General features: G+C 43.8%; 3 protein-coding genes and 1 long non-coding RNA gene across 10 annotated transcripts; 1 reads left to right on the top strand and 3 right to left on the bottom strand.

Moving 5' to 3' along the window:
* Positions 1–540: 540 nt before the first annotated feature.
* On the bottom strand, positions 541–22,064 carry ccdc142 (coiled-coil domain containing 142). Of its 6 annotated transcripts, none has more exons than XM_079498446.1 (22): positions 21,763–22,064; positions 20,809–20,946; positions 20,259–20,299; positions 20,105–20,150; positions 19,099–19,364; positions 18,447–18,665; positions 17,641–17,736; positions 15,585–16,568; positions 14,781–14,976; positions 14,232–14,439; positions 12,792–13,084; positions 10,593–10,679; positions 10,191–10,415; positions 9,294–9,451; positions 8,187–8,333; positions 6,718–6,832; positions 5,732–5,909; positions 4,791–4,901; positions 4,310–4,410; positions 3,590–3,676; positions 2,793–2,931; positions 541–906 (listed from the first exon to the last, which is right to left on the bottom strand). In XM_079498446.1, exons 2-22 carry the CDS (start codon positions 20,906–20,908, stop codon positions 798–800), a joined length of 3,906 nt encoding a protein of 1,301 aa, XP_079354572.1. In that variant the 5' UTR covers positions 20,909–20,946; positions 21,763–22,064; the 3' UTR covers positions 541–797. The 6 variants fall into 6 exon arrangements, 4 of the variants coding, with proteins under 4 accessions (XP_079354572.1, XP_079354570.1, XP_079354571.1 ...); XM_079498444.1 differs by having other exon boundaries at positions 6,715–6,832; positions 21,763–22,063; XM_079498445.1 differs by having other exon boundaries at positions 6,715–6,832; positions 18,447–18,662; positions 21,763–22,062.
* Positions 22,065–25,607: 3,543 nt separating this feature from the next.
* Positions 25,608–34,241, bottom strand: slbp (stem-loop histone mRNA binding protein). Of its 2 annotated transcripts, XM_079507461.1 has the most exons (9): positions 33,992–34,241; positions 31,521–31,691; positions 31,017–31,067; positions 30,571–30,759; positions 30,192–30,254; positions 29,941–30,078; positions 28,846–29,010; positions 26,757–26,847; positions 25,608–26,050 (listed from the first exon to the last, which is right to left on the bottom strand). In XM_079507461.1, exons 1-9 carry the CDS (start codon positions 34,057–34,059, stop codon positions 25,991–25,993), a joined length of 996 nt encoding a protein of 331 aa, XP_079363587.1. In that variant the 5' UTR covers positions 34,060–34,241; the 3' UTR covers positions 25,608–25,990. The 2 variants fall into 2 exon arrangements, with proteins under 2 accessions (XP_079363587.1, XP_079363588.1); XM_079507462.1 differs by lacking the exon at positions 31,017–31,067 and having other exon boundaries at positions 33,992–34,240.
* Positions 34,242–35,624: 1,383 nt separating this feature from the next.
* Positions 35,625–36,215, top strand: LOC306941963. The gene is made up of 2 exons (XR_013792220.1): positions 35,625–35,892; positions 36,024–36,215. It is a non-coding gene; the product is annotated as an uncharacterized lncRNA (long non-coding RNA).
* A 2-nt stretch (positions 36,216–36,217) lies between these two features.
* LOC306915616 (uncharacterized protein) lies at positions 36,218–57,026 on the bottom strand (the record flags this gene model as incomplete). Its single annotated transcript, XM_079493061.1, has 19 exons — positions 36,218–37,297; positions 37,753–37,888; positions 38,270–38,445; positions 38,927–39,055; positions 40,142–40,365; positions 40,578–40,695; positions 42,476–42,569; positions 43,596–43,626; positions 44,207–44,349; positions 45,274–45,435; positions 45,574–46,095; positions 48,133–48,523; positions 53,226–53,518; positions 53,859–54,088; positions 54,884–55,019; positions 55,323–55,498; positions 55,986–56,114; positions 56,711–56,880; positions 57,022–57,026. The coding sequence occupies 19 exons, from the start codon at positions 57,024–57,026 to the stop codon at positions 37,065–37,067; spliced, it is 3,498 nt and encodes a 1,165-aa protein (XP_079349187.1). The 3' UTR covers positions 36,218–37,064.
* Positions 57,027–60,948: the final 3,922 nt, after the last annotated feature.

The raw sequence follows: 60,948 nt of genomic DNA, 5'->3' as shown, positions 1-60,948 counted from the left end.
CCACCCTTCCTCTAGCCACCACCACCACCCACAAGACACTGAACCATGTGGCTCCACCCTTCCTCTAGCCACCACCACCCACAAGGCACTGAACCATGTGGCTCCACCCTTCCTCTAGCCACCACCACCCACAAGGCACTGAACCATGTGGCTCCACCCTTCCTCTAGCCACCACCACCCACAAGGCACTGGACCATGTGGCTCCACCCTTCCTCTAGCCACCACCACCCACACCACTGAACCCTGTGGCTCCACCCTTCCTCTAGCCACCACCACCCACACCACTGAACCATGTGGCTCCACCCTTCCTCTAGCCACCACCACCCACACCACTGAACCATGTGGCTCCACCCTTCCTCTAGCCACCACCACCCACACCACTGAACCATGTGGCTCCACCCTTCCTCTGGGACCCGTCATGTCCCCTTCCTCCTTCCCGCTCCCTCAGGTCCGGCGGTCTCGCCAGCCTCCTGGTGGTCCCTGTGGCACCCATTCTTTTGTTATTTTCTTTTTCAATGCAAGAAAAGAGTATACATTGGATTCGTTTGAAAAACAATTACCGTATCTTTTATTGCTTACTTCTGATAGAACCTTCTTTCATTGTCTACTACATCTTCCTGGCTAAAAAAATAAAAGTAATATATATACATATATATATATATTTGGTATTTAGTTCAGAGTTCCAACATGTCCATTTAAAGGTGCAACTTGTAGTTCCAACATGTCCATTTAAAGGTGCAATTTGTAGTTCCAACATGTCCATTTAAAGGTGCAACTTGTAGTTCCAACATGTCCATTTAAGGTTCAGACTTCGACAGACACTGCAGTCCCGGTAACCTCCAGCGCGGGGCGCTGCTGTGTATTCGGAGGTCTAACCACTCCTGCTGCGCTGCACCCAGGGCTGAGCTGCAAAACACAATATCAGGGAGGAAATGCATAAAACACACAATGTTTAATGCAAATTATAATTAGTACTTCACAGTAGAATATATAAAAAATCCTTTGAAAAATCCTTTTCCAATTTGAAAGGTACAGGGGTAGAGGAATTCAGTATTTAAGTCCGACGTCATTTTGTAGTGCTACGTTATGTCCGGGTCCAAGTGGCACCAGCTCCCGTCCGCATCTCATTGTAAAAAATAGAATGCGTGAATCTTTTTTATCTTTTTCAGAAAGGAAGCCATTGAGGGTTAAAATGGGTCTTAATGCTTCCAACTAGAGTAGAATTATTAATGTTTTGTACAAGTTTCCATGACAAAAATAAATATCATGTGGAGACAATAAAGACTATTATTATCATTAGTATTGAAGGTGGTAACAGTCCATTTGCTCAGTAAAATATTTCGGGGGCATATTTAGAATGTTTGCAGGCTTGAGTATGTTGAATCTAGTTTGCATTAATGAGGATTTAGTTGACACAATGAAATAAAATGGCGATAGTATTCCGTGTGGGGCAGACGGCCTGTCACAGCCATATTTGGGAGAGCAGCGCAGCTTTGTTGTTGCGAGGAAAGCGGTAAAATGTGACTTTCGTGGTTGTTTTCGTCTCAGATTTAGTCCGACGGAGCGTCACAGTATAACTCTATGGGACACAAAAGCGACACAAAAGTAGGACCCGGAAGTATCTCAGGAGGGGGCGCTCACGTCACAGCTAAAATACTGAATAGTGTAGTAGTAGGGCAGGTCTATGTTGTTAAAAACAAAAAAAAAAGGTTTTTAAAAGTGCGGCTAACTCCCAAATGGTGTGGACTGCAGACTTGCAAAGAAAAGAAATCCAAGGCACTCCGTCTTTGATAAAAAAAACATTTGAAGATTTATCTTAAAAACTGCCAGGGGGTGGACACCAGTTTTGGTCCTGGGTTCCACTGTTCCCATTATAAATAAAATAAAGAAAATGTAATTCTATTGTGCATGTCATGTGCATGTCATCACCTGCACACCAGATGAGGAATTTTCTAAATATGGATTAAAAAAAAAGAAAAAAGAAATCTCGTATTCTCGTCGGTGGCAATCAGTGCATGATTAGATTCATCTCGTCATCTCGTCCATGGCACTTTCCTGAAAAGTAACAGTTTGACATAATGAGGTCCAGCCATTCCAACCTGCTTGCACTCGTAAAACGTGCTATAGACAAATCCATGGAGCGGTGCCCTGTTAGGCCAGATGTAGGCAATCAATGCTGAGGTGTCAAGCTGTGCTTAATGGTACCCGTACACCTCAGCTATGGCTGCGCCCAGGGCAACCCTCCGATGTGGATTTGTCTATAAAGTGCACAGTAGAAAATGTATTAGCCTGACATCGAAATTTAAAAAATGTCTTGTCTAAATCCTCCAGTTTTCTGAAGTACCCATGTTTCTATATCAGTGGTGCTCAATATTTCATATCAAGGACCCCAAAACTATATGTATTTGGACTCCGACCTCCATCTGAAAATATGTTGTTCCAGGGACCCGCCCCAGAAGCAAAGATTTGAGTTAAAAACGTTCGCTCTGAAAAAATATATATTCCAAAATTTGCGCCACATTTTCACGATTTTTCAAAAATATCAGACCTACAAGCTCGTAGCTCGCCACTCGGTGGCGCGCTATGAGCTTGTATGATCTGCTATTTTTCAATAGCTAAATTATAACAATGTTTAAAACACCAAAAGGGTTTCCCGCCCAAAATGGGTTAAAGCTGAAGAAAAAGTTAAAAAAAAATTACAACAAAAATGGACCAGTGATGATGGATGGTGACCACCGTTGAACGTTTGAACTAGAACTAAAAATATGAAGTTTTGGATTGCTATTGGATACCTTGGAGCGAGGTAGGGCGCTCCCGGGGGCGTGGCCACAGGGACGGACTGGGTGAGACCCTCCCCCTCCATGCTCTCCAGGTTGGTGATACTGCCCCCTACTGCTGCCTCCATGCTGCTGCTGCTGCTGGTACCAGGGCCTGCACACACACAAACACGCAAACACATTTCTCAAATTTGAAAGCACTATATTTCTAAAACTATGAAACATTTCAAAGATTCCTTTTCAGGCAAACATGTCCACCGTAAGATGAACCTAAATAGGTTTGAATGGGGTTTCTAGGTGTAAGTATGTAGGAATAGTAGCATGGCAAAGTTTGTGCTATTGCCATTGAGAATGCATTGGGCGTAGTTAAATACGGGGGGGGGGGGGGGGGGGGAGACATATTTTTACAGCAGAAACTGCCTGTCATAATTTCTCCCTATTCCAAAGCCCCCCCCCCCCAGGTACATTATATATTTAAACTATTTTCAGCAATGGTACACTTATTTTGAGCTGGTCATTTTGAAAGTATATCTCACGTCATAAATGTGTGGGAACCCCTGGTTTAAAGGATAGACATCTGGTTTAAAGGATAGACATGGAAATGTTCTAATAAGCCAAGTGTGTTGAGAAGATGGAAGGAGTACTTTGAGGGGCTTATGAATGAAGAGAGAGAGAGAGAGAGAGAGAGAGAGAGTGGGTGCTGACTGATGAGGGGGTAGTGAACCATAAAGTGAGGAGGATTGTGAAGGAGTTAAAGAGGGCAGCTATGAAGAGAACCAAGAATGGGAAGGCAGACCCATATTACGACATACCGGTGGATGTGTGGAAATGTTTAGGAGAGACAGCGGTGGAGTTCCTCACGAGGCTGTTAAACATGATCTTGGAAGGCGAGAAGGTGCCTGAACAACAGTGGAGAGATAGTATACTGGTACCGATTCCCAAGAACTGTTATGTACAGAGTACAGACAGAGTTGTAGTAACTACAGAGGCATAAAGATGATGAGCCACAGCATGAAGCTATGGGAAAGAGTAGCGGAAGCTATAGGCTAAGAGGAGAGGTGACAGTTAGCGAGCAGCAGTATGGCTTTATGTCAAGGAAGAGCACCGCAGAAGCACTGTTCGCCCTGAGAGTGTTGACGGAGAAGTATGGAGAAGGCCAGAAGGAGCTACATACTGTACATACAGTGGAGGGCAGTAATACGCCTCGCGGGGTCCGCAGCGCTGGGAATTAAAAAGAGGCAGGAACTACACACACACACTGCGTCTTTGCGGACCTAGAAAAAGCATAATTGTTGGGGCGCCAGGAGAGGAAGTGTGGCAGGACAGCGTGGCAGTTGTGAGGAGTGCAGGTTCAAGGTGGGGGTTGGAGTACAACAAGGATCGGCACTGAGCCCTTTGTCATTTGCATTAGTTATGGCCAGGTTGACGGATGAAGTCAGGTAACAGACACCGTGCGATGTTTGAGGAGAACATTGTGGTATGATAAATATCAACATAATCTATGTGATTTGTGTGTGTGTACATATACTCACAGCAACGTCTCAGAGCGCCCCAGCCTCGGGACGGCGCATACGGTTTGGACTGAGGCTGCTGGAGCAAACACACTACTACTGAGTCCACCTGCTGAAACACCCTGACACACACACACACACACACACACACACACACACACACACACACACACACACACACACACACACACACACACACACACACACACACACACACACACACACACACACACACACACACACACACACACACACACACACACACACACACACACACACACACACACACACACACACACACACACACACACACACACACACACACAATATACTGGTGAGCACATTTTAGGACAGCACTGTAATAGCTGAAAATCACCAAGAAACAGCCAGCAGGGAAAGCTCTAAACCTGAGCCCTAAATGTCTGATTCTAACCCTTACCTGCATCCTTTCCTCTCAACGTCCATTCATCACATTCTGCAATACTTTTTTGGGGACAGATACCTGAGGTTGAGCAGCCGCTGGTGGAGGTCCGAGGACAGCCTGTACTGGTCTGACAGGAGCAGCTCTCTGATGGAGTCAAAGTCCTGCTTCAGCTGGAGAGCTCCCTGGATGCTGAGGAGACATGATGGAACAATTTAAAACATCTGGAGAGCTCTCTGGATGCTGAGGAGACATGATGGAACAATTTAAAACATCTGGAGAGCTCTCTGGATGCTGAGGAGACATGATGGAACAATTTAAAACATCTGGAGAGCTCTCTGGATGCTGAGGAGACATGATGGAACAATTTAAAACATCTGGAGAGCTCCCTGGATGCTGAGGAGACATGATGGAACAATTTAAAACATCTGGAGAGCTCCCTGGATGCTGAGGAGACATGATGGAACAATTTAAAACATCTGGAGAGCTCCCTGGATGCTGAGGAGACATGATGGAACAATTTAAAACATCTGGAGAGCTCCCTGGATGCTGAGGAGAGCTCCAGATGTTATTTCTCTGTGTTCCATGATGTCTCTGTGTTCCCTGGATGCTGAGACACATCATGCTTCCGTGGAAGACATGCTGGCTTTTATGGAATCCAAATGCACGCACGCACACACATACACACTCTTAAATCTGATCTTGTGTGAGTATGTGCTCCATCCAGGCCTCCATGAATGTCCTACCCATAGACATATAAACGTAGACGCCTCTTCCGGCTCTGGGGCATCTGTATCTCAACGGAAGGCAACGATGGCGATGCGTGATTGGATTGCAGAAGCAAAACAGAAGAACGGAAGGTGATGCTCAGTAGGCCATTCAGAGGCGTGACTCCCTCTTTCCCAGCAGCACTTGCCTTCCGAGATTCCGCTTGACTTCCTCCTCCCGTTGGAGACAGGTCTCTCCAACGAACTGCAGCGGCCAATGAGGCATCTATATATTTGTAATATCTATGGTCCTACCTGAACCTGATCTTGTGTGCGAGTATGTGCTCCATCCAGGCCTCCATGAATGCGGTGGTGGTGACGCTCAGGGCCAGGCTGCGGGCGTCGTCCGGGAACGGCGCCACAGCCTCCACCACTTGACCAATCACGCTCTCCGCAGCCGCGGACGCGTAATCACTGGGACTGCCGCCAACGTCTAGGATACAGGGGTGGAAAGTAATTAAGTCATTCATGCGTTTTTAACTTTTTACTTAACCCATTTAGGCCTGACGTCGAAATAAGAAAAACGTTCGCTCTGAAAGAATATATATATCCAAAGATTTGTGCCGCATTTTTACGGTTTTTCAAAAATAGCAGACCTACAAGCTTGTAGATCTGCTATTTTTAAATAGCTAAAGTATAACATAATGCTTAGATAAAACACTAAAAGGGGTTCCCGTACAGAATGGGTTAACTTTGTACATTTTTGAGGGGCCCAGCTTTGTGTGTTTGTGTGAATTGTAGCGATGATTTGATTGGCTGAGCACGGAATTGAAATTATTTGATTGGCTGAGCACGGAATTGAGATGATTTGATTGGCTGAGCAAAGTGCGTATTGAGGATAAAAAGTTAGGGCAGAAAACTGAAGACGGAAAAGTGAGGATGCAAATTGTGATTGCATGGCCAGAATGAGATGATATAATTAATGATGATGTATGATGATAAGAGCGCCCCTCACTTCACATGGGTGTGATTTTTACTCCACTACAATTAATTGAAAACTATTTTGAAACGGATATTTCACTTTCAAGCATGTTTTGGGGTCATTTTAACGTCTACTCTGGCCTTTGTGAGCACCCCAGACAGTTCCATTTTGGAAAAACCAAGCCCTGAAAAATGCCCAAATTAGGCCTTATCAAATTATTCTTGTTAATTTCATCCTACAAAGACAATTGCGATTATCTCAAATAATTGTGATTTTACAGACGGATAATGGACTGTTCGTTTTGAGTTAATAATACCACTGTTGTAGTTGAGCACCCTCCAGTGTCTGCCGGAGGGCATGGTCTGTTCAAAGATCTCCTCAGACATCTTCTTGCAGTCGCTGGAGAAGATCTTCAGAGCCAGGGCGGAGAAAGCCTGGGAGACAGAGACACAGAAATTATTACACAATGGAACTAGAGAAAGCCTGGGGGACAGAGACACAGATATTAGTTATTACACAATGGAACTAGAGAAAGCCTGGGAGACAGAGACACTGAAATGATTACACAATGGAACTAGAGAAAGCCTGGGGACAGAGACACAGAAATGATTACACAATGGAACTAGAGAAAGCCTGGGAGACAGAGACACTGAAATGATTACACAATGGAACTAGAGAAAGCCTGGGGACAGAGACACAGAAATGATTACACAATGGAACTAGAGAAAGCCTGGGAGACAGAGACACAGAAATTATTACACAATGGAACTAGAGAAAGCCTGGGAGACAGAGACACAGAAATGATTACACAATGGAACTAGAGAAAGCCTGGGAGACAGAGACACAGATATTAGTTATTACACAGTGGAACTAGAGAAAGCCTGGGAGACAGAGACACAGATATTAGTTATTACACAATGGAACTAGAGAAAGCCTGGGAGACAGAGACACAGAAATGATTACACAATGGAACTAGAGAAAGCCTGGGGGACAGAGACACAGATATTAGTTATTACACAATGCAACTAGAGAAAGCCTGGGGGACAGAGACACAGATAACTGGGGTTGGGAACTGGAGGGATCGGAATCAACATCGACAAACGGGAATCGGTCCCGCCCCACGATTTTGAGCGTAAAATGAAACCAAACGTACCTGTACGGGTTTTCATTTTACACTCTCAAGGGTTAAATTATTGTTAAACATCGGCATTACTTAATTTACAAGAAGTCTACAAGTTAAACTTATTTAAAGAATGTAGAAGAATTGTTGTTTTGATCAACGTTCGCCTGTTATCTCTACTACTGGTACCACATCAATGCAGCATGGAATTGTGGACAAAATCGTATCCAACGACAACAAGATATTCATTAGGTTTGGGTCCTAGAGGCTACGTGTCTCATCAAATGGTGGTCCGTGGCTCAAATGCCCAATAAATGATGGACCTGAGGACGATTCTACAAATGCCTTCTTAATCTTGACAGTTTTCTGAAAAACCCATGTTTCTATGCCAGCCGTTTTCATGTCAAGGACCCCCAAAAATATATGTATTATAATTTGGCCGCCGACCCCCATCTGAAAATATGTTGTTCCAGGGACCCCCCAGAAGCAAAGATTTGAGTTCGGAAAGAATATATATTCCAAATTTGCGCCACATTTTCAAGATTTTTCAGAAATAGCATATCTACAAGCTCGTAGCCACGCTATGAGCTTGTAGATCTGCTATTTTTCAATAGCTAAAGTATTAAAACACCAAAAGGGGTTCCCGTCCAGAATGGGTTAATGCTCACCTGCAACTCAGACACTGCCCTGCCGAGCGCTTCAATCTGCTGCCTCAACAACACCTGATGATGATGATGGTGATGAAAGGAATCGTCTCCGCTCGACGCCAGGGCTTCCGTCTGCTGCAGGAACTTCTCTAGACACGCCGTGAGCGCCTGTCCAACACACACACACACACACACACACACACACGTTATGACACGCACACACACACACACACACGATATGACACGCACACACTGCAGATTAATGCATGGCCAAAACGAAACCATAATTAATTATTATTACACGTTACAATGAAGGAATTACTATTTTCGCTGAATGTTTGCCCCAGAATAGGGAAACTGGGGTTCATGTGGTTAAACCAAAACCCCCAGACAATGGCGATCTGTATCATATTGTAAAGATGGAGTGCTGTGATTTTTGTACTTTTGCTGTTTTGTATGCGTCTATGGAGTTGACATTACTCTAATAGACCCCAAGGTGTGGTTATAATATTCAAATATGTCTTCCCTGTGTATTTTTGGTTTCTTCCTGAAAGCCTTTGAGTCAAATGGCACAATTGAAATACCACCACTTTAGTAGCCTCGGAAACCCAGACGTTTTTATTTCCAGGGAGAAAATAAAGTCTGGGTCCGAGTCCACTTCAATTCGACATAGAGTAGCGCAAACGTCGATCACTCTCTGCTGATTTCTGATCGTCTGCACCTTTGTTAAATTGACGCACACACGCACACCCATACACACACACACTCCTCTCTCTCTCTGTCGCTCTAATTAATTAGTCTCATGTCCAGCAGCTGCGCACAGTTTCTGCCGGCGGATCCTGCCGGGAGCTGCCTATGCCATAGAAAGCATAGGTGAGCTCCAGGCTACCACTTTAGTGACATCATAACATCATCCTCTCCCCTAACCCCTCCCCCTTTATCATACAACAACAGCTGTGGGCGAGGCTTAAGTTCAGGTGGGTGGTGCCAAGGTGAAAAGCAGGTATACTTAATGAACTGGTGGGTGTGGCCACAAAAAATAATCTTCCTCCTAGTATAATCATATTACCTGATGATCATGTTTTAGGGGGGGGGGGGGGGTTATGTATGTACATTTAACTCCCTGACCTTGAGGTCTCCGTGTGAGATGAGGAGGAACTTGTTGACGCTCCAAGCAGAGAGGAACTGGTAGGACTTGGACATCACCCACACACTGGACGACTGCACTGAGGCTAGCGCTCTGCTAACTGTAGCGCTGTGGACAATGGACCTGGAGGGACAGACACCTGACAGACAGACAGACAGACAGACAGACAGACAGACAGACAGACAGACAGACAGACAGAGTGAGAGACAGAAGCCACTTTCGAACATTTGAACATTGGCAAAATGTCCAGGGAATCAGATAGGGACATTGTCCTTTCACACAAGTAGCATGCATGATGCAACTAGCCTGGGATCAATACCATTTTCGGGTATCTGGTCCAATCGGGAGCGGAAATAACTTTATGTCATGTTGTAGTCACTGGTTTGTAGTCATCAGGCGACCGGAACCAATGGTCGGAAGGAACCAAACCAAGGGTGACGGAATCACCCTAAATACCTCCCCGTGAACAAGGGCATCAACTTTTTAGGGCCTACCCAATGGAACCCTTGACGCAGCGTAGTTTAGCTTATAGGAATACTTGGTTTGGTATCTTTTATTTCAACTGGGCTACCTGTCTCCGTGCTCTGTGAGGAGGTGAGACAGCTACCTGTCTCCATGCTCTGTGAGGAGGAGGCGAGACAGCTACCTGTCTCCATGCTCTGTGAGGAGGAGGCGAGACAGCTACCTGTCTCCGTGCTGTGAGGAGGAGGCGAGACAGCTACCTGTCTCCATGCTCTGTGAGGAGGAGGTGAGACAGCTACCTGTCTCCGTGCTCTGTGAGGAGGCGGCGAGACAGCTACCTGTCTCCATGCTCTGTGAGGAGGAGGTGAGACAGCTACCTGTCTCAGTGCTCTGTGAGGAGGAGGTGAGACAGCTACCTGTCTCCGTGCTCTGTGAGGAGGAGGTGAGACAGCTCAGTAGCGGAGGGAAGAGACACAGGAAGTGCCCCATTGTCGTCGTCATCACCGTGCTGCCGTCTCGCCCAGATGATGTCACTGCAGCGCTGCCGTCTCGCCCTGATGATGTCACTACAGCACTGCCGTCTCGAGGCGACCGCGGGAGACACTTGTCTTTCAGACCCGAACCCAAAGCTCTGCAACACCCTGGACGTAGAGAGAGAGAGAGAGAGAGAGAGAGAGAGAGAGAGAGAGAGAGAGAAAATGACAATGAAAAATAATTCAAGAGAGAAATATAATTTTACAAAACATTCCTGATTCGTTTTTAAGTTAAGTTTGAGGAAGCTTTGTGTGTGTGTGTGTGTGTGTGTGTGTGTTACTAACCATGGTCCCAGTGTGTGTGTGCTGTGTCGACCAACAGGTGTAGAAACAGGTCGTCCAGCATAGCCCTGCATTCCTTTGGAAACACTTCTACAACACAGACACCAGGAGGCGCCAAATGTCACAATACAGCAAGACTTGCAGAGAAAACTGATAAAAACATGATCCAACTAAAAACTAAATATGGCCTGATCAGGGTTATTATAGTTGACTAAAACTAAATGTAGTGTGTGTGTGTGTGTGTGTGTGTGTGTGTGTGTGTGTGTGTGTGTGTGTGTGTGTGTGTCAACATCCATTGTTATTCAAAAAAAGTAGTGAAAATACCCAATCTACAAGCTCACAATGCAGTCGCAATGCAATACATTGTGAGCTTGTAGATCGGACATTTTCACATTTTGTTCTGTGGTATTTGACCCTCTTCCCTGACTATCCCCTAAAACTAAAACTATAACAAGAACTAAACGAGAACTTAAGCCCAAACCGCACCAATGCAACTAGTCGCAACTCCTTGGAACAAAACCGTTTGAAGGCCAACCTCACCAATGCAACTCCTTGCAACTGCCATTGGGGATAATGGTTGCATGGCGAATCATTGGGGATAATGGTTGCATGGCGAATCATTGGGGATAATGGTTGCATGGCGAATCATTGGGGATAATGGTTGCATGGCGAATCATTGGGGATAATGGTTGCATGGCGAATCATTGGGGATAATGGTTGCATGGCGAATCATTGGGGATAATGGTTGCATGGCGAATCATTGGGGATAATGGTTGCATGGCGAATCATTGGGGATAATGGTTGCATGGCGAATCATTGGGGATAATGGTTGCATGGCGAATCATTGGGGATAATGGTTGCATGGCGAATCATTGGGGATAATGGTTGCATGGCGAATCATTGGCACGGTTTGGGCTTTCAAAGGACCCCTGGCTAATTAGACAGAGATGCCTTTAACCCATTCAGGCCTGACGTCGAAATAAAAAATGTTCGCTCTGAAAGAATATATATTCAAAGATTTGTGCCGCATTTTTACGATTTTCCAAAAATAGCAGACCTACAAGTTCATAGCGCGCCACTCGGTGGCGCGCTATGAGCTTGTAGATCTGCTATTTTTCAATAGCTAAAGTATAACATAATGCTTAGTTAAAACACCAAAAGGGGTTCCCGTCCAGAATGGGTTTAAAGCTATAATATGACACACATGCGTCCTCAGGTCTAAATGGGTTAAACATTATACTTGCCCTTTACAACTAAAATTAAAAAAATAAAAAACACCTTAAATATTTTATTTCTTTCATAAATAGAGAATTTTTCACTCAATAAGGACTGCTCCCATCGCAAGTTGATGATGTCATAATGCCCATATGTGGAATGTATGGAATGCATATGCAAATAAAAAACAACTCAATACTTCCTACCACATATGGGCATATGACATCAACTTGCAACGGCAGTAGTTCCTATTGAGTGAAAGATTCTCCATTTAAGAAAGAATTACAAATATTTAAGGCGTTTTTCATTAAATTTTTTAGTTGTGGAGGGCAAGTATAATGTTTTAAGGAATATTTGTCTTATTAGCCAAGGATCCTTTTAAAAGGATAGACATATGACATAGACATAATGACATCATCAACTTGTGACAGGAGCAGTTCCTATTGAGTGAAAGATTCTCTATTTATTTGGGTTATAAGTGTTTTTAATTTTAGTTAGAGGGCAAGTATAATGTTTTAAGGCATATTTGTCATATTAGCCAGGGTTCCTTTTAACAAAATAAAATGGTAAATGGTAAATGGTGCATTTATATAGCGCCTTTATCCAAGGCGCTTTACATAGATTGTGCATTACATTCACCCATTCATACACCGATTGCGGCGGAAGCCATGCAAGGTACCAACCAGCACATCGGGAGCAATTTGGGGTTCAGTGTCTTGCCCAAGGACATTTCGACATGTAGACAGGAGGAGCCGGGATTCGAATTTCGAACCGCCGACCCATGGATCATTGGACGACCTGCTCTACCTCCTGAGCCACAGTTTCAGTTTCAGTTTCAAATAAAAATTGAAACTGTAGTTTAGTTTAATTTTGTAGGTTTGAAAACGTGCTTTAAAAAACGAATCAAAACCAAACTGTAATTGAAAACAAATAGCCAAATAAAAGGGAAAAAAAACCTAAAGATGAATTCACAACTATGAGAATAACCTTGCTTTGAGGCCTGACAGAGTTCGCGCAGCAGTCGGAACCTTGTGCGGTCACTCCACAGGTTGACGCTGCCTACGACGGCGCCCGCTGGCGGGTGGTGGAAGTGCAGCCGCAGGGCGCGGCCGCAGTGGCCCCACAGCATGGCCCGGTACTGTCGGAAGAGGCGGCCGCACGCGTCCGAGCGGCCCAGGTCACGCCACTGCACCGAGCGGGGCCGAGAGAACGAGTCCTCCCGTCGCTCCTCCTCCTCCCGAGGAGAACCCTCGGGCTCTCCTTCGCTCACACCTGAACGGCTGCAGGAGAGGAAGACGAGCGTGTTTACACGGATTTAAGGAGAATTCCAGATTAGCCGTTTTCTTACCTTAGCCGAAATCCAGTTTTCTGAAAATCCTATGTTTCTATGTCAGTCGTGCTCAACATTTATCTTGTCAAGGACCCCCAGAATTATCTGTATTTGGCCGCGGACCCCCCCCCCCCCCCCCCATCTGAAAATAAGTTTATCCAGGGACCTCCCAGAAGCAAATATTTGAGTTAAAAACGTTCGCTCTGAATGAATATATATATATATATTCACATTTCCACGATTTTTCAAAAATAGCAGATCTACAAGCATGTAGCGCTGCACTCGGTGCTTGTAGATCTGCTATTTTACAATAGCTAAAGTATAACATAATGCTTAAAACACCAAAAGGGGTTCCCGTCCTGAATGGGTTAATCTGTTATTTTATATTATATTATATCCAAGTTATGATGTTCTAGTAATCTTAAATCACAGACTTTAACCTTTGCCTCTGTGAAATATCCCAGGCTATTAGTGTTTTTATGGAAGACGCTTCTGAACCTATTGCTAGTTTGACAACTTCAAATACTTAATAATGTTAAAATAATAGTCTAATAGCCTATCTTCTACAAGCACGACATATTAAAAGTTCGTGGATTGGTCATTTTCTCTGTGCTTCCAGAGAAGACATGCATGGCTTCTATGGAATGCAAGTGACTGAAATCTGCCGTGGCGACTGAGAAATGTGTGTTTCTTCACTATTTTCTGGTTCCTTTTGCCAATAGAGCATCGCGGTCCCGCCCCCTTTCATGACGAAGCCAGGCCCAGGAAATAATTCCTAATGCATTTTTCCCAGAGACATTTCAAAAAGTATTTATTTAAAGACCTTTTAAGCCAACTCCAGTTGTGACAAATCATGACAACAAACACAATTTTTTGGGGCGAACAAATTATTAGAAGGAAGAAAAGAACGTCAGGTTACAACACACATGGAAAAGGTTGAGCACCACTGACATAGAAACAGAAAACTGTGCCATTTTTTTTTTTTAGAATTGGCCTCAGGTTTAAATGGGTTTAAAACCAGTCCTATTAGTGGGCCCCGGCCTACAGGTTGACTCATCGGAATACCTGGGGCTGGGATGAGGGTCGGATCAGAATACCTGGGGCTGGGAGGATGAGGGTCGCTCCATGGCTCCCGTTCCGTCCGTTGATGCTGGCTCTGCTCCAGGCTTTGGCTGTGGTTCAGGGATGGATGTGGTTCTGGGGTCACTCTGTTCACTGTTCTTTTTGGTACAACTCCATTATCCGGTCCGGGTTTTGGTGACATCATCACCGGGTCACCACCACCGCTCCTGCTTCTGTCTAGGGCTGTCAATCACCCATCAACGGTTAATTAACAATTTAATTGTGTTTTGGGTAGAATGTCCCATTTCACAAGTTCAAAAAGTGTAAAAACATCTTTGGAAAATAGACGATCTTCAAGCTCACAATGCGCATTGTGAGCTTGTAGATTTGCCATTTTCAAATGTCCGAAATATATATAGGGATGAAGTGGTTAGTGTGTTAAGTAACTAGTAAGTTTTTTCATATCAAGTTTTCATGAAATTGTAAAAGTATTGACAATTGTAAATACTGAAGTAAGTAAAAAAATACTTCTGAAAAATCATTACTGTGTGTAATAATATTATTGTTTACACAGGCTTACTTACTTGTATCTGTCGTGATTATACTGGGTGGTGGTAGCGGTGGATGGATTGGGCTGGTCTCCGAGCGTGCTCTGGGCGTGTGCGGTGGTGCCAGCGAAGCCGGGCTGGTCGCCGAGCGTGCTCTGGGCGTGTGCGCTGGCGCCAGCAGGTCTCCGGACGACACCAGGGCTTGAAGCAGCAGGTCCACGGAGGCCCGGTCCTGTTTGGTAGGGTTGTCACAATAATTACATGATCATCTTCTAATCGTGATTATTTGAGGTAATCGCAATTATTTTTACATAATTGTCATAATCGTGTCCATATTGAAAAATGTTCATACGTTTTAAAAAAAGGCAGAAATAGCAGATCTACAAAGCTTACAACGCATCGTGTGCTTGTAGATCAGCTATTTCTGCTATTTGTTTAAGTAAAAAAATCATTGAAAAAAAGTAATTTCTTGGTATATTTCAGTTATTTATCATATCTGCCCTGTGCACTTTTATTCATTTATTACGAAGCCTAAAAGGCAAACGGAATTTCTATTCATAATGTTCCTTTCCTGCCTTGATCTCCTTAACCCCCCCCCCCCCCCCCTCTTCTTCGCTCTCTTCTTCCCTTTGTTGTATTTCTTGAAAAAACTACACAATGGGAACTATGCACAAAAAAAAATTCACCCAAAAACTGTGATGTGACAATAAAGTTGATTCTGATTCCGATTCCAATGTCCTTATTCCAAAAACACAATTCAAATCGTTCATCCCAATTATTTGTGTGACAATTATTAATAATCGTCAAAGTAAAATGTGTGTAAATCGTGACAAGCCCTACCTGTTGGCAGAACTCCGAGAGGGGGCAGGCTGAGGGAGCGGCCCGCTTAGACCCTTGTGCATTAGTTAGGAGCGGATTACACTCTGATGAGGACACGCGGGTTTGGCTCGGAACCGGCCCCTTCCGACAGCCTCGGACTGAAGTGGAGTCTTCCTTGGCAGTCGTCGGGGCCGTAACCGCTAGCCCGCCGCGGGCCAGACAGGGTTGTTGGCACTGGCCGGGGGAGGGGGAGTTTAGCAGCGGGCTTTCTGCTGCAGCAGCACTGGGCCTGGCGGGATCGACGTCGTCGCGGTCAGGGAGGTGGACGGAGGGGTAGGGGGCGTGGAGGGTCGACGGAGACGGGGCCGAGGAGGAGGAGGAACCGGGAGAGGAAGGATGATGGTGTATCGTGTAGCTACGCTCCAGCTGCTCCCAAGTCCACTCGGGCGTGCGGCGGGCCCCATCGCAGAGCTGGGGGTCCTGGTGGCGAGCCTCACGGCCGAGGTGGTGGTGGTGGGCCTCGTCGAGGTGGTGGGCCTCGTCGTGGCAGCTCCGCTCTGAGGCCCAGCGGTGCAGCTGCCGGGCCGCCATGTTGCCACGATGCGCGGCCACCACCCTGAGCAGGTCCTTCACGGGGAAGGCAGCGGGGTGACAGCCCCCTCCAGCGGCGCTACCGCTAGCGGACCTGAAACGCAGCAGCCCGCCGCCGCAATCCGCCCGCTGCAGTACTGCGGTCCTCCACTGGGTGGCGGCACCACCGCTCTGAGCTCGGTGCTCCTCCGCGAGCTGGTTGTAGAGCTCCGTTCCGGCCAGGATCTCCTCCAGAACCTCCCTCGGCACAGAGTCCAGACCGGGTTTTTGGGCTAGGGCCGAGAGCACTGCGAACACGTAGCGCTCCGTCAGAACCAGCGCCTGGAGAGCCAGCAAGGCCAGCGTGTCTCTCATCTGGGCCAGCAGGGGGCTCCACTGGGCCACGACGGGCCTCAGGTAGGCGTCGGAACGAGCCTTGGATGGAAGACAGGAAAAAGATTTATATATATATATATATATTTTTTTATATATTTTTTTTATATATTTTTTTATTCACCATATATTGTCCAATCATACGAGGGCATTCACATACAAGGCTGCCTCGCAGTGGCCAGACACAAATATGCTGGAGACAAAAATAAAATGCCCGTGGTAGTATGGCCAAGCCAGGCTAATATAAGGCTAGCACTTTCAATATCACATGACACTGATCATCCCCTGTATCACTTTTTCAACCTCATGCCATCTGGACAAAGACACAGAACCTTGCTGTGGAAAAGAGGTTTTAGTAGGAGTTTTGTCTCCTCAGCCATAGCGGCATTAACCCATTCAAGACCAGAACCTCTTTTGGGGTTCTTGTTGCTATCTACAATACATAGCAACATTCAGCTTCAATCCTAAATAGTTAAAATAATTATAATACTGAATACCAAAAAAGTACTTAATGTCTATCAATCAAACACTCCATATGTTTACTTTTGTATTAGAGATTATGTAATGGATTTTGTAATTATGCTGTAAATATTATTAGAATGTATAATCTTTTGTACTTGATTGGGTGTTTTTTGCACATGTGGTGAAAATTAGCACATGTGCTAACACACTGTAAATGATGCATCTACTAATTGTACAACTGTGCAATGAGCAATGTGATTGTTATGTCCATATCAAATAAATAAACATAAACATAAACATAAACATAAAGCCTTGAATTTGTGGAGATTTGTTTTAATTTTTGTCGCAATCCTAAGCCAATAATTTGATGATGGATCATCGATGAATGTTTTGGATGGATATGAAATCTCATCATTCAATATATTTTAGCTATGCCAGTTTTAAGCCGTGCTGTCAGAAAGAAAACAGCAAAAATACCCGATCTACAAGCTTAAACTAATCGGCTATTTTTGCTATTTTTCAGAGATTTCTTATTCTAGCCCCTGATAAATACCCCAATATAAGAATGAAATCTAAAACATGAAATCTAATGAAAGCTAAACTAAAAGAAAACAAAGCCTTAAAAAAAAGGAAAATTACAAACTCTACTGACCTTGGCCGACAGACATGACCAGTGGTTGAGATGGAGCTTCAGTTCCTGGGCCAGTGAAACCAGAGCAGCACTGGAACAAAGACAGTCCCCTGGGTTCTGAGGAGAGGAAAAGCTACTCTCAACACGTACATCTGTCACATTACAAATCAGTGTTACCGGCCAGGGCCGGCCTAGCGTTTCCGGGCACTTGGGCTGGTGATCCAGCCTGACAGACGTGTGTCGCGGGTTCGAGTCCCGATCCCGACGACCTTTGCTGCATGTCACCCCTATCAAAAAGAAATCAGTGTTTCCCCTATATGCATTATTGTGTGGTGTTGGGTCACCACACAATCATGACCAGCCAGCCACGACAGTATGATGTTTAGTAGGCGGCCGCGAATAGGCCACAAATAGGCAAATAACCGCAAAAGACAGCAAAAAACCTGGGGGCACGGTGGCACAGTTGGTAGAGCTGTCGCCTTACAGCTAGAAGGTCCTGGGTTCGATTCCCGCTAGGGACGTAGCGCCTGACCCCTGTCAGGTGAAAAGAAGAAGCTTGGACTCCTCATGCATAGAAGGAAGCATGAGGTCAGTCCGCTGCCCCCCCAGGTTGGCGGAGGGTGTGTAGAGCCCAGGATCACATTAGATAATTGATTTGACACAGGGGTGAAAAATGGTTTACAAAAATCGTGGGATAAAAAAAAAAGAAGAAATAGCAGTCTGGTAACTGCCTTTCTGACGGAACTACCATCCGATTAATAGAAATACATTGTGATAAATATCATTCTGACAGACGTGCCGTGTGTCAGCGTAGTGTTATTGGTTACCTCGTTGTTTGCTGGTCTCTCCAGCAGGCTGTGCAGTGTGGATATGTACAGCCTAGCGGAGCGGACCCTCCTGCCGTACTCGTGTACGAACAGCAGCCGAGCGCGCTGTTCCAGCAGCCTCGTCACGGTTCTGTAGCACCCCCGCATGGTGGGCGAGGAGGAGTGCATCACGACGACGCCACCCCCCTCAGGCTGGGACAGGCCTCTGACACACACCTGCTGGGAATGATTAGAGTTAACTAAAACTAACTAAATACCAAAAACTCAAAACATTGATTTTTGATAAAGAGTTTGTTCTGTAACATAAGGTATCCCTGTCTCTCCAGCTCTCTGGAGAAATGCAAGTTGGGATACCAGTTTCATCCAATCAGGACTAAGAATTGAGACAGGACACACAAGTGAAATGGGAAGTAATTAAACAGATGGAATGGAATGGAGCATTATAACATTAAAGCTAAAAAAGGATGTTCGTGGATAGCACGGAGAGGTGGAGAGACGGGGAGACCCCTGTTACTGAGCAAACACTCTGAACTAACCCTGATTCCTATCAGAATATAGAGCTTTTGACCATTTTTTTTTTATTTAAGCAAAACAAAATGCATCATGGTTACGCGGGCACAGTTCTCCTGAGGACATCCCCCAGCCTCCTCACCTGAGGAGAGCTCCCACGTGTGCTGCTGACCAGCTGCCAGTGAGGCGCCACTCCCAGCATGCCTTGCTGCAGGCGCAGGAGGCGCGCCGAGGACCGGGAGACGAGGTTGTGAGCGGCGACGAAGCTCCCCTTCTCCTCGTTCTCCTCATCCTCATGGCCGTGGATGCGCGTGCGGAGCAGCCACTTCAGACCAGGGTTGAAGGTGGTCCTGAGGAGCGCCTCCGCTCGCTGCAGGGAGCGAGACAGGGAGCTCTGAGGCCACGACCCTGGAGAGTGTGGGGGTGGGAACGATTTAGAAAGGTACAATTGACTCTATTGCTCTATTGAATAGAGCACGCACATCCACTCACTTAAAGCCAGGTCCGCACACTGGAATAACCTCTAAAGCTTAAAAATATTTATTACGGTTCCTTACACCATAGTGGACATGACGTTTCGAGCCTCACGATTTACCCATTATAAGACCTGAGACCAGATTCTAAAAACGTCTTCTAAATCCTGAGTTTTCTGAAAAACGTATGTTTCTATATCAGTGGTTCTTAAAGTATTTAGGCAAAAATGTGTTTTGTGTCAAAGGAATATCATACATAGTGAAAATAGCAGATGTAGAAGTTAAGAACATTGCTTCTAAATGTATGTTACTAGTAGGATATTCAAAAGCATACGCACGTTAAATAACATATTTGTATTTATGCAATTCATGATTGAGGTTTTCTTGTCTTTTGAATTGTCCTTCATGGCTATAATTAATTAGTGATTTACTGGGGGCAATGGGATTTGTTTCCAGACCGCAATCTTCTGACTATATTACACTTCATAATTTGTAGTTTATAATAGTGAAAATAGATCAGCCATTATAACCTTTTTTCTTCTTCTTCTTCTTTCTTTGAACAGATGACATGGCCATAAATAGGGATTTATCATCAATTGAATATTTGTATTAACTTCCAGTCCAATGGTTCGATTAACTGTTTAATTAACCTAATTGTACAGAGAAGCAACCTACCATTTGATCCAAGCTCTTCCGCCTCTGTGCAGAAACCCGGTCTCTTCTGCAACAGAAGAAAAAGAACAAAGACAAATTAAACAACCCGAACACGCATCTGCACATATCAGCACTGCAGTTCCGTGTCACAGGTTTCAAATACTACAGCACAAACCTGATGGTCTTCTAACGGCAACACCTCTGGATGCTGACAGTCTGGAAGAGAGACACCGGGACAAACACAGAGAGAGAGAGAGTGTGAAAAAACTGTGGCTGTACGTATGTGACACAAATGACATATTTCTGGCACTGAGTCTTTGGTATGACCTGGCCGGTGATCGAACCCCGACCTCTTAAGGCTCATACATAGTCTGGATTTACGGTGGTTAAGTGACCACCGAACTACAACATGACGTCACGAGCCGCGGTGAAGAGCAAACCACCGCCACCGCTCCAGCCCTTCTCTCTGTTTTTACTCACCACCGCTCAACGTTATTTCAGCTCCGGTGGTCACCTCACCACCGAAAATCCAGACTATGAATAGGCCTTTAGTCTCAGGGCGGTCAGCACACCTAGGGCCCCTTTTCCACAATTGAACCAGTTCAGAGTGTTTCTTCCATATACAACCTATACAAATGTAGTTACAGCACACATGTTGGCTGAGACATTTGAACACCTCTGAATGAAGAGCGTGCGTGTGTTTGTTTGTTGCGTGTCAAGGTCACCTGTGCCCAGGTCAGCGCCCCTGCTGTGTCCTTCCAGTACCATGGCGGCAGAGAAAGGCTCCCTGTGTGTCTCCAGGTTGCTACGGTAACACTGGGCCATCCCAGAATAAGCAGGACAGCATGGCTGACATCACAGGACTGTGGGCATGAACATTATATGCCACGGTTATTGTGCCAAAAAACATAATTGCCATTAACAATATTGTCGCGATAATCTAAATAATATGCTTAAAACTTAAATGCCACTTTTAGTTAACCACTTGAACACTCCGGCATCCCAATTCTGGGGGGGAACGTTTGTTAGTCGATCAGCTATTTTTGGGTGAAATTAGAGCTGATTTAATTGGATTTTTTTAGGCATTGAAGAATTGGAATATGTAAATACAAATTAAATTTCCGCTTGCATTTTGGGTTTTGATAGCCTTGGCTTGGATCAAGAGTAGATGTATTTTTATCGACTTTATCTGACTTTCACTTTCTATGCAAATGTCATGATCGTATTCGTCTACTATGGTAGTCTGTCTTGACCCAAGGCTAAGACGTTGTAGGCAGATTGTAAACTAAGACTAAAACACTAAGATTTTAATATTTAGTCGACTAAGACTAAAACACTTTGGTTTCATTTGAAATAATTGTTAAACATCTGCATTACTTAATTTACAAGAAGTCTACACAATTAGAAAATGTAGAGGAATTGTTATTTTGATCAACGTGTGCCTGTTATCTCTCCTAATGGTAAATAAATACAGCATGGAATTGTGGACAACGTCTTATCCAACAATAACAAAATATTCTTTAAGTTTGGGTCCGAGACTAAATGTCATCAAAAGGTGGACCGTGGCTCAAATGCCGAATAAATAATGGACCTTAATTGATATGAGAAAGGTTGACAACCAGTGATATACACATAGATACTGCGACGTGATTTTGATCTCAAATCAGAAGGAGGCTTACCTTATCATGATGTGCTGTTAAGCCAACAGGCTCATCATATTAATACTGCTAGCATGGAGCATTTTAGCCAACTAAACAACACATGTTTATGCAGTGGTTTATTTTATGTAGCTGTCCAAACTAAAGTAACGTCATATATGCTGATCCACCACCACTAGTCGATGGTGGCATGTTATTACGAGCTGCTTTAAACAGTGTGGTAGTGTGTGAGTGTGGTTAATCCACTCCACTGGTGGTTTAAAATAGCATCGGAGGCTAACTAGCTAACAATAACAGTCCACACGGAGCCGGCCAATCAGCGAACGCGTCCCTTCGTCGTCATGGGAGCAGAGGGCGGGGCGACACGGCAGCCAACGTGCGACGTGCATGGGGTAATTTTCAGAGTAATGTAGTAAGAGTGGTGACACGCTTTGATCTCGCCGCAAAACGGGTGCCTATGGGAGATAGTTCCAAACATTGCTCCTATGGCTGGAACTATTCCATTGAGATAGAATGAGCGCTTCCGCATTCCATTGTTACAATGAGAGTCAACGGGAGTGTCATTACTCTTTTATACTACTCTGGTAATGTTGTGCCTTTTGGGGAATGCATGGGGTACTTTTGTGCCTTTTGGAGAATGCATGGGGTACTGTGTGTCTTTTGCATATGCATGGGGTACTTTTGTAATTTATACAGAAACAAACATGAAAACAAAAATAAAATAAACTAGAAAAAGTGCCCTTCTGGGCACAGGTCTCCACCAGGAGGATAGGAGTGTGTGTGATGCAGTGTTGTAACCGAACGCGTTCAAAGAACGATAGTTCACGAACGCGTTCTCATTTGGGCTGAACGTGAACTGAACGTACTGTATTTCTGCCTGATGAACGTCATTGTGAACTCGTTCATTTCTGGCGTGTGTGAACGTCACTTTCTCTCGTTCAACTTCGTTCAAGAGTGGGGGGGGAGTGGGGGTTACAGACGTTTGTATCCTGCCACGACGTTATGCTGCTTTCACACGGGCAGATGCAAAGCTACACTAGTACACCTAGTCACAGAACAGTGTCGTCGTTAAGCAGCAGGAGGATCCCACTGGCAGCACCTGTCCGTTTATCATTAGCACAACCACGAACGTCCAACACATATACAATGAATTACTCACCTAATGCTGCCTGCAGGTTCCATGTTTAATTCCAGCGGTGTGTAACCTACATTGTCTAAGTGACAGTTTTCATATTGTAAATATGGTCGCTAACGTGGGACTAGTACTTTGACAGCTCATCCATCGTAGCTTGTTTACAAGTGAAACGGACTTCCTGTGCAGAAACTGCCTCATCAAAATAAGAGCCACTTGTATTGATTAGTCAACACTAGTTTTATTTCTAAGTCTACTTACAGGACGTTAACATCTCATTTGAGTGCCTGTCAGCATTCTCTAAATCCCTGTCTCTCAGCTGGTGCGCAAATGCGCAAATGGCTATAGCCTAGGCTGTGGCAATACATTTTTTTTTAAAGAACGAAAAATAACTAAAATCGTTGAACCATGAACTTTAGTTCAAAATGTTGAATTATGAACTATGAACTGAATTAGTTCCTTTTTAAATTTCTGAACTGTGAACTGAACTAGTTCATAAAATAAATGAACTTTCCCAACACTGGTGTGATGTTTGGCAAAATGTTTAGGATCATGTTTCGTGTGTGTGTGTGTGTGAGAGAGAGACGCGGCTTGGCCTGTTGTAGCGCCACCATGAGGCTGATTTGAAAACTGTCAAGTGGCATTTCTTCCTCAGCCTAGTGGGAATATGCATGCACAGTTTCACCGCAATCGGACGCTGCGTTGAGTAGTTGTGGCAATTTGTACAAAACGGGTAGAAAGCGGGCTACTCCTGAAAGGTTTAGAAGCCAATCGTAGGCAATGAAGGTGGATTATGAGAAATCAAACAAACGCGTCTTGATCACATGACTATGGAGAGCATGTGTACCGATTTGCGTGAAATTTGGATACAATCTGAAGGAGTAATATTAGAAAATGTGTTTTACATATGTCGGCCTCCTGGTGGCGCTATCAAGAGCAGATGTGAAAAATTCCAGGAAAGGGTTTTTCCTTGGCCTCTAGGGAGTTGGCATACAAAGTTATCCACAGATCCGTGCAGTTAGAGGTAAAACACTTTTCGGCGAGTTATAGCGCCACCATGAGGCTGAGTTGAAAATGTTCACATGGCATTTCTTCCTCGGCCTAGTGGGAATGTGCGTGCACAATTTCACGGAAATCACACGATGTGTTCATGATTTGCAGCATTTTGTTTGAAACTGAGCACTCCTGCGAACTTTGGAAGCCAATCTTAGCCAATCAGGATGGAGTCTGAGAAATCTGAAAGACCCATTTCGTTGAATGGCTCTAGAGAGACTGTGTACCAATTTGCGTGATGTTTGGACAAAATCTGTAGGTGTACTGTCCAAAAACTTGTTTTGCACAAAGCGGCCTCCTGGTGGCGCTATAACAGGCCGTTCTGGAAATTCTGGGGCAGAGGTTCATCGTTGGCATCCAGGGAGTGTGTGTGCAAAATTTGACATCGACCGGGTTAACAGTGCCGGATATTAGCTGTTCACGGACGGACGGACACACACGGACACACGGACGGACGGACGGAGTGCAAAACATACTCTCTCCCCATGCCTTCGGCCTGGTGGAGACAACAAATGGTGTGGTTAAAAAGGCTACATAGCCTACCTATCGACTTTAACGTGCGTGCACACACACACACACACACACACACACACACACACACACACACACACACACAGTGTACAGTATAGGTGTAAATTGACATTAGAACACCTCACAGAACTATACACTTAATGCGATTGTACAGTCAAAAAACATGAAGGGGTGGCAGTGGTAGAGTGGCCGGTAGGGAACCCTGAGGTTCCTTCATAGTCTATCCTTTTTCCTAAGTAGATGCACGGTGAGTAGTTCACCAAAATAAAGACGTATTGTCTCCACCAGGCCAAAGGAGTATGTTTTTCTGTCCGTCCGTTACCAGCTAATCTCCGGCATCGTTAACCAGGTTGATGACAAACTTTGCACACACTCCCTGGATGCCAACGAGGATGTGCAGTTTGTGCACACTCCCTACAGCCCAAGGAAAAACATCTGGCCTGCATTTTTCAATTCTGCCTTTTCGAGCACCACCAGGAGGCCCATTTATGTGCAACACTTTTTTATATTAGTCCTTCAGATTTTATCCAAATATCAACGCTGGTGGAGACCTGTGCCCCAAGGGGCACTTCTTATAGTTTATCAATTAGGATTAATTGTGTTTTTGTAACATCCCTAAGCCAATAATTTGATGACCGGGTCATTGTTCAGTAGGAGACCTGTACCGGTCATCAAATTATTGAGAGCCCCCGAGCTCAAGACCCTGATGTTAACACAAGCGTGTGGTCAAGTAAGGCATTAATAAAAATGAAAAAAACACCACAAAGCTACATTTGCAGCAGTGGCTCAGGGGTAGAGTGACTGGATGGCAACCGCAAGGTTCCCAGTTCGAACGCGGGCTCCCCCAGAGTTAGTGTCGAAGTATCCTTGAGCAAGACTCTGACCCCTAATTGCTCCTGATGTGCAGGTTGGCGGCTTGCATGGTTTCCTCTGTCATCGGTGTGTGAACGTGTGTGTGTGTGGGTGAATGCCAACGCACAATCTCTGTAAAGCACCTTGGATAAAGGCGCTATATAAATGCACCATTTACAATATGGAGATTTGATAAGAGGTTTCTGCTCAACAACAAAATCTACCACCGTCAGCCAAACGTAGTCACCCAAAAGGCACAAGTCACAAAATTAAAATGATTGGTCATAAGCTACAAATGTTATGGTTCCTTTTTTTTTATTTCAAAAATGCTCAATATAAAATCGCTCAATGTGCCCAACAAAACATTTTACAAACAAAAAAAGGTAAATTACAACAGCATATAATTTATTCCCAAAGAACTCTTAAAACAAAAACAAGCAACACATTAATTATAACTGCACGTCCATTTTCCAAAATATCTCTTAAAACAAAATAAAGCAAATATAGAACAACCTTTCTTTTCTCTCCACATGAACACTGTGGAATGAATGCAACATTCATTCTTACATTTCCAAATTAAATCTATACAAATAAGTCACCTGTAAGTTGCCATAACAGAACAAAACAACATGGGGTGCTAGGGCTTAAGAGGTTATATAAGAGCAGCGGCAGTAGGGGGCGCTATGCCATGTCTGGCTCAGTCTTCTTCATCTTCACAGGAGTTCCCATGTAGTCATCATCCTGGAGGACCACAGAAGAAGAAGAGGTTAGCCCACTGAGACCGAGAGTCTTTTTTTTGCAGAGCCTGGGAGTCGATGGTCGCTGAGGGGGCGCTTGTTTTACAGGTTAGGGTTAGCCATATTTTTACTGGGGTGAGGCGTAGTTATTGTGAGGTCCTATAACACCACCCTACTAGTTGTAGCCGGCGCAGGAAAACAAACATCTTATCAGCGCCCATCGAAACCCAGGCTCTGCAAAAAAGGTCCTGAGACCAGATTCTACAAATGTCTTCAAAAGCAGTGAAAAAGTCAGTCATGTTTCTATGTCAGTGGTTCTCAAACTTTCAAGTCAAGGACGACCAGAATTATCGGTATTTGGCCCCCCCATCTGAAAATGTTGTTCCCCCCCAGAAGCAAAGATTTGAGTTAAAAACGTTCACTGTGAAAGAATATATATTCAAAGATTTGCACACATTTTCACGATTTTTCAACAAGCTCGTAAGAGCTTTTAGATCTGCTATTTTTCAACAGCTAAAGTTTAAAATAATGGTTAAAGTGGTTAAAAGCTATAAAGTTGACATTTAGACCTCAGGTCTAAATGGGTTAGGGGGGGGTGTGCAACGGTTCATCCAAATAATACAGATCCTCAAACTGTGTGTCTGAAAAAATCCCAAACAACATCTAGGACGGACGGACGGACGGACGGACGGACGGTGGGAGAAACTCACCTCCAGCAACACTGGAAGTCCATTGGACGAGCCTGTTGAATTCTGGGAGTCCTCCTCAATGTCCATGATGTCCTCAAGTCCCAGCTGCTCACTAGTAGATACAGAAGGAATAAAATTAAATGATTGAACCTGCGGAGCTAGTTCAGGGAGACAATAAGCCTATCTCACAGAATTTCCCCGCCCCCCTAAATACGCCCCCTTTCGGGGTTAGTGGTGATAGCGTGACGTCACTCCATAGAAGCTACATGTTAACAGAGGTTATTTAAGAAGTCTACAACTTTTGTTTTCTCAAGGTAAGGTTTGTTCTATCTGCTCGACCTGATTTACCATCTTGTTTGCTTCATAATAATATTGGTCTGTCACATTTTTACATTAGAAAATGTACTTAGATTCTCCAGAGGAAAAAAACGTGTAAATGCCCATGTTAAAGTCACCACTATTTACCGGAAGTGGGCGTGAAAAACGGGCTGTGAGATAGGCCTATTCAAACGCTCACTCCGTCCAATAGAGAGCACCCGACGACGTCTGATGTCAATATCAGTAGAGGGGCCAAGTCCACGGGCTTGTGTACTTTTTGAGTGGTGTAAACCACTCCTACGACTGGCTTTGTTAGTTTACATGTCTGTCTGTCTGTCTGTCTGTCTGTTCGCAAAAAATGAGCACGGTTGCTATGGTCACCCAGTTCACACGGGTGTGATTTCATTACGTCAGACATTACGTCAGACCACAGCTGATCAGTCTATATAAGACCTTACACAACTCAGTTCACACGGGTGTGATTTCATTACGTCAGACATTACGTCAGACCACAGCTGATCAGTCTATATAAGACCTTACACAACTCAGTTCACACGGGTGTGATTTTTTTTATTTGCATTGTAATCCCCATAGGGCTCATATAAGAACTGTGCTTGAAAGATGAACAAATAGTCCAGGCCGTTTCACTCGTATGGATATGCAGAATCAACTGACTAAGAGAAAACACTAATGTTACTGATGCCAAACTAGTTACATTTTCACTAGAAACCGATCAAATATGACTGACTGACGTAAACGATACAGAGACACCTCCCCGACAATATCCCAGACAGTTTGTTTATATTTGGACCACAATGCTTATAGAGCGTCGCAGTCCCGCCCCTTTCATGACGACGCCAGGCCCAGGAAATAGTTCCCAATGCATTTTCCCCATAGACATTTCAAAAAGTATTTATTTAAAGACCTTTTAAGCCTCGTACATAGCCAACTTGAGTTGTGACAAATCATGACAACAAACACAATATTTTGGACCAAATAATTACAATGAAGAAAAACAAGAAAGTGTTGTAACCTGCCATTTTTTTCTTCTTTCTAATTATTTGTTCGGCCCGAAAAATTGTGTTTGTTGTCGTGATTTGTCACAACTCGAGTTGGCTTTGTACGAGGCTTAAAAGGTCTTTAAATAAATACTTTTTGAAATGTCTATGAGGAAAATGAACAGGGAATCATTTCCTGGGCCCTGGTAGGGGGCGGGACTGCGACGCTTTATATGAGACGATTTTAAGATGACCCCATGTTATTCTCCATAGAGAAAGACTTCCGCGAACCCCTTGGAACCAGGGGATGAGCGAGTGACGTCAGGACTCCGGCGCTCTATAAGTGGGCTGTTTAAACCTTCCTGCTCACAGCTCATTCTTCTTGCTGCTCTGCTATGCTGCTACTTTGTGCTCATTATTTTCCAGACAAATGACCGAAAATATATAATTCTTACACAAATCTAGTATATTTTCTTTTCTCTTTTCAATACAGTAGCAAAGGACAGGAAACTGTTTTTTTTATCAATATTCTCTTACAATGGTCCTGTATTTTCTTCTTTTTTGAGGCCCCTCCTATATACAGCTTTTGTCCCCACACATCTCAATATTTGCCATTGAAAGGAGAAATTAGGTCAAATGTCTGCCAAATATGACGTAAATATAACCAACCAATCACATAAATTCAGTTGTTCATGAGATGTATAATGATAAGAGCGCTCCTCACTTTACACGGGTGTGATTTTTTTTACCCTGTTATCTAATGCACATCTGATTGATTCTGTCCTATCATTTACCCGTCCTCCTCGCCATCCTTCTCCTCTCCGTCCTTCTTGGGCGCGGGGTCCCAGCCGGCGTGGAGCTTCACCTTCCACAGCTTGATCTGCTGGTCCCAGGACCGCCGGCTGTACTTCTTGAACTTGTTGGGGGTTTTGGGGTGAACTCCTTGCTCCCGCGTGTGTCTGGGGGACAAAAAGAGAGATCAGCTTTGAACTTCTCCATTAATTTGCATTTTTATTCTTATTCAATGATTTAAAAAAAAAATTATGATGTTGTTGTTACATGTATAGCTACATCTAATGAGCTGTAGCTCCCGGACACAAAGGTATAACAAGTTTCTTATTCGTTTTCTAACGTAGATATAGATTATTATTACAAAACATACATGAACCAATTAAGCACGCTTTGATACTGTCCATTTGCCCTGCATTGATCTTTTTAAATGCAGAGTTTCCCCTTTTATATTAAGAATTTCTTATATTGTGGGATTGCTACTTTTAACTTAAAGCGGCACTATGAATCATTTTTAATCCAAAAACAATCTGACCCGTCTGAAGTGAGTGGTGCTGTACTGTACTGTACTGTACTGTACTGTACTGTACTGTACTGTACTGTACTGTACTGTACTGTACTGTACTGTACTGTACTGTACTGTACTGTACTGTACAAGCCTCCTCCCTGGCCTGTGTCTGTGTTAGGCTGTGCAACAGTGACACTTGGTGGTGAACAAACGCTATAACGCTATTTCCGTGCTCGGACACAGCCAGGGACACAGGGACAGAGTCACACACATATGGGTCTATAGGAGTGTGGAAACTACTGATTTAGAATGGACCTCAGGTCTTAATGGGTTGGGTAATAAATGTTAGTGCTTCTCACACCACTGTGGCCCTAAAACTGATTACGTTCTAGATTATTGGAACCTTGCCGCTTTCTCGGAACTGGCAGACATATCTTGATCCAGTTCCAAACCAACTTTTAGGGTTCTGAACAAATTCATTTTCAGTGGAAACACTCTGAACTGGTTCAATATTAGGTGGGAGAAAGATAAAAGAACTGAAGCGGTTCAACCCCGGTGGGAGCAGGTGTGTTTGTGTGAGGGAGGGACTCACTTGGGCACCTCCTTGCTGTATTGGTCGTAGGCCAGCGTGTTCTTGCCGTAGTTGATCTGTTTCTGTCTGCGGAACAACACCGCCTCGTCTGTCTCCATCTCTCCTGCCGTGGGGACAGGGGACTCCCTGGAGTCAGAGCTACACACACACACGGGAAGGAAGATAGAGTTAGATTCTGTGTTTTTTCCTAGATCCTAGAGCTTCATGAAGAGGTCAACCAGACAGATGAGTGAGACTAGATGCAGTCTTACCTTCCAGAAGAGTTCTTCCTCTCTCTCTGAGTGTACTCTGGAGCCAGTATTCTCCTCCTGTAACTAAACACACACACACACACACACACACACACACACACACACACACACACACACACACTTAGAATCACCAAAGTAGATCAGCTACTTTTGGCATTTAAAAAAAAAGTCAGTGATTTCATTTAAATTATCTGCCCTGTGCAATTTGTGATTATGAAGCCGAAAACAGAAAGAGAAAATGCAATGTTCAATGCAAAAAAACAACTTAAATGTGTAATAATTGTTGACAGCCCTAGGCTTGAGCGGTTGAAGCATTGAGAAGGAGAAAGGCCAAAGAATGAATTTGAGCACAGTACATAGAACCATATTGATATATTACCGCTGAGCGTCTCTGCGCAGCTCTGTGCTCTCCACCTGTCTGGCCCAGTCTCTGTCCCTAGTGTCCGTCTCTCCGTCCGTGTCCGTCTCTCCGTCCCGGACCATCTCTCCGTCCCGGTCCATCTCTCTGTCCGCCTCTCTGCGTCTGTCCCGACGAGACGCGGGCCCTTCGCTCTCTGGAGTGGTGAAACTGCAGGGAAAGGAAGGACAAAGTGGGACACAAAGTTAAGAAGATATGCAGTATCTAGTTTCCAGGGTGGAAACTGTTACTTTTCAGGAAAAGGGGTTACAAATAACCTACGTTACAATGGAGCCAATGTAGTTTTTTAGTACTTAAGTCACAAGGTCTTGTTAATTAATACAAAAATAGCAGATCTTCTAGCTTAGCTCACAACGCGATGCGATAAGTAGCAAGCGAAAGGAAAATGTCAAAACTATAATAATAACCTTGGTGTGGGCGCATCATGGCTGGCCACTAAGCCTCCTCTTTTGGCCTTTCTGCAACGGAAGATCAGGTACCAATGTTCATAAACCAAACCACAACTGAAGTCCCAGCCTAGCTTTCTGTCTCTCCAGCTCTTTGATAAACGGCAAATACATTTTCAGATCAGGGTTGAAAATGTTCCACCAAATCAGGAGAGTACAGTGCCCATTTATAGTGTTAAGAGTTCCAATTGTCTCAACTCATTTATTTGCATCATCACTTCCGATTTCACTTGTTTATCCTGTTTTGAGTTCTCTCTCCTGATTGGACACATTCCGTATCCCGACTTGAAAATGTGTTTTCCATTCACCCAAAGAGCTAGAGAGCGACATGGAGAGTTCATGAATCATGTAGCTGAACAAACAATCTATCGCAATCAGAATAGAGAGAGCTATTTAACACTTATTTTAATAAAACAATATGACTCACCCCTACCTTTTGATATCGACTGTTGCAGTGCTACTTACTTGGCATGTCTGTTGTCAGAGTGGTAGTATTGGTCTCTGTGGTGGTCTTGGTCTCGGTTGTCTCTGTGGTGCTGCTTCTCATCTGGGCTGTGGGAGGTTGCGTCATCAGACCTCAGGCTGCCGTCAACACCCCTCTTCCTACTGTTGGACCACCGCGCCGGACCGTTGGTCCTACACACACACATACAGAGAGAGAGAGAGAGGTTAGAGAACACATGATCTTTATAGAGGAATCGGGTTTATGGAGGGATCGAGAGACAGCTCAAGACAGTGGCCTCATGGTTAGAGTGTTCGCCCAGGGATTTGGAGTTCGGGGTTCATTCCCCGGCCGGGTCATACCAAACGTAGACATAGAAAGGTAGACGCCTCCTTCAGCTCTGGAGTGTCTGTATCTCTCGAGAGGCGGCAAGATTCTGTGACGCAAGCGGAAGCTTGGCAAGCTTAAGCATGCGTCACATGGGGAAGTTTGTTAGGCCAATCAGAGGCAATGTAAACCTTTGTTTTCTCATGCCAATAAAGCTCCTATGGATTGAATTGATAAGTCCCGGAAAAGACATGCTGTGATTGGCCAATAGTCACTTGAGTGGCAGTGACGCAGCGTGCCTTCCGCATCCGCACTTGACTTCCTCCTGACAATGTGATACACATGGCTCCAATGATCTGCAGCAGCCAATGAGGCATCTTATCATAGGTATTTATTTAGATCTATGATAATAAGACTCTAAACATGGGGCCCAGTGCTTCACTGCTTGGCACTCAGCATCAAGAGTTGGATTGGGGGTGTGATATGTGCTATGATTTACAGCCACTAGGTGGCAATGATGATGACTATGCCACAGTCCCAACACACTTGGTTCATGAAACAAGTGTGCAATCAGCACAATCACAACAAAGTGGAATTATGTTTAGGCATTATTGCCATTCTAAAACCCTGTTCTAGATTGAGGCTTTAAGCATTTAGGAAATATCATCAGAGGAGACCTTTGGGGTTTTATGGTAGATGATTCTGGAAAAAAACATTTACAATACTGCTAGTTTTACCCATAAAACAAATACTGAAATCAGCTGTGGGAACTGACAACTTCAATCCATGGGAGTAGGACAGTTTTACATTTTAGTGCTGCTTAAGATTCCCCTTGTATTAATGAAGTTATATAAAAAAAATAAAAAAATAATTGTGATTAGGACAAGTGATGGACAAGAACACGTTCAAAGTGTGTAATCATCACAAAAAAAACACTCTTGACTCTTCTCTGTCCGTTTTCCATAACCAACACTGCCAACTCCATGTTTCTTTTTAAACATGTGTTAACTGAGAGAGGGTACAAATGAAACCGTAATTAAATTAAAAACAGTGCTTCGTTAACCAAGGAAAGAGCAAGTTTATCCTCGTAGCAACAAAGCTAACCAACACAGTAGCTTTCCTTTCCCTTTTGCTAAGCTAACAGGCTAACAGAGGATTCACTCAGTCATGTAATTTCAGGGACAGAACGTTAAGGTTTATGTCATGTTAACCTCGTGTATGCAAAAGTAACGCCATGTAACGTAACTAATACAAAGCCACAACAATCCAACAAGCTAATGTTGATTAGTCACTAGTCAGCATTTTGTATGTAAAGCTGAAGCCACCCACACCCAAATAAGTGACCCTGCGAATTCTGCGACCAGAAGGTCCTCCGTGGCTTATTTTAAACGTTAAGAATCTTAAATTACTGGTTTGGATTACAACCTATTAGTAATTAGAAAATGGAAAACCACACTGAAACAAACCTTAATTCCCCACTTACTATCTAAATCATATATTACAAAATTCGATAGGTCACCAATGCTGGCGTAGCAGCAGCAGCACTGTTTTCGTTCAGACTAGCCAGGTTTACCGGCTAATTGGGCTAAATGCAGGTTTTGGGGGCAAATATTCTGTCCAACAAATGGCTCAAAGTGATCAAAGGAGACGCCGTGCGTCGTTTGTCATGAAAATGAAGGTACATTTGGTAGCTCGTTTGCATTTTTAATTGGATTACAATGTACGACTGTCACCCAACTCAACTGGGTCCGATCGTTTCGCGGGAGAAGAGTGGCGCCGCGGCCAGACGATGCTACACTTTTATACACTTTGTACGTTTGTGTTGGCGCGGGAAATGAGTCTAATTTTTTTTTTTAATCGAAAGTAACATTCAGCTAGTTGTTTAATTACTGTTCCAATGAGGCTGTACTGTAGTTTCATTATGCAGTTGATTTTAGCGGTTTACATTTTGACATGAGAATCTGTAAACCACTGCAGAAATGGGAAATACGAGTAATTTGAAGTTGATTTCCAACTTCAAATGAAACCCTTACAAGGTATGTGACTCTGTAACTCAGAGCGTACAAATGGAATCAAATTGACCCGTACGTGCATTTGGTTCCATTTGTATATTGTATATTGCAGTTGAAATGTAAAAGGAATGCAACAGTATAAGCTTCTCTCTCACCTGTACTCCTGCTTGTTGGTGTCGTGTTGTACATCTTCTCTCCGTCTGTATCGGTGTTGCTGAGACATGCTTGAATGAAGAAGATGATCACAGTTTAAAATAAATAAGATAGACGAGAGAACTAAATACAGCCTTTCTGTGTCTCTCAGCTCCTCTCTGTCTGCTGCTCAAACCCGCGCCAACTGCCTGGAAACAAAACTGTACAACAAAGACCATGTGACCGGAAAGGGCGGTCTTCTTCCTGTGGCTGTCACCATAGAGACGGTTTATGTTCCTAGTAAGAACCTTTGGCGCCGACTAGTGTCAGATTAGAATGAGAATCATCTTTATTGTCACACTCTCTCACATCACAGTCAGTTTTACAAGGATAAATAAAAGTGGGTGATTTGTTTTTGGTGCATAGTTCCCATCTATTATAAGTCTATGCTAGTGTCTGTCTGTCAATCAGCTCTAGTGTGCAGTTTAAACAGGAGTGGATTACATATTTATATATAATATCATTTTAACATCATAATGCTTAAAATTGGTTTATTTTACTATAGTAGCCTAAATGCTGCATTCATGGTCCGGAGAGGTCAGGTTTTTACAGATGGACGGGTGAAAGCCAAGGGCAGGGGCTGAATCCCCCTTTGATGTCTATGTGTGTGCACGTGCCTGGGGGGTATCTAGAGAAGAACATGCAAACTCCACACGGCTTCCAACCTGCGGCCTTCTTATTGTGAGGATAATAATCAAGTAGTGCCCTCCATAGTGCCCTCCTCCTCTTGCCCCTCATGACCCTCCTTACAACCTGAGGTCCGCAGGCCTGAGGACGATTCTACAAATGTCTTCTAAATCCTGACAGTTTTCTGAAAAACCCCATGTTTCTATGGCAGTGGTTCTCAAATATTTTCATGTCAAGGACCCCCAAACATATATGTAATTGGCCGCCGACCCCCACCTGAAAATATGTTGTTCCAGGGACCCCCCAGAAGCAAAGATTTTAGTTAAAAACGTTCGCTCTGAAAGAATATATATTCAATGATTTGCGCCACATTTTCACGATTTTCCAAAAATAGCAGATCTACAAGCTCGCAGCTCGTAGCTTGTAGATCTGCTATTTTTCAAAAGCAAAAGTATAACATAATGCTTAAGACACCAAAAGGTGTTCCTGTCCAGAATGGGTTAAAGTCCATACCGCAAACTATGTCATGAAGGGTGATCGGAGCTCTGAGCTCTGAAGCTCTGGAATGCTCTACCCGAAAACATTCGCCTCACTGACTCTCTTACACGTTTTAAATCTCTTTTAAAAACTCATTTGTTTCCTGAAAATAACTTTTTTTGTTTTTCCCTGACATTTTGCTTATGTTGTTGTATTTCTTTTGCTTGAATGTATGGTTATTTCTTGTTTATTATGATAGATCATCTTATTTTCCTTATTTTTCAATTTTTTGTTTTTATTATCCTGTCCATTTTGTGGCTCATGTCTAGAAAGGGGCTATATAAATAAAGTTATTATTATTATTATTATGAATACTTTAGTATAGTTTGTGATGTGTGTTGGAAATAAAATTGAAAAGGTCCTGCCACCCAACCTCTTTGCAACACCATGTACTTACAAAAAATAATGGAGTCAATAATCATTAAAGCAGATTTTTATTTGTATAGCACCATGCAATTACTTAATTTCATTAACTTGTTAGTATTGCAATTGTTAGTATTGCAATGTTCCAACACCTTTGAAAGATTAAATAAAAATGTACTACGAATATTCTGAACAAAATGATTTGGTCCTCTAGCAATTAAAACAAAAACAACTATGTTCTGATTGGCTCAGCAGATTACCCAATAAGGCTCTTCCCTTTTGTCCTCAGACAGAAAGTGCAAAGTGTTTCTTATAAACTCAATAATGATGTCGTACAGCGGACATAGGCGGCAGTGGCTTAAATGGTAAAATGGTGCATTTATATAGCGCCTTTATCCAAGGCGCTTTACATAGATTGTGCATTACATTCACCCATTCATACACCGATGGCAGCGGAAACCATGCAAGGCACCAACTAGCACATCGGGAGCAATTAGAGGTTCAGTGTCTTGCTCAAGGACACTTCGACAGTAACTCTGGGGGAGCCCGGGTTCGAACTGGCAACCTTGCGGTTCCCATCCAGGCACTCTACCCCTGAGCTAGGGCATTCACTTCTAGTCATTTTTACTAGTTGACTAGTTGTTTAACTACCTGCCTACAGGCTTATCAACTAGTCAACTAGTACCAACAAGGTCGACTAGTGAACTAGTCGACTAGTTGCTTAATGCCCTACCCTGAGCCAGTCCCAGTTCGATCCCAGGCTCTCCCAGAAGTGTCCTTGAGCATGATGCTGAACCCCTATTTGCTCCCAATGAGCAGGTTGGTGCCTTGCATGGTTTTCGCAGCCATCGGTGTATGAATGTGTGTGAATGGGTGAATGTAATATGCAATCTATGTAAAGCGCCTTGGATAAAGGTACATGGACCGTACCCTGAGTATTAAACTGAGATTAGGAAACTGAATAAAAACTTCAGAAAACAGAGAACATCATAGGAATGTTTTTTTTCCCCTTCTTTTCTTGGCAGTAAAGTGGTAAAAGCAAAGTGACTACACTGGCTCTGTCGATTTCAAACCAATTCCTGTGGGATTAAATTCTATTTTTATCTTCTTTCTCACTAGCTCTGGATAACAGTATAGTATAAAACACATACTGTATTCCAAGATGATATTAAAACCATAATTATGGGTTCATTTACGTGACCCCCAGGGGTCCTCGGGTGGGTTCCAGGAGGTCCACAGATGAAGTATTTAACATACCATCACAATCATTTATCCATTTATGTTGGCTACTCAAAAATAGCAGATCGACAAGCTCGCAGCACGTCACTCTGTCAGCTTGTACATCTGCTATATTTATTAGAAAACATAATTCTTCTGACATTTTTTAACAGAAAATCTTCTCTTTCTGGGGGTCTTCCTGGCACAAACTCTTATCTTGGGGGAGGGGGGGGGGGCAAATACATATACATTTTCGGTCCTTGGCACAAAAGCGTTGGAAGAACGGCGGATCTAGGGGGAGGAAAAGTAGAGCTCCTTGGTCAGCATGGAGACGATGCACGGGATCTGCTTCTGGCGGTTGTAGCCCGGCAGGTCGGAGTGGGACTGGAAGTCCAGCGCCACCTTGCTGTTGACCCGGATCATGATCCGCATCAGCTCCAGCTCCTTGCTGTGGTGCTGGAGCATCTCGCACAGAGCCTGCATGAACCACGAGCCGCACGCGCTGTTCCTCCACGAGTAGTAGCCTGGAGAGTAGAATGAAACGCGTACGGCTTCAGAACACTGTGGCTTTTGGTTGACGGAGTAAAGGCCTATTCATTCATACCCCAGTTTTAGGTGATAAGGTGACCTCCGAAACGGTGGTTAGTAAAAAACGTGCTTGTGTTGAGCGGTGACCACCGCGGCTCAGTGACGTCGTATTTTAGTTTTCGGTGGTCACCTTATCAACCTAAAACTGGAGTATGAATAGGCCTTAATGCACTGGCAGTAGCATCTTGTTTTGTAAACTGTAAACCCCATTAAGACCGGGAAAGCATTGGCGTCATTTTTAGATTTTTAACAAAAAAGCATGATTGAGTTTGGAAATTCAAAAATAGCAGATATACGAGCTCATAGCGATACAAGTTTGTAGATCTGCTATATTTGGAAAAACATAATGAAGAGTTGTGCAAATCTTTGAATATCATCTGTTATGACTTACCTGGTGCAGTGGAGTAAGCGTACAGGAAGTCCGCCTCCACGGGAATCCTGCATTCTTCTGAATGGACACTCACACTGTCTGTCTCAATGCAACTGTCTGTCTCAATGCCAGGGTCCAGGTCTGTACCACGACATGCCTGGAAAACACACGGGCACATGCTACAGCTGTCAGTGTCACCATTGATTTTTTGATGATTCAATTAATTGCGTTTCCGTCGTTGGACATTGGAATATTGTGAATACAAGTTACATTTTTGCCTTTAAAAAAGGGCGCTCAGGGCATATATGACAAATAACTTGCATAATTTGTAACGTTTTGAGCTATGCTATTTCAGAAAAAATGTGTTTGGAAATAATATACGTTTTTCAACATGGAAATGATTATGATGAATATGCATATAAAATACTTGCGACAAGACGACAAGTGGCATCACAAATTCTTAACATTATCATCAATCCAGAGCTAGATCTGTGCGTGCGTCCATGCGTGAGAGGATGCGTGCGTGCGTGTGACTGACCTGTATGAAGAAGAGTTTGGGTTTCCCCACCAGACTCCGACAGCGGTCTCCTCTGAACATTTCCGTCAGTGTTTTCAGCTCTACGTAGTTATCCGTTCCGAAGATCTTCCCCTCTTCTCCGTGGCTCAGCATCACGCACACAAACGACGCACAGCGACTGTGGTCCTCCTGGGATACTGTGAAGTAGAGGAACGGAGGAGACAAAGACATTGTTTAACATGTGTCCAGACCTTATTATTATTATTATTTCCAGCTATATTTTAGACTGGTCCTTGGGATTGTCCTAGGGATTGTTAGGCTAAATCTTATCAACCCCAAGTCTTTATTAAAGACCACTAAAGATTATGCTTTTCTTGGTGGGAAAATGGGACAATACTAAATTATTTGCAGGACTGGTTTTGCTTGTATTGCTTAAACGTGGGACTGTTGAACAGAATGCAATTGTTTAGTTTCCAAGTGATTTTAAGTGGTTGATGTAAGGAGAAAAAATAAGTTCCTACAGGCCTCCTGTAGTAACTCTAAGGACCACCTGTTGAAGACCCATGGAAGAGGGTTTCTTATCTGTGATTATGGGCCCTAATTGCATCAGTGCCTGCAAATTATGAGCAGGGCAGCTTGCACCGTCTGTTAAATATGTAATAATAGTAAACAACATACTTTTGTATAAGATGTCTTGCATCTGGCCTACAGTCTGGTCGTTGGCCACTTTGGTCTTGTAGCCGAGCCCAGCGAAGGTCTTCATGACAGCGCCCGCGTCAACATCTGTGCCGTTACGGACATTCATCCCTGTACGCGAGCAGACACACACACACACACACACACACACACACACACACACAGACACACAGACACACAGACACACACAATAAAGCAGGGGTCGGCAACCATTCTGACAAGTGAAGTGCTGAAGAATGACGTTTTCATTTTCTTGATAGTCAGTATGCCATATCAACATGAAGTTTGAATACGACAACACTTAAAAATTACATATTTCAACTGATGTTGTCTGTCCATTAGGGCTTAGGCTATACCTTATATTTTATTTCCCATCAGGATGTAGCCTAATTATCATTAGACCCACCTATCTCCCAGACTCCCTCCCCGGTCACTTATCAGTTTGATTGAATGTCAAATTATGTGCAGGCTGTAATTTGGCTGTAAATTACTAAATTGTTTAGAAAACTATCTCTCACACATGCCAGTGTGTCAGTGATCACCCTCCCCTGTGCCAATGTTGGCACCCGTGCCTAAGGTTGCCTATCCCTCATATAAAGGACTTTATTCATTATAAGTATATAACTCAAAGACTGTGCTGTTCAAAACGCATATATAACATGTCTTTAGTTTCAGTCTTTGTCAGTTTATACTATGACAGCCAGGACATTGCTGCATATTGTATATGGTTATATGGCACTTTTTATGGTTTCGTTTCCCGTAAATCGATGCCCTATGTCAGGGTTCTCCAATAGGCGGCCCGCGGGCCATTTGCGGCCCTCCCCCTTGTGGCCCCTGGAAGAATTTCTCAAAAAAAAGAAAGGGGGTCCCAGATATAAATGGCATTAAATGGGGGTCAATAGCTTATGCATGTCAAACTGGGCATCCTTTTCAAATGGGGTCTTGCCCTGAAAATGAATTTTCAGGACAAGACCTCGACCTCGTGCGTGCAGACTCGGCCCCCAGCCTGGTACCCTAGTCAAAATATGTTCCTTGAGGAAACTTAATTGGGGAACCCTGCCCTATGTCATCATACAAGAGTGTAACGTGTTAAATCTAGAACTGACAACCAATTTTGAAACCAATAATAATAATAAACCAAAAAACGAAACTAAGACTAAATGTTTTAGTTTGTCATTTAGTTGACATTATTATTACCTGTGTTCCTGTGGAAGTTCTTGTTGTTGATGATGATGCAGTTGCCCATGCTGGGGTAGTCCATGTTGTAGCGGTACTGGTCAAGCGGTACTGGTACTGAGGACACCGCAGCAGTACCAGTACCAGTACCAGCAGCAGCAGCAGCAGCCGCAGCAGCACCAGCAGTCCCATCGTCTGTCGTGTTGCTGCCCTTACCGTCCTTGGGTGGCTGGGGGTCCTTATCCCTGTGACACACATTTGAACCATTTATTCATGTCCACATATAGGAGAGCATAGACGGCCCTAAATATTAAATGTACAGTTGTACATTCAATGATTTTCAAAGATTTTGGATATTGGAATTTGGCTTAGGGTTCAGAGTCTTGCTCAAGGACACTTCGACATTTTGCCAGGAGGAGCCGGGAATCGATCCTGGATTCCAAGACGGCCACTCTACCTCCTGAACCCTAAGGCGAATGGGAATCGTAAGGCGTCGACAGCATCCCCGTTGTTTCCTGTATCTGCATCACAGTCGGACGACATGACGATCCTACGTACGACGCTATGCCAATAAACTGTGGAGGAAATGTAAACATGGCCGGCGGTTAAAACAATGACAGGCTGAGCCTTGAAGAATGGAGACAATGAATAAATACATTTCTGGACAAAGTACTCAATACAAGCCCGGTACTTGAGTGAAAGTATAGGTACTCCTCCGGATTAAGATTAAGGATGGGACTAAAAAATTAAAAAACGCTCTCAATAACAGTATTGTGGTTACTTTAATTTATCGTGAAATTGTCCTCCGTTGTACACTAGGATGAATTCATATATACATATACATACATGAATTCATATACATAAGGGTATCGGCCGATATTTGCCGTTATCAATCAATATCGGTGTCAGAAAATAAAACTTCCATTAACCAATGGCTGTGGCCGATATTTATCTGTTGTTGATAAGCATACATCGTGCGTTGGCTATGTTGGTTATCTGCAGCCTCCCAAGCTGTAGATTCTGAACATTTATTTCTTGTATTGAAGATACGTATTTGTAACAAAAAATAAATAAACATTATATATATATATATATATCAGTATCAGCAATAGGCAAACTGATATTTTAAACATTGGTATATCGGCCATGAATTTCCATATTGGTGCATCTCTACAATGAACTGTACCCTATAGTAGCCCATGCTGAACAAACTTAAGAATAGCTCAACTGAAAGTGAAAGTAAACAGAGATAATCATACTGTTGGCTATGCATGTAGTTAATATCTAGCCCTAGAATGACTGAGACAAATGTATTATTATTACTATATACAAATCAAATGTAGGCCTATGTAATATCATAGACATTATAGGGACTTTTACATTGATTACATGACCAAATAGGATGATATACCTACAAGTTGGAGGCCAATCTTATTTTGTTATGTAACACATGTAAAAGTATACAGAAGAGAAGATCTTGATATTACAGTTGTAGGTTCAAGGTTGTACTTTATTGTTACTTCTTGTGTACAGGTACAGTAAAACTTAGTTTTGTTTGGCTTCCTTCAGACAATGCAGCAGCATTCATAGATAACGTGACATTCAAAACAACAACAAAACACAGCAAGCACAGCAAACAAAGGCAGAGAATAAAGAATGCAAGAATAAAGAGCTATCAAAGAGTTACAAAGAGGTTACCTACAACTGACTGTAATATCCTATTATTTCTGTATATTAATTAATTGTAGCTACACAAGAGGAGTAGCAAGCAGCCACAATTATACACTGCCATTATGTTGGAAATGTAATATGTTCAATTTGTTTTTGTTATCTTTAAAAAAGAATCACACCCGTGTGAACTGAGTGGTGCAGCTTCTCTCTCTCTCTCTCTCTCTCTCTCTCTCTCTCTCATTAGCAGGCAACAGTGCAACACTCTCTCTCTCTCTGTTTCTGGCACAACAGCGCCACGTTTGCCCCTACTGGTACTCTAAACATCGGGACATAGTCACAAATCACATAGGGTCAAGGGACATTGCTGTTCCTTACAAGACACCACTTCACTACAACAATGACAAATTAATTTAAAGCATGATAGAAAATCCATGTCAGCCTCATTGTAAATATTCGATACATTGCTGTTGGTGTCGCGCGCACCGAAAAGAGCCGATCTACAAGCTCAGAACGCGTCGCGCTGAGCTTGTAGATCGGCTCTTTTCGTGTTAAGGGCGTAAAGTCTGGACGTTTCCTACTTTCTAGAAGTAGTTATAGCAATCACATATGCGTTTGCATTTACTGTCGTGCAGCAACTGGCATTGATTTAACTAGAATACTTTAAGAACTTTTGAGGGAAAAAACAACCTACCGTTGTTGACGTGTTGTTGACTGGAACAGCAGAGATAATAAACGTCCTCTGACTACTACTACTATAAGGAAATGCCCCTTTATAGCTCTATGGGAAATGCATTGCATTCATTGTGAGGATATATATCATATCCCATAGGCCGGAGGGACGATCTGAGCTGTGATTGGCCAGTTGTTGGTATACCTGGAAACCCAGTCGTCATGGAGACAGGGAGGAGGGGGGTGTTAAACTGGTATCAACCCAACCTGTGGAACCTGTGTGTTAGCCTGGCTAATAAGCCAGACTCAAATCACACTGTCGTGTGATTCGGTCTGGCTTATTAGCCAGGCTACCTGTGTGTCCCATAGTATAGGCCCTATACCCAAAGGTTAAGGTCACACCCTATACTATAGGGTGTGACCTTAACCTTTGGACAGGATCCCTGCCAGGGGTGGGTGAGTTGGGGGTGAGTTGAGGTGGGGTGGAGAAGGCCTGTGTTCACTGTTTTACTTTGAGTAAAAAGTACAAAAGTATTGCATTACAGTACCAAAGTTATAGGCTAATAGTAGTCTTAAGTTTTTCAAAAATGTCAAAAACGTTTTTCCGAAATAGTAGAAATAGGACATTATTAACCTTTACATGGTTAATGTAATATCTTGCATTAATAATCAAATCTGCAAAGTTAGAAGAATCCATCATAATTTTTGTAAGAGTGCCGAGCGGCCAAGGCAATAAATGAGTAGAGACCAGTCCAGGGGCACCTTCAATAAGGCTTTATTTCTTCCATTTTCATCAATCACTTTGACAGTCAAATACAATGCAACCTGTCATCATCCTGGTTAGAAACAACTGACTCCCTTTTATAGGGTGGGGACCAATTACCTGGTTACTAGTCCATACCATTCCCCAGGTAACCATAACAATATTCCCCACTCCTAGAATCACACAATGCATTTTACATAAACCTACTACATATATATGCACCCTCAATACCTATTCACAGTTAGCATTTAGCATAGAAATATATACACAACCCATACATGATTACATTCATTATAGTCCCTCCCAGTCTCCCCTTCTATTCATCTCCCACTTGGTGTCACCCTCCCGGAACTATAAAAGGGGTGCCTGTACCCAGAGGGAACTCATTTGCCCGAACACCACCCTGAAAGGAGGATGAGAATAACAGAGGTAAGTTTAGACATCAGATATTTACATTCCTTCTTCACTAGTCTTCTCATTATACTGGTCAATTAGAAAGTATGCTGTCTTCTTTATTCCTAAACTAATGTGCCTCTATCTGTTCATTTGTAGGTGTATGATGAGATCGGCACGTCCGCCCCTTCAAGAATCACAGACAACTCAGTGTCCCCCCTGCATAACCTTAGCTTCAATAAATGCATTTGTTACAATTTGTGTCCTTATTTACATTATACCATACATGTAGGATTGGGTTAGCATATACATTAGGTATAGTAACGGCGTCCGCCGTTACATTTCCTCCCCCCTCTCCCAAGAGTACAGTACCTCAGCCCTCATGTACCCGTGAGAGACAGTCGGCCACTAGGTTGGCCTTCCCTGGTCGATACTGAACTGTGAAGTCATAGGGTTGCAAGGCCAGGTACCACCCAGTGAGACGTGTGTTAGAGTCCCTCATCCTGTTCAGCCACTGTAGAGCCCTATGATCAGTCTCAAGGAGAAAGTGCCGGCCCAGCAAATAGTATTTAAGTGATTCAATGGCCCACTTCATGGCCAGGCACTCCTTCTCCACTGTCGAGTACCTTGTCTCTCGGTCCTCCAGCTTGCGGCTCAGGAACAGCAGTGGACGGCTCTCTCCCTCCACTTCTTGCAGAAGCACTGCCCCGAGGCCGACACCTGAGGCATCCGTCTGTAGTGTGAACGGTCGTGCAAAGTCAGGAGTGTGGAGAACAGTGTCACTTGTAATGGCATTCTTTAGATCTTTGAACGCTCGCTCACACTCATCAGTCCATCTCACCTTGTTTGGGGCCGAGTCTTTAGTGAGGTCAGAGAGAATAGCTGCCCTCTCTGAACAATGGGGTATGAATTTCCGATACCACCCTACCAGCCCTAGGAACCCCCGAACCTTCTTCTTAGTGGTAGGGGTGGGGTATGAATGGATGGCATCCACTTTCCCCACTCGAGGTTTGATTACCCCCTGTCCAACAATATGGCCCAGATACTCCACCTGTTTCTGTGCCAATGCACACTTGCGTGGATTGATGGTGAGCCCCGCCTTTTTAATCAGGTGGAGGACCTCTTGCAGATGAGCCACATGTTCGTTCCAGGTCTGGCTAAAAATGACACAATCATCCAAGTATGATGCCGCAAACTCCGGCACGTCCCTCAGTACTTGGTCCATGAGACGTTGAAATGTTGCTGGTGCACCCTGTAGGCCAAACGGCATCACTTTGAATTGAAACATACCATATGGTGTTGTAAATGCTGTCAGCTCCTTGGTCTCAGGTGCCAGGGCCAGTTGCCAGTACCCCTTGTTTAAGTCAAGTGTGGAGATAAATGCGGAGTCCCCCACCCTCTCCAGCAACTCATCAATCCGGGGCATGGGATAGGCTTCCATCTTAGACACTGAATTGAGGTACCTGAAATCAATACAAAATCTCAGTGAGCCATCCTTTTTTGGCACCAACACAATAGGGCTACACCACTCACTGTTCGATGTTTCAATTATGCCCATTTGCAGCATCAGTTCAATCTCCTCCTTAAGTTTGGGCACTATACGTTCAGGGATCCTGTAGCACTTCCGGCGGGGTGTAGCATCCGTTTTTAGGTATACCTTGTGCTGTGCCAGTGTTGTAAAGCCAGGCTTTTCTTGGAACAGCTCAGGGTCCAGCATTGCTCTCATCTCCTCCTGCTGGTCAGGCTGGAGATGAGAGAGGTCCACTGCACTGGGCTTGGTGACCTCGGTGGGGAATGACTGCTCTCTCTGCTCCTCGTCCTCAAGAGCACAGACCAACAACTGTTGCTGGGCTGGCTGTTGGCTTGGTAGTGATTGCTCCTGAAAAACCTTGAGTAGGTTAACATGAAAATGCTGATATTTTTTCAATTTGTCAGGCATGTACAGTTCATATGTTACCTGGCCCAGGCGCTTGGTGATTTGGTACGGCCCCTGCCATTTGGCCAACAGCTTACAGTCACTAGTTGGAAGGAGCAGCAACACCCGTTGACCTGGCAGCAATGTCCTGTCCCTGGCCTTCTTGTCATACCAGGTCTTTTGGGTGGTTTGTGCTGTCCTCATGTGCTCTTGTGCTAGAGCAGTCATCTGTTCAAGTCTCTCTCTCATTTTGATCACATAGGCAACCACACTCTCCTGATCTGTAGTCGGCTTCTCCCAATGCTCTCTCAGGAGGTCCAGTGGCCCCCTCACCTGGCGACCGTAGAGAAGCTCAAATGGTGAGAAGCCTGTTGACGCCTGTGGCACCTCACGATATGCAAACAGCAAATAGGGCAGCCATTGGTCCCAATCAGAGCCTGTATTGTCCACAAACTTCCGCAGCATGCTCTTTAGTGTCCGATTAAATCTCTCCACTAACCCGTCCGTCTCGGGGTGGTACGGGGTGGTCTTGATGCCCTTCACTCCTAGCAACTGATAAACCTGCTGCAATAGTTTTGACAGGAAGTTTGTAGCACAATCTGTAAGGACCTCTCTAGGCACCCCTACTCTTGAAAAAAGTTGCAAAAGACAATTGGCAACCTGTCTGGCTTTGATAGATCTGAGGGGAAATGCTTCTGGATACCGGGTGGCGTAATCACAAATTACTAAGATATATCTGTGGCCTGAGGAACTTTTTTCAAGGGGCCCCACAATATCCATGCCTATTCTGTGAAAAGGGGTGTCAATAATAGGTAATGGTTGAAGCTGTGCACGGGCTACTCCTCTAGCTGATGATAGCTGACATGTTTCACATGAAGCACAAAAGCCTTTCAACTGGGTGTACATGCCTGGCCAAACAAACCTACTGGCAATTCTATTCATGGATTTCTGAAATGCTAAGTGTCCTGCCCAAGGTATAGAGTGACCCAGCTCCATAACTTTATGTGCAAGGCTCTGTGGCAAAGCTAAGGCTTCAACCTGACCCTGTCGCTGGTAGAGAATGCCATTTTTAATCACATAGCTAGCCTCTGCTAAACAGTCTGCCTTGCCCTGTTTCTCCCCCTCAACCTCTGACACTTTATCAAACCAAGTGGTTAGTGTAGGGTCAGCTTGCTGCAGTGCTGCTATGTCCGATGGAATGTGAAAATTCAGTGGCTGACTGGGATTTTCCGTTTCCTCACACTGTATCCTGGCCGTAGCCAAAACCTTTTCCCTCCTTCTCTGAGCTCTGGACTTTGGTTGCTTGACCGGGCCTGCCTCCAACTCAGCATGATAATAGGGTAACTCTTCTAGAGTATTTATTTTCTTCTGAGCTCTGGTTATGACCACGTTACATGCTGTAACTGTAGGGTGGGGTTCTAGCTGCTGCTGCTCAGCCTCCTGATTCTGTGCCTCCCCTGTGCCCTCATTGATAACCTGGTTTCTCTCTTTTGACTGCTGTATCAAGTCTAGCAATGTGGGGACATCGTTGCCAAGCACAACTGGATATGGTAATGTGGGCACTAATGTGACTGGCATGAGATAAGTCTGTCCACCTACAGTAAGATACACCTCAGCTGTGGGGTACACTTTCTGATCCCCATGAACACAACAAATGTTTGACGTGGTGTCACTCCACAGCTCTCTAGGGACTATGCTGGACAACACAACAGACTGACAGCTGCCCGTGTCCAGAAGAGCCTCCTCTCTCCGACCATTGACTAACACTGGTGCAGTGTGCATTTTGTCTTGAGCTGAGACTGAGTGGGTGGGTCTGGGGACTGAACATAACAAAGAAGGTTTATTCTGTCTGTTAGCAGGACATGTGTACTGTGTATGGCCCATCTCATTACACTGATAACATCGTATGTCTGGTCTAGAACTGGGGAAAGACTTAGTGGTGTTAGGTTTACTGTAAGAGCTTTGCCTGGCACTGGATTGATTTCTAGCCTGAGCTTGACCACCCCCCTTGGACTTACTGCCTCCAGTGTAGTAGTTGTCACGGCCATATGTGGGTCCTCTGCTCCCAGATCTGGCCGACAGAAAAACCTCAGCCAGCCGGGAGGCCTCTCCCGCTGACTTTGGGTCACGTTCTCGGATCCAAACTTCCATTTCTGGATCCACCATCCTCAAGAACTGCTCTAGGATCAGTAACTCTGAAATATCCTTCACAGTGGAGGTATCTGGTTTGACCCATTTCGTAAACAAGTCCTTCAACCGCACATAAAGTTCCCGTGGGGTTTCTTCCTGATGAATGTCCAGTGACCGGAACCTTCTTCTGTAGGTGTCCACTGTGATCTCATATTTAGCTAGAATCCCTTCCTTGATTTTGTCGTAGTCTTCAGAATCTGCAAAGTCCATGAGAACATAAGCACTGCGTGCCTTACCCGTGAGCACAGGGACTAATTGAATAGCCCACTCCTCTTTTGGCCAATAACAAACCGTGGCCATTCTTTCAAAGGTTGTCAGGTAGTGTTCAATATCATCATCCGGGGTGAGTGGTATTAACCTAGGGTCTCTGTGTCGTGGTGGTGCTGGATCGTTTTGTCGTTTGATGCTCACCCCCGTATTTCTCCCCCTCTCCTGGTGGTGGCTGGTTCCCGGGGTCTCCTCCTCCTCTTCCGGCTCCTCATTATCAACAGCATCACCATGGTCGTCCCCATCATCCTCATCTTCCTCTCCTCTGTCCGCCATGTCATTCATCTGTGCTTGCATGTGTAACACCTGCTGGTGGATCTTTTTCCATCTCTCGTCTTGGCGTGCAGCCTCCCTTTCCATCCGTTTGTCTCTAGTAGTCTGGGTGACAGCCATTGACTTCACCAGGTCACTCAACTCGTCCAGTTTGTCAGGCTTACTGGCTGCTTCGTCCTCCTGCTGGTCAATTGCTGTACTTGTCGCCCCATCATCTGGTTCCTCTTGCTGTTCTTGTTTCTTGTCCTTCCCTCTGGTCTTGCTGGCCATAGTTATGTGCTATTAAAGCACCCGCTACTCCAGAGAGGCTGGGACCACCACTGCTACCACTTGTAAGAGTGCCGAGCGGCCAAGGCAATAAATGAGTAGAGACCAGTCCAGGGGCACCTTCAATAAGGCTTTATTTCTTCCATTTTCATCAATCACTTTGACAGTCAAATACAATGCAACCTGTCATCATCCTGGTTAGAAACAACTGACTCCCTTTTATAGGGTGGGGACCAATTACCTGGTTACTAGTCCATACCATTCCCCAGGTAACCATAACAATATTCCCCACTCCTAGAATCACACAATGCATTTTACATAAACCTACTACATATATATGCACCCTCAATACCTATTCACAGTTAGCATTTAGCATAGAAATATATACACAACCCATACATGATTACATTCATTATAGTCCCTCCCAGTCTCCCCTTCTATTCATCTCCCACTTGGTGTCACCCTCCCGGAACTATAAAAGGGGTGCCTGTACCCAGAGGGAACTCATTTGCCCGAACACCACCCTGAAAGGAGGATGAGAATAACAGAGGTAAGTTTAGACATCAGATATTTACATTCCTTCTTCACTAGTCTTCTCATTATACTGGTCAATTAGAAAGTATGCTGTCTTCTTTATTCCTAAACTAATGTGCCTCTATCTGTTCATTTGTAGGTGTATGATGAGATCGGCACGTCCGCCCCTTCAAGAATCACAGACAACTCAGTGTCCCCCCTGCATAACCTTAGCTTCAATAAATGCATTTGTTACAATTTGTGTCCTTATTTACATTATACCATACATGTAGGATTGGGTTAGCATATACATTAGGTATAGTAACGGCGTCCGCCGTTACAATTTTGTATGTTTATTTATGTTCTTATATTCCTATAAGTCTTTTTAATTTTAGTTTTCAATACAGTTAGTTTACTTTCACTTAGAGGCACATGACGTGTGGTCACATTTTTATTATTTAGAAAAAGTTTAGTTTTAGTTTCAGTTTTACTTTATAGTAGACCATTTGGTCTTTGTCCACAATTCCATGCCTCCAGGCAAACGTTGATCAAAATAACAATTCTTCTACATTCTCTAATTGTGTAGACTTGACCCTTACGGGTCCATTTGGTTTAATTTTACGCTCTCAAGAGTTAAAGATCTATCAGGGTCCATTTGGTTACCAACTCTCCATCATTTAGCTGGGTGGGGACCACCTGGAAACCCCTCAAGGACCAGGGGGTAAGAGGACAGAGTACGGCGGCGGTGGCTCAGGGGTAGAGTGGCTGGATGGAAACCGCAAGGTTGCCAGTTCGAACCCGGGCTCCCCCAGAGCCAGTGTCGAAGTGTCCTAGAGCAAGACACTGAACCCCTAATTGCTCCTGATGCTGGTTGGTGCCTTGCATGGTTTCTACAGCCATCGGTGTATGAATGTGTGTGAATGGGTGAATGTAATGCACAATCTGTAAAGCGCCTTGGATAAAGGTGCTATATAAATGCACCATTTACCATTTTACAGCAACTTGGTGTTGCCTGGTCTTCAAGATGCTCGAGGCCGAGGGACCAGCACCCACGCACCTGTCAAACTACCTGAAAAGAGCGAGAAACGCCCACACGGGCACAACCCCAGAGGGAGCTCCACTGATCTCATTCCCCCCAGATTTGGCACAAACATGGGGATGAATCCATTCTACTGTTATGCCACCAACATGTGGAATGCCCGGCCTATACACCAGACATCAAACAGTGTGACTCCATACCCTCCTTTTAAACCACCATAAAAGCAACTTAGTGGCTCCTGCCACTAAAATGTGGAACGCCCGGCCCTACCAACAGTGAGTGTGCACTTGTGTTTTGTTTGTGTTTGTTTTGCCAATTTACATTTCCATGGGTGTGTGACCGTACACATGGGTGTGACCCAGAATAAGATAAGAGGGATAATGACTTATTTTAGTCCTGCAGCCGCTTCTAAAAACACCGTATAGGTGTTCCAAATCTAAATGGGTTAATGAGTACACTGACATTGCCGGTTACCTTACATGACCTCATCTTTTGTCAATGAATGTAAACAGCACTTTTTAGACTTAGATAGCATTTGATACAGACTTATAGCATGTTATGTAGACAGCACAATACTTGCATTGTATGTAGTCATAGCACTTCATAGTATATATGTACAGCATAGTATAGTAATGTATAGTTTATATGTACAGTGTCATTATATAGATATGTTCTAGCTACGTTCTTAGCTTACGCATGTTTCTTGATAAATGCTTTTTATATATGTGATGTATTCCCATGCTTTTTGTTCTTGCTTAATGTAAGTCGCTCTGGATTAAGAGCGTCTGCTAAATGCCTAAATTGTAAATTGTAATTGTAAATTGTAACAGCCATAAGACATGTGGATCCCTTGACTCCTTCAAAACCGCTCTCAAAGTGTGGTCTGAGTCTGAGTCCCCCCCCCCACACACACACACAAACTTCCTTTTCCCCATACTGTGCATGTTTTTCCCTTTTTTACTTTCTTTACATGATTTCCTGTTTTTCTTTTTTTATAGAAGTGTATATTTGTACGTCTTTAAATGTTCTGATGAATTGAAAATGGTGGACCCTGTTGTAAACAAGTTTAGTGCTTTATCATGGTTCGCCCACAAAGTATTGACTTGTGCTTTCGTTTCAAATGTATGCATTCTGCATAGGCCTACTGTGAAATAACAATTTCAATCAATCAATCAATCAAGTCTTCTAACTTTGCCAAAATAAATTTACCCCCCACTGTGTTTCTATAAATATACTTGTATTGCTCCTATAGTGTTGATGGTTTCTTGTATTCTAAGAATTGTATGGCTTTACGTCTTTATGTCTGAATTTTATACATAGGACCACAATAGAAACAAGCCCTACAGGGCTTTTCATACCGGTATGTTATACTTTTAGAATGGTTGTACGTTTTGCAAACTGTAAATAAAGTATTCAATCAATCAAACCTTTGCACCCCTAGATAGTAAACTAAATATAGAATTATGGTGTTGTCACCCTGTCATGGTGTTAGCCTTGCTGACCAGGAAATGTTTGTTTTCTGTAGAAGCAACAACAACAAAAATCAAATTTAAAATGTAGACTTTCTCTTGATCATGCAAAGCATCAACATGCCACCGGGTGGCGCCAGTTCAGCAGCGGTGAGGTGTTTTCTATCCTTCCTCAGTTCATAATGCATTGCTGTCTTAATGAATGGCTCTATTCACAATTTCACACCCACCCAGTGTTTATGTTGCTCCGGCTTTTCCAGGGGCAGTCAGTCCAACTCGCTAAAATCACATTCCACCGATAATAATTACAAAAAAACTGTAAAGGTTGAATTGAATGATATGTAGCCAAAAGATTCTTTAAAGGACAACTTTAGTTTTAGGTTGTTATTAGAGAAAGTAAAAGATGAGCGTTAATTTTTCTTCATTTACTGCTTTCTTTCAATTTAGGGAATTTAGCGTTTTTTGACAGGGGGGCGGGGGCATTCGAGCATGGGGCTAAATATGTATTGTTTTACAAAATTTGATAGCGATTTTTTTTTTTATTATTTACTCTAGTCCTACTAAACCCCAAGAAATTACATCTGGCCACAAAATATCACAAGATCTACTGAATGTGTCAAACTGACATATTGAGCCTATGAATGCTCGAATGCCCCCGCCGCCCTGTCAAAAACTGCTAAAATCTCTAAAACGAAAGAAAGCAGCAAATGAAAAAAAAATAACACTCATCTTTTACTTTCTCTAATAACAACCAAAAACATGAACCTTGGTTGAAAAAAACTAAAGTTGTCCTTTAACGGTATGCTTGAAATAGCATACCGTTAAAAAAGTTACAGTATTGCCCACAATGCAATAACTATTAATAATTAACTATTATTAGCACATTGTGTATAAACTCAATTGACAGATGTATTTTTTTCCCTTCCTTTTTTCTTTCAAAGAGCTATGTTGTGCACATCCATGCTGGTGACAAAATAAAAAAGTCTGCACACTAAAAAAGCATTTTGACCATAAAACCTGGCCTTCATCATTAAAAGTAGGCTAATCCAGCCACACGTGGTTCTCAAAGTGGGGTCCGGGGACGCAAAGGGTCCCTCGAGGGAGTTCAGGGGGGCCCTCAGCAAAATGTGTTAATATAGAATTAAAAAACAACACCAGAGGGAGTTCCACTGACTCCCCCAGATTCGGCACAAACCTGGGGATGAATTAATTCTGCTGTTATGCCTAAATGTGGAATGCCCTACCATTACCAAAACGTTTGACTCCATACCCTCCTTCTAAACCACCATAAATGAGCACCTGTCTGCAATTTATAACTGGACCTAGACAAGTCTTTACTGAAATAAATGACCGCCCACTGTTGTTTATTTTTTCCTGTAAATATACTTTTATTGCTCCTAGTCTTCTTCATATGTCTTGATGAATTGATTACATATTTAAGAACGATTGTATAACGCTGTACTTTTTTCCAAATTAACTGTAAAGTATTCAATCAATCAATATATGATGAGGTAGCAGAGATTACTGCCGTACTGGGGTTGAGCTTGGGGGTACTGGGGTTGAGTTTGGGGGTACTGGAGGTACTGGGGTTGAGCTTGGCTGGTACTGGGGGTACTGGGGTTGAGCTTGGCTGGTACTGGGGGTACTGGGGTTGAGCTTGGGGGTACTAGGGGTACTGGGGTTGAGCTTGGCTGGTACTGGAGGTACTGGGGTTGAGCTTGGGGGTACTGGGGGTACTGGGGTTGAGCTTGGGGGTACTGGGGGTACTGGGGTTGAGTTTGGGGTACTGGATGTACTGGGGTTGCGCTTGGCTGGTACTGGGGGTACTGGGGTTGAGCTTGGGGGTACTGGGGTTGAGCTTGGGGGTACTAGGGGTACTGGGGTTGAGCTTGGCTGGTACTGGAGGTACTGGGGTTGAGCTTGGCTGGTACTGGAGGTACTGGGGTTGAGCTTGGGGGTCCTGGAGGTACTGGGGTTGAGCTTGGGGACACATGTGGGTGAGTACGAGTACTCTGTCCACCACTAACCTCGCGTCACCAGACTTTCACCTTGGTTGTTCAGTTCTTTTCATTTTCGGTCCTTGGCACGAAAACGTTGGGAGAATGGCGGATCTAGGGGAGGGAAAGTAGAGCTCCTTGAACGTTGGGAGAACGGCGGGTCTAGGGGGAGGGAAAGTAGAGCTCCTTGAACGTTGGGAGAACGGCGGGTCTAGGGGGAGGGAAAGTAGAGCTCCTTGAACGTTGGGAGAACGGCGGGTCTAGGGGGAGGGAAAGTAGAGCTCCTTGAACGTTGAGAGAACGGCGGGTCTAGGGGGAGGGAAAGTAGAGCTCCTTGGTCAGCATGCAGACGATGCACGGGATCTGCTTCTGGCCGTCGAAGCCCGGCAGGTCGGAGTGGGACTGGAAGTCCAGCGCCACCTTGCTGTTGACCCGGGTCATGATCCGCATCAGCTCCAGCTCCTTGCTGTGGCGCTGGAGCATCTCGCACAGAGCCTGTATGAACGACGAGCCGCACCCGCTGTTCCTCCACGAGTAGTAGCCTGGAGAGTAGAATGAAACGTGTACGGCTTCAGAAGCAGTGTTGATTTCGTCGACTAAAACTAAGACGAAAAATGTTTGTCGACTACCTTTTTTCACTGACGAAAACTAAATGGAAACTAAATGAAAACTAAGCTATGATGACTAAAACTAAGACTAAATATACTGACAATTCCGTCAACAAATAAAAACTAGACTAAAATGTTAGGAAGGGACTAGTGGACAAGAAATCCAGTATAAGTCATTTTACAATTAGTTGCGTGCTGAAAATAGCCGATCTACAAGCTCACAACGTGTCGCGCTGCCACACGTTGTGGGCTTGTAGATCGGCTATTTTCAGCGAGTGAAAGAAACAGTCATTACGACGGCATCAGGGCCCGCCAAAATACATTTTGTTCGACTAAATCAACTTTAGATTTAGTTGACTAAAATCTTATGATATTTAGTCGACTAAAACTAGACTAACACTAAAGAACAGAGAGATGTGCTTGTGTGAGCGGTGACCACCGCGGCTCAGTGACGTCGTATTTTAGTTTTCGGTGGTCACCTTATCAACCTAAAACGGGAGTATGAATAGGCATTAATGCACTGGCAGTAGTATCTTGTTTTGTAAACTGTAAACCCCATTAAGACCGGGAAAGCATTGGCGTCATTCTTTGATTTTTAACTAAAATGCATGATTGAATACTTCAATATATACGAGCTCATAGCGATACAAGCTTGTAGATCTGCTATTTCTGGAAAAAAAATGAAGAGTTGTGCAAATCTTATCTTGAATATCATCTGTCATGACTTACCTGGTGCAGTGGAGTAAGCGTACAGGAAGTCCGCCTCCACGGGAATCCTGCATTCTTCTGACTGGACACTCACACTGTCTGTCTCAATCCAACTGTCTGTCTCAATGCCAGGATCCAGGTCTGTACCACGACGCGCCTGGAAAACACACAATGCACGGAGCTGTCAGTGTCACCATTATGAAATCCAACTTGACCATTAAATAGTCGCTCAAATAACTATGATTGATGATTCAATTAATTGCGTTTCCGTCGTTGGACATTGGAATATTGTGAATAAAAGTTTAATTTCTGTTTGGACTTTAAAAAAGGTGCTCAGGGCATATATAATAAAGAATAAATACAACTTTATTTGTATAGCACCTTTCATGACCACCAGGCCATCAGATAGAGGCTCTGAGCCACTCTGCTACATGTGCGTGCGTCCATACGTGTGACTGACCTGTAAGAAGAAGAGCTTGGGTTTCCCCACCAGACCCCGACAGCGGTCTCCTCTGAACATTTCCGTCAGTGTTTTCAGCTCTACGTAGTTATCCGTTCCGTAGATCTTCCCCTCGTCTCCGTGGCTCAGCATCACGCACACAAACGACGCACAGCGACTGTGGTCCTCCTGGGATACTGTGAAGTAGAGGAACAGAGGAACAGAGGAGAGACACAGACATTGTTTAACATGTGTCCAGACCTTTTATTTCCAGCTATATTTTAGACTGGTCTTGGGGGAGGCATTTTACTAGGGATTGTTAGGCTACATTTGTATCAACCCCAAGTCTTTATTAAAGACCACTAAAAGATTATACTTTTCTATTAGTTGGGGGGGAAATGGGACAATACTAAAGTCTTGGCAGAACTGGTTTTGCTTGTATTGCTTAAACGTGTGACTGTTGAACAGAATGCAATTCGCCTAACGTTTTTAAGTGGTTGATGTAAGGAGGAAAAAAAGGTTCCTACAGGCCTCCTGTAGTAACTCTAAGGACCACCTGTTGAAGACCCATGGAAGAGGGTTTCTTATCTGTGATTATGGGCCCTAATTGCATCAGTGCCTGCAAATTACGAACAGGGCAGCCTGCACCGTCTGTTAAATATGTAATAATAGTAAACAACATACTTTTGTATAAGAGGTCTTGCATCTGGCGTACAGTCTGGTCGTTGGCCACTTTGGCCTCGTAGCCGAGCCCAGCGAAGGTCTTCATGGCAGCGGCCGCGTCAACATCTGTGCCGTTACGGACCTTCATCCCTGTACGCGCGCAGACACACACACACACACACACACACACACACACACACACACACACACACACACACACACACACACACACACACACACACACACACACACACACACACACACACACACACACACACACACACACACACACACACACACACACACACACATTTGGCTGTAAATTACTAAATTGTTTAGAAAACTATCTCTCACACATGCCAGTGTGTCAGTGATCACCCTCCCCTGTGCCAATGTTGGCACCCGTGCCTGAGGTTGCCGATCCCTCATATAAAGGACTTTATTCATTATAAGTATATAACTCAAAGACTGTGCTGTTCAAAACGCATATATAAAATGTCTTTAGTTTCAGTCTTTGTCAGTTTATACTATGACAGCCAGGACATTGCTGCATATTGTATATGGTTTATATAGCACTTTTTATGGTTTCGTTTCCCGTAAATCGATGCCCTATGTCATCATACAAGAGTGTAACGTGTTAAATCTAGAACTGACAACCAATTTTGAAACCAATAATAATAAAACTAAAAAAAAACTAAACTAAAACTAAATATTTTAGTTTGTCATTTAGTTGACATAATTATTACCTGTGTTCCTGTGGAAGTTCTTGTTGTTGATGATGATGCAGGTACCCATGCTGGGGTAGTCCATGTTGTAGCAGTACGGGTCGGAGGACACAGCAGCAGCAGCAGAAGCTGTCCCATCGTCTGTCGTGTTGCTGCCCGTACCGGCCTTGGGTAGCTGGGGGTCCTTATCCCTGTGACACACATTTTAACCATTTATTCATGTCCACATATAGGAGAGCACAGACGGACCTAAATATTAAATGTACAGTTGTACATTTAAAACATCATGCCATATGTCTGTGTCATGACACAATAGGCATGTCACTCAGTACTCCATGGATATAAGTAACAACGTCTCTGCCATATGTGGCGTCTGCCAATAGAGGGTATTCGTATCCATAAAGTGAGTGGCAAAGTGAGTTTAACGTTGTTTATGGGCTGTCAAGGCCATAAAGTAGTTTTTTGACACTCAGTAGGCACTAACTTCCGGGTATGGTGATGATGTGAGATGTCACATAGTTTTACCCTCTATAATGGAGAGACACAGGACAGTACTTAAAATACCTGCCTAATTACAGTTCTTGCATACTCCCCCCCCCCCCCCCCCCCACCTAGCTAGCAACATACCAACATGCAATGGTGTGACACCATGACTGGTGTAGCATAGGGCTGGTATCTAGGTTTTGAGGTAGTGGATAATAATAATAATAATAATAATAATAATAATAACCTCAACAAATAAGTGCATCTGCTGAATTGATTGTTGATTGTTTGTTTGCAGCATTGAAAATCTAAAGTAGGTGATCATTGTTGAACAATCCGTTATTCAGTGATAACTAGAAACTATGTATGTGTTGATATACTTTTAGCCTTAAAGACTTAATGTACCATGTGCTGTTCACATTTCTTACTAATACTAGTAAGTATATTCTAGCTACTCTAGCCAGTACAGCTATACCTGTATACAGTAAGTGTGTGTGTGTGTGTGTGTGTGTGTGTGTGTGTGTGTGTGTGTGTGTGTGTGTGTGTGTGTGTGTGTGTGTGTGTGTGTGTGTGTGTGTGCTTTCTCCAAGCAATCACATCCACACACCGACGGTGGAGGAAACCGACGGGCAAGGCAGCAACCTGCTCATCGGGAGCAGTTAGAGCCAAATTCCAATACCCAAAATCTTGGCCACTCACACAGGTTACCTGCTAAAACTATAGACTTCAACCTGGTGGTGTTCAGACCACGTATTTAAAGACCTCCATGTAAGTTGTGTGAAGGCCACAAGATGGTCACATATTTCGGCAGGTCACCAATTACACCATAACACTGCCATGCTGGAGTGATCGAGTGTGAGTGACCGAGTGGCCGAGATTTGGAGTCTTGCTCAAGGACACTTCGACATTTTGCCAGGAGGAGCCGGAAATCGATCCTGGATTCCAAGACGGCCACTCTACCTCCTGAGCCACTGCCGCCCCCTGTGTGTGTGTGTGTGTGTGTGTGTGTGTTCAGGGAGATGTACTGTACGGTACCTCCTCTTCAGTAAGACTGTGGCTCAAGAGGTAGAGCAGGTCGTCCAATGATCCATGGGTCGGCGGTTCGAATCCCGGCTCCTCCTGTCTACATGTCGAAGTGTCTTTGGGCAAGACACTGAACCCCAAATTGCTCCCGATGTGCTGGTTGGTACCTTGCATGGCTTCCGCCGCAATCGGTGTATGAATGTGTGTGTGAATGGGTGAATGTAATGCACAATCTATGTAAAGCGCCTTGGATAAAGGCGCTATATAAATGCACCATTTACCATTTACCATATTTTTAAGAATCCAATTCCAAAGTCGACAGCATCCCCGTTGTTTCCTGTATCTGCATCACAGTCGGACGACATGACGATCCTACGTATGGCGCTATGCCAATAAACTGTGGAGGAAATGTAAACATGGCCGGCGGTTAAAACAATAACAGGCTGAGCCTTGAAGAATGGAGACAATGAATAAATACATTTCTGGACAAAGTACTCAATACAAGCCCGGTACTTGAGTGAAAGTACAAGTTGTCCTCCTGATTATTAAGGATGGGACTAAAAACGCTTTGTCCTCCGTTGTACACTAGGATGAATTCATATATACATATGGGTATCGGCCGATATTTGCCGCTATCAATCGATATCGGTGTCAGAAAATAAAACTGCCATTAACCAATGGCAGTGGCCGATATTTATCTGTTGTTGATAAGCATACATCGTGCGTTGGCTGGTTATCTGCAGCCTCCCAAGCTGTAGATTCTGAACATTTATTTCTTGTATTGGAGATATATACGTATTTGTGGCACAAAAGTGGGAAATAAAAACAACAAAAAATAAATAAACATCAGTATCAGCTATAGGCAAAACTGTTATTTTAAAGATTGGTATATCGGCCATGAATTTCCATATTGGTGCATCTCTACAATGAACTGTACCCTGGCCTATAGTAGCCCATGCTGAACAAATACTTTGAAGAATAGCTCAACTGAAAGTGAAAGTAATATCAACATACTGTGCAGTACATGTGACATGTGTCTGACTCGACTGATAGGCTATGCATCATGCATGACGTGTAGTTAGGCCAATATCTAGCCCTAGCATGGCTGAGATATTAAATACAAATGTATTATACGCGTCCACAAATCAAATGTATGTCATTTCAAGAGACATTGTTGTTACCTACAACTGACTGTAATATCCTATTATTTCTGTATATTAATTAATTGTAGCTACACAAGAGGAAATGAAATGAAATGAAATGAAATCTATATTTACCCAGGGTATCTGGGCTAAGCTCAAGAACTTGTTTCCAGCCAGGCCCTGCTCATAGAACACATTTCATCGTAGTGGTTGATGCCTTGTTCAAGGGCATTTCAGCGGTGGTAATTTTAACGTGTCGGACGGCTGGTTCGAACTGGGAACCTTCCGGTATCTAGACCGCGCCGCTATCCGTTCGGCCACCGCTGCCACGAAGAGGAGTAGCAAGCAGCCACAATTATACACTGCCATTATGTTGGAAATGTAATGTTCAATAAACATTTGTTTTTGTTATCTTTAAAAAACTAAAAAACAAGACACCACTTCACTACAACAATTCCAGATTCATTTAAAGCATGATACAAAATCCATGTCAGCCTCAATCCTCATTGTAAATATTCTATACATTGCTGTTGCGCCCCGGACCGGAGTTGGTGTCGCGCGCACTGAAAAGAGCCGATCTACGTTGTGAGCTTGTAGATCGGCTCTTTTCGTGTTAAGGGCGTAAAGTGTGGAAGTTTTCCTCTTCCTATAAGTAGTTATGGTTATAGCAATCACACATGCGTCCATGTTAACATTCATCCACAAAGTAAAGAAAATAAAACATTACAAAATATACATTTATACTGTCGTGCAGCAACTTTTGAGGGAAAAACCAACCTACCGTGGTTGTTGACGTGTTGTTGACTGGAACAGCAGATATAATAAACTTCCTCCGACTAGGCACTGTTCTTTTGGCAAATCTAAGACTACTACTACTACTTATAAGGAAATGCATCTTAGCTGTGATTGGCCAGTTGTTGGCATACCTGGAAACCCAGTCGTCATGGAGACAGGGGGTGAGTTGAGGTTGTGGTGTAGAAGTAGGCTACTCGGATTGATATTTATAAGGAGTGAAACTACAGGTTTCGCCAGCTGTGAAATCTGTGTAAAAAAATACTCTCTGTTACAAGTAAAAGGCCTGTGTTCACTAGCTGTTTTACTTACTAGTAAAAAGTACAAAAGTATTATTGGCATTACAGTACCAAAGTTATAGGCTAATAGTAGTCTTAAAGGACAACTTTAGTTTTTTCAACCAAGGTTCATGTTTTAGGTTGTTATAGAGAAAGTAAAAGGTGAGTATAATTCTTTTTTCATTTGCTGCTTTCTTTTGTTTTAGGGATTTTAGCTGTTTTTGACAGGGGGCGGGGGCATTCGAGCATGGGGCTAAATATGTATTTCTTTGCAAAAATGTATAGCGATTTCTTTTTTTATTCTTTACTATAGTCCTACTAGACCCCAATAAATTACATCTGGCCACAAAAGATCACGGGATCTACTGAATGTATCAAACTGACATTGAGCCTACAGTATGACACACAGTGTGGCTACCCCCAGTAGACCGTGGGGTCTAGTAGGACTATAGTAAATAATAAAACAAGAAATTGCTATAAAATGTTGTAAAAAAATACATATTTAGCCACATGCTCGAATGCCCCCGCCCCCCTGTCAAAA

This window comes from Electrona antarctica (genome assembly GCF_951216825.1).
Source record: "Electrona antarctica genome assembly, chromosome: 1".
NCBI lineage: Eukaryota > Metazoa > Chordata > Actinopteri > Myctophiformes > Myctophidae > Electrona > Electrona antarctica.
Note: the sequence above shows the minus strand (reverse complement) of the source record. Positions and strands in the feature narration are given on the sequence as shown.

Coding starts and splice junctions, on each gene's coding strand:
- ccdc142 (XM_079498444.1), bottom strand. CDS start 20,908: ATGGCCCAGTGTTACCGTAGCAACCTGGAGACACACAGGGAGCCTTTC. Junction 20,151..20,258: donor TGCCGTTAGAAGACCATCAG/GTTTGTGCTGTA, acceptor CTTCTGTTGCAG/AAGAGACCGGGTTTCTGCAC. Junction 10,416..10,592: donor ACACACACACTGGGACCATG/GTTAGTAACACA, acceptor CTCTACGTCCAG/GGTGTTGCAGAGCTTTGGGT.
- slbp (XM_079507461.1), bottom strand. CDS start 34,059: ATGTCTCAGCAACACCGATACAGACGGAGAGAAGATGTACAACACGAC. Junction 30,760..31,016: donor CATGATGCGCCCACACCAAG/GTTATTATTATA, acceptor CTTTCCCTGCAG/TTTCACCACTCCAGAGAGCG. Junction 26,051..26,756: donor GACTTCCAGTGTTGCTGGAG/GTGAGTTTCTCC, acceptor GTGGTCCTCCAG/GATGATGACTACATGGGAAC.